The following is a 60948-nucleotide window of genomic DNA, read 5'->3' as shown; positions in this document are numbered from 1 at the left end:
TTTTTGTAAAAGTGCTTTTGAAAAAAAAAAAAAAAAACGGTATTAGAGTGTTTGGTAAACTTTTATGTAAAACAGATGTGAAAAAAAAACCGGTTTTTCAAAGCTGGGTTTTGCAGCTTCTTGTTTTTGGCTTTTTTCATCTAAAACTGTGAAAAAAAGCTGAAGCTGAGTGTTTACCAAACACAAAAACAGCTCCCAACTTTTTTTTATAGCAGTTTTTTTCAGAATCAGCTCAGTACCAAACCAGGTCTAGCTCTAACAATCAGAAAGCGTGAAAACGCAGTCGTTTTATCCTTTCAAACTCGTCCGAATCGTCTCCCTCCTCTCCTACTGATCTCGCTCCCAAAATACACAGCAAAACTGTCAGAAAAATGGACGTGAAGACGGAGGAGGAGAGCTCGAAGAGGAAGAGGCAGACGCAGAAGCCCGGAAGCTTCTGGACATGGGAGGCGGCATCAGTGCTATTCAGGCTCGTTCTCATCTACTTCCCCAAAAATCTCAACCTCTCCTCTCGCCCCGAAGTCTCCACTCCTCTCACCAGCCTCCGCCGCCGTACTCTCTCTCTCTAGCTTGCTCAAAACCCTAAATTTTCAATTTATCTTTTATTTTGCTCTAATTTGGTAATTTTTTTTTCAGTTGCTGAGGGTTACTGGTTGAAGCAATCATCAATGTCTCCCTATGCAGGTTTTTTATTTTTTATTTTATTTTTAATTTATTTATAATTTACTCACTTTCCTAAAATTTATGTTTAATTTTGGAAATTATAATCTTTTTTATCATATTTTTTTCTTCATCTGTTGGGTTTGTTTTTGCAGGATCCATGTACCATGGGTCTCCTTTGTTACTCTCACTTCTTGGGCCACTCACAGTCAAACGGTACCGTTCCAGCTAAAGCTTTTCCCTTTTTCAAATTTTGTTCCCATTGGCATTACTCTGTGATTTATATTGGGTCTTGATTGGTTGCAATGAATCCCAATTAAGTGAATGTGAAATTTGGGTGGTTGATTTTTTTTCTTTTATGTTTTTCAGTTGGTAATTTGTTGAATATTTTGATTGGTGCTGCAGAATTGAAGGGCAACCTAATCATCTTCTCTGCAGGTAAGAATTATCTTGTATCTTTTCCGTAGTTCTCTCTCTGTGCCGCCCAATCTACGAATTCATGTGCTACATGATTTGTTTTCCTTTGTTGTTGATATGGACTTAAAGAAGATCTTGAAAGCTCTAAATTGCAGCACGACCACGCTTTATAATTCATCATGATAGTACATTCTAGTCAATGTTGTGAATTTGTATTGCAGTAATATGATTTGTTGGATTTTTTTTACTTAAGTTTTGATTTGATTTTACTTGATAACTTACCAAACCGAATAAAACTGCACAGGCTCAATTGTGACAACAAATTCATCTTTATGTTGTATCACTCTGTCACGTTATACATTCCAATAATTTAGAGTTCCTTAGTTTTCTTTCGTTGTTTGACTTATTTTGAATATCTAGACTGACAGTTGATATCAACACACTTTTGGATACAGTTTGGTTTATGTGGTTGCAGATATATTGAATGCAATGCTTATTCGTGCTACTGGTCAGACTCTTCAGGTTGCATACTGGCAGAGTTTGAAGTCACTAGATCTTGATACGACATTAGAAAGCATTGGTAAGCTTACCATTTAATGTCGAGATACCTTAACTCCTAATTATGAGTAGCCATGTTTTTTCTCTATAAGTTCCTCGAATGAAATAGAAAACTGTTATACAACAAAGCAGCTAGATATCTGTGGATGCAGTGATAGTTTTGCCTACCCAGTGCCATTCACAGGCTAATGCATTGCTCATATTTGTTGTTTTCAGAGGTGCTCCCTTCTGGAGATATTGCTTCTCTTGTGTATCTATGGAATCCTTTCACGATAGTTGCATGTGTGGGTTTGTCAACATCTCCAATTGAGAATTTTGTGATCACACTGGCCTTGTATGGAGCATGTAAAAGTAAGTTAACGATAATCCTTCTGACTTGATTGTTTCTGTTGGCTATCTGTAAATATTTTTGTTTTTATCTTCTGACTTGATTGTTTCTGTTGGCTATCTGTAAATATTTTTGTTTTTATTTTTTACTCGTGGGTATTTTTCTTTCTAATTTCTGTTTGTCATTTTGTACAGGAGAATTGTTCTTTCCTTAAAATAATAATGTATATATTCTCAACTTTGGTTACAAGATTTCTTGTTTACATATTTGAGACTACATAGGCTTTCATGTTGTAAGCATTACCCACACAAGTCCCCGCCTTTATATTGTTGTGAGTTGTGACATAAAGTTAATTACAGACAAATTATGATCTTATTACAGGAGACAGCTTTATTGTGCATAAACATTTTGGTTCTTTAAAATTTCATTATAACTCTAAGTGAAGCAGTATCAATTGATGACACTGAACATCTGGACTTAAGTGGTATTGATACCATGCAGTTCCAGTCATATGATCTTAGCACATCTAATCATGATTGATTAATTTTCTGATTCCAATGTTCTAAACTTTCTCAAGGAAGATATTCTTTTACTTGTGTTTGACAAATATTTTTCCCAAATTTATGCTTTAAGGTGAGATATTAGAATTTGATTTAGGAATGGGTGAAGGCATGTAGGTCAATGGATTGTGCTGCTTTTTACATAAAGTTTCCTATCTGATATTCTTCTTCTGATGTACTGCAGGACTGGTTCCCTTGGCTGCTTTTGGGTGGGTCATAGCAACACATCTGTCTCTTTATCCTATGATTCTCATAATTCCAGTATGCCCCTTTTTTCATTGACTTATCGTGTTTGATGTAATTAAGAAATTATCTTCCAATCTGTTAATGAAGTTAGAAGTTATGTTTCTTATCAAACATAAAAAAAATCTAAAAAGGTGATTTTTTGGCATGTTTCGTATGTTTCTTGCCTACTCATGCATCGTAAAAAATATTCACTTTTGTGCCAGATGATTCTTTTATTAGGATAAGGTCCAGATACTCCAAGGAAACTGTTGCTACTGAGGAGATATGGTAATGTTGAAGATAACTCCTCAAGTGATAGTTGTCAACAACAGGAGAAAGTTATTAATCAATCAGAGCTACCCCGTGTTTTCTCTTGGAGACCTGTCGGACTTTTCTTATTGTGGGCTATTATGTGGTCAGCCTACGTGTTATTTCTCTGTGGTGTATCTGCTAAACAGTATGGTGATCTCTGGGAGATGTTTGAAAGGTATCAACGGCACATTGTACATATATGCATTTCTTTCTGCCCAATTTTCTAGGTGTTTGTGCAAAATAAGATTTGAAAAATCTGTTGAAGGGAGTGGACTGATCATATGAGCATTATGACTGATTCAAGTCCTTTATGAGGTTGATTAAGATGTCAACTGAAATTTTCAAGTCTATGTAAAAAGCTATTTTACAGTTCTTAAAAGGTCATCCAGTCCACATGTAAAACTCTGGATAGTAAACAATGAGTCAATAGAATTGCATATAAAATCAATTTACACAAAACAAACTAAAGATTGCGGAGGTTTCAAAGCTATTCTAATTTTCCAGGACAATTATGGTAAATTAGCACCAAGAGAAGCGCATTTGCATATGGACTAGAGCTCTGCACCGGGTCCTGGTGTTCACTATGGTTGCTGCTTCTATAATGATCCAGAGCACTTGAAGCCTATACTTAGGTGAATGGCTCACGGTAGTAACTACATGATTGATGCTATCTCGTAGTCTCCATTCCCCCCTTCCCTCCCAACTCACCAACAAAAGAAAGTAAACATGAAAATTGAAGACTGATGCAACTAAAAGGTTATTCCTTCTAAACAGTGATTTTATCCAGTTATGTCCCAAGGATAGCCTTATGATCTTATCTCCTATGCTGAATAGCCCACCATATGAAACAGTTGTAACAGAAGTAAATCCTTTGTTGCATGATCCTTATTGCGTGATTTATTTCAGAACATGATTAACAGGCCAATAACAAATGTGGTTAGACTTTTATGCTTGCCTTTAATGTTATGGGCGTTAGCTTTTGCCTCATAAATGCTGTGCTTCCTCTGATGTGAAGGGTTGCTCTTGGAAATTTTATTTAATTGTTAAATCAGTAGTCTAATTTTTCCTAAAATTTATGGCTCGTTCTTGCAGATTGTATGGTTTCATTCTCACTGTGCAAGATTTGTCTCCAAATATAGGTGTCTTATGGTAAGCCCCAAATTACCTTGCAACTGGATTTTGGAGCAGTTAAATTTCTCTTTGAGATGTGGCATTAATTTAATCATTCATCTAATATTTTGATGCAGGTATTTCTTTGCAGAGGTCTTTGATTTTTTCAGAAATTTCTTCCTGATAGTTTTCCAAATGAATATTCTCTTTATGATAGTTCCATTGGCCATACGACTGAAGCATCGTCCGTGCTTTCTTGCTTTTGTCTACATCACTATCTCCTCAATGCTTAAGTCTTATCCTTCTGTAAGTTCCCCTTTTGCTTTAGAAGTCTCCCACTTTACACTGGTACTGAAGCTAAAGTCTCGATGCCTGTGCTTCTTATTTTGTGATGGGCGACCTGATATTTTGTTCTTGCTTTGTCTATTATTCTTGAAATATTGCTTAGGTTGGGGATTCAGCTCTGTACTTTGGTTTGTTGGGCTGGTTTGTTAATGAACTGTCAGGCAAGGCAGTAGGTTCATTTTTTATTTCACTTTATGCATTTTACATGGTTTGACATATTAAAACTTGTATTTTATGATATGTAGAAATGCGATTCTCGTTCTGCCTCTTCAGCATTTATGTTGGCATTTCCCTCCTTAGCCCTGTGATGCACAACCTATGGATATGGAGGGTATGGCACTCTCTTAGTTCACTTGTTCTGAATGTTGGCATGAAATACAAGTGATTCTTATGAATAAGGACTTTTTTTCAAACTTGCAGGGCACTGGCAATGCAAATTTCTACTTCGCTACTGCAATTACTTATGCTTGTTTGCAGGTTTGTAAACTTTGACCGATTATTCTTTGTCCATTAATACTTTAGAGCATCAGATGATTCGTATAAGAGTTTCTATGGCAGAAAAAATGTACCTTCCGTTATTATATAGTTGATTCATAGCTAGATTTTCGTGAAATAAACCATGAGATCACCCTGCTATACATACTTCCACACTAGAATGAAAAAGTCTTGTTAGCATGATCATTTCTTATCAGCTTGAGTACTTTGCACAATGACCATTTTAGTATTAATTGCCAACATAGTTGAGAAGGGAAATCAGGTTTCTTCATGTTGGATATTACTTTATGGTTTTCCAAGGTAGTATTTAGTTCTAAAACTTGTGTTTATGTAGTATGAGTATAATACTTTTGTGTAACATACCTAAATGATAATAAAAACTTCTGTACATTGTTCTTGTATTCATTGAAAGTTGAGAATTGTCTTCGTCGCATTAACCAAAATTTCCCTTATTATTTGACTCGAGTTCACGTGTTCGAAATTGTCAATCTAAATGGAGAACTTTAAGGTTACCACTTTAAATCAGCTGATTATGGAAAACCAATTAATACATGAAGCTATGTAGGCCGTATGATATTTGATAAACCCAATTGCTGATTTACAATTTTGATTCATCTGTTAATTTTATGGAATACTTGGGCTTATCCCTCTCTACTAATTTGCCTCTGCACCCTGCAGATTGTTTTGGTGATTGAGAGTGTAAGTGCAATGCTCAATCATGACAGGAAGCTAAGAAAGCTATCGAACGCAAAGATTCATGTTGACAAATCTTAATTACTTCCTACAAATGAAGATTGTCTCTGATCATTCTTCTCAGTATCCTTGCAGCACCAAGCATAGAAGTGGTTTAACAACAGTGGTTCTTCTTTCTTGCGTGCAATAATTCAAGGCTGTGTTTATAGCGGGTGAGAAGGTCATTACTAGCTTTTGAACACATTTTCTTCACGATCTATATAGGGTTTTAATTAACGGTGGGGGGTTTGTGTTCACATAGAGGATTTGTACAGTATTTCACATGTTTTTTTATTCTTCCCGATGCCTGCGAGTACACAAACAGAGATTATTTTCAAAGATTTCCCCTCCAATGAGTTTAAGACAACTTTCGGTAAATGAGAAAGTATTGTCTTCGAATCTTTCTTTCATTTGTATTTTAGTTTCAAATTTTACAAAATTGGTTATAGTAGTAATTGAGTCATGCCGTGTTTTTTACGTGTTAACTTTCTGAACAAAATTCTATATGTATACGTGGTTAATAGTCATCTTGCGATTATTCTCTTATTTTATTCATTAGGAAGAGTGCGGAATGACTATTAGGGAGTGCCTTTTTTGTTGTTGTTGATATAGATGCCTATTTGTTGTCACGATTTAATATCATTTTAATTGCCAACGTAGCATCCGCAAAGATACTTCCTTTTTTTTTTTTCACTAATGTTATTTGTACAAACAGACGACACTGCCAACACTTTACAATGCGGAGTGGCGAACAAAATCTGAATTAAATGAAGCAGGGGATTTTCCCAACAAGCCCATGCCAAATTGCCATTGCCGTTGCCAATGCCATCATATTTCTTTAGAATTTTTCAATATTTAAAAAATACTGTGGTCTAGTGATTTCATTTTCACTGGTAAGTGAAAGGTCTTAAGTTCGATTCCTGCTAAAGATGAATTTGAACCACATTATTATTAGCTCATTGTGCGACACATTTCACCCTCGCAGCCCCTATCTAGATTTTAGTTAATAAAAAAAAAAAGAAAATACAAACAAAATACAATGCATATGTTGGATTGTTGGGTGACAAATTTCCAACATTTAGCCGCCAAATTAGGTAGGCTTCCAATTCATTACTGCTGACGTTATGAATCGCAAACCTTCCATTATTACATAGTTAGTTGAGCTAGTCTTATAATTCATAACTCTATGACATTGGTTAATGGGTCATGACATTTTAAAAGAGACGGGTTCAAGCTCATTATTTTTCAACAATGTTTGAGAATGAGGAGAAAATCATTGGCAAAATATTTTGTGGTTGATTCGCAGAAATTTGTGTTTATAATTTGAAAGGATTATGTTGTCAACAACTATGTAAAGATCATCTAGGTAAAATCAATGTCGTTTAATCAACTAGCTATAGAAAATAAATAGACCAATCGTAATACTTTTACAGATTCCGATCATCTATTTGTATATAGTTCAATGATTAAATGATACCATATTTTATTAATTTTCTGCATTTTTACTATGAACAATTTCGATTAAAACCATGAAATTTTGTGAATCGCTCACTTATTGTTTTGAAGAGTTTCTACTAATTCTTTGAGGAGCTGAAGTTAATTTTTTTTTAATACGAATATACACTACTTTTGTATAAACTATTGACATACACTTTATGTATACCACCAAACAATTCAAGAAAACATTTTATGAATAGAGGAAGATAATAAGGGCAGAAAGAACTGTTTCGTGATGATGGTGGTGTTTCTTGACAATGGTGATGGGGTGGTTGTAATTGGGAGAGACGACGGTGATGGTGGTTGTTAGTGGTGGTCGTAACTTGTAATTTGCCAGAAAGAGGGACACGAAGATGGAGTAGAGGGCTGTGGAGCAGGAGAATTGCTGATGGATGACTGATGTCGAGGACTAGACTCGAGTGACTTGAGTCATGAATGAATGGGAGAAGGGGAGACTGAATGACTCAATCTCTGTCTAAGTCTTTGAGATGATGAAAAAAAATAATCCAATCCAATGGTGGAGAGTGTAGGATTGATTAATCACTAAATCCAATCCAATTATCCCATGCTAGAAACGGGTTGGGCTGGGCTCCCGTTTCCTTAGCTTTTTGGATCGGCGACATCATGCTAATCACGTCAATCCGCCTTGTTTTGTGTTTAGAATTATTGGACCCGCCCTGTACCCATCTTAAATCGCATGGACCCATCCCGACCCCGTGGGTTGTGGACCCATTTGCCCACCCCTACTTTTATCCCACAAGAAATCTCCCAATCTTAAGGTTAATTGCCAATTTAGTCCCTGAATTATCACTTGAGTGAAAATTAGGTCCCTAAATAATTTTTTTTAAGAAAAATCAGTGCTTAAATTATAAAAATCTGCTAATTACACCCCTAATATTATATTTGAGGCTACTATATTCAATTTTCGATCAACTTAAGTCATGTTATTTGCATGTGATACACATTGGAGGGTAGATTGATAATTTTACATATAAATAGTGTACGGAGTTAACTTTGGAGGGTAAATTATACGTTAGATTCGTAACTTATATGAAATGTTAAGGGCTTATAGGCGAGAAAAGAACGGTATCACACTCTAAAGTGTATCAAGTGACTTAAGTTGATGAAAAATTGGATAAAATAGCTTTGAATATAATAGTAGGGATGAAATTAGCAATTTTTAATGAATTTAGGGACTTATTTTATAGAAACAATAATTTAAGGACTTAATTTTCACTGAAATGATAATTAATGAACTTAATTGGCACTTCACCCCAATCTTAATAATAAATTGGATCGAGCTAACATGCTCAGTGAATGGAGCCCAATGTTGTGAATAAGTTTAGAGGGCTATTGTTAATTCGCTCAATTTGGGGATCTTGACTAATTAGGCTAAGATATTTGATCTCAAGCTTGTTGTTGGATTTGAAGCTTATGTGATGGATGGTGAGCAAAATTAGAGGCATTAAGGTAAAGAAAGTTTCATCTGGACACTGCTGGGATTTATGTACATGTTTCATATGGATGTAATTTTGACGAGTTTGATGTTTGTTTCCAAATTCATATTTATTTGGACTTTAATGGAAGCTCATTTGTAAAGGATACCTACAGATCAAATTTAAGGTAAGCTTTCATGCATGCACATGTTTGATTGAAAAAAAACAAAATCTAAACTTAATTGCACGTGATGAGTACATAGGAACATAAAAGTATCAAAGCCGAAGTAAGTGAAACTTTCCGTGTCCAAAACTCTTTCACATTGATCTATGTTTGCTTGCATCATGCATGTTTATGTGCAGTGATCGAATTTGAAATCCAATATCAACACTCACTCACTCTCTCTCTCTCTCTCTCTCTCTCTCTCTCTCTCTCTCTCTCTCTCTCTCTCTATATATATATATATATATATATGTATGTATGTATGTATATTTTCTCAGTTCATTTTGTATATAGGTTGAATTCGGTCCAATTAGACCAGTCAGTCCCTTAGTATGCAAATATATGTAAAGGTCAGGGTCAAGCAAAAGCTAACTCTCTCTGATATGTCGATCCAATGTTAATCAAGGAACATGTCCCTTCATTGTAGCTAGGCTTGTAGCTGAATCAAGGAAATTGAATGGAATTGGATTGTTTTACAAGGCAAAGCTTATATTTTCAAACCCTACCAGCTTATGTTTCCTAGGGACTAATTGACCATTTAAATCCAGCTTTGCTTAGCTCGTGTGCCTTCATTTCTTTACGGAGCATATGCATTTAAAAATTAATGAAGAGCCGAAGTGAAATGTTTGGAACCTTTTGGATGCAAGAAATATAACATATATATATATATATGTTTTGTACTTGAGCATTTGCATTGCAGTTGAATAAGACCACGTAATCTATAGTGGCTCAAACAAACCAATTCTGCAGCATGGATAGCAATGTTAGACAAACTATTAGCCTCAAAACCCTAAGAAATTGGGTTTGCACTAGTCCAGTGCAAGTCTTTGGACAAATTGATACTAGGTGCACTAATTTTAAGGAAGTTCAACCCCATCTGGTAGAATTGGTTCAATCCACTCACTGGCGGATCGACATTAGGGCTACTTTTGATATTCTCTTTGGGCATGCGTTTCATAAGGGTAAAATACGTGACAAAATGCGTCAAAAAGGGCCGAGGCAAGGCATGGAGCCAAGGGTAACTAGACAAAGTAAGGGTGCGAATTCCATTGATTCCACCTAATGCTCCTAAGACAACGCCAATCAACGGGCCAACATTTATGGAGAAGAATAAAAGATTATAGCCCACATGGTTGCGGCATTAAGCTAGCATGCTTCCTACAAACCACCAGCAAGTAGTAGTGATTAGGGTTGTGACTTTGGACTGCTAGCAAAGAAGGCTCTAAACAGATTAAACAATGCCCACTAGAATTACAAATCTTCAATTGTTAGAAAATTGATCAACAAACTATATGCAGTATTTACAATCAAGAGGTTCTGTATTAGGGTGTTCTGGAGATATTAGTAGTCTTCTAATCGTCCCTTAAAACTTTTCAGGTACTTGCTTGCGTGCATTGCAAACTAAACAAGTGGTACATGTTCATATTTTGTATTATTGTAATTATTATATATGTACGTGTTCTCAAATAAAAGATATGTATGTATGTGTACGTAAAAAGAACAATGGCTCTTTGACTGGCTGAAGAGATGACCAAAAAAGCTAAAGACACTTGCACTTAAAGCTACGCTGAGACTAGAGCTTCTAAATCTTACAATAAAACATCGAAATTATCGATTTCAGTATGGTCATTAATTATTTAGATATATAGATTAGATTAATTGCTTACGCCTCACTCCCGTTGTATTGGACTACGTCATATGTTTTACAAAATATGTAAATCTTAGGGCTGGTTTGAGATTGTGACGTTTTAAAAAAATAGCTTATTAAGAAATCTAAAACATCAAATGTGTTTGGTTAAAATAAAAAAAGTGCTTTTAAAAAATATGTTGTCAAAGACAGTAGAAAAGCATCAATGTCCCTAAACCCTAATAAAAGCTCTTTGTGTTTTTTTTTTTTTTTTTTTTTAAATAAAGCATAGTAATCAGTATCCATTTAATAAATTTTCAAATAGCAAGTATACGCTCACATATTTTACAAAATTACAATTTTTACCCTTTCATTATTGACTATGACAATTATTATATCACCTTAAATACCATATCCTTTTTAGTCATTTAACATATTCATAGCAATTTATATAAAAATTTACCAAACACTCAGACATTGGTTTTTTTTTTTTTTTTTTTTTTTTTTTGTTAAAAGCAATTTTACGAAAAAATTTACTAAACACTCAACAACTTTATTTTATAACTGTTTATTTTTACAGTATAGCAGAAACAATTTTTTTTTTTTTTTTTTTAATTTTTTAATTTTTAAATCATAGTAATACCAAACTAGCCCTTAAGCCGTCATTAATTTACTAATGCCAGATTATTGGTACACGATTCAGGAATTATGTACAAACATGCATGTGCGATACGTATATTTGCTAACCATGTGTATACACATGCATGCATTTACAATATTAATCATCACTTTCCAATGACGAAGAAACAAAGAAGTTAACCAGGTACCTTAATTAATTCTTTATGTATCAACTTATTCTTAGTTCTTCTCTATCTAACTGGTATATATCATCAAATCATTAACACATGATACGTACCAGTGTACAAGGCAACTTGAGGGCACAAGTTGGTACATAATACACACACACAAACACACAATATGATCGTATATATGTGTGTCTTATTAAATCACTGAGTAATGCTATTTACAAAACTGACCCCATTCTTGATCACATTCCTGGCAATTTTTTCTAATACAAGGAGGTCATATGTCTAGGTAGGTCACAACGTGAGGCTGATCTCTATTAAAAGGGTGACGACATAATTAGTTTTATGTGTCTAGGTAATGTGTTGAATGTTTGGTTGAACACTATCTGGTTGAAGAATTAACTTTAATCTCTTGGATATGATTGAATAATTTTGGCCAGAATTACACAAAAGAGTATTGTTAGGGAGACATATATTTGTACCATATGACATTTGGCAAATGATGCATACAATCAACATTCAATGAAATAAACTTCTGCCACATTAGGTGATACATACAAAATTGCATACAAAATTATGGTATTCCTAATATCTGCCTAATGTTGTAGAACCAAAATTACATACTTAAAAACAATAATCTTTACAGTAACAAATGTACTTACAAGTGGTGAGTAGGGTTTTTCACTTCAACACACTGCTAGATTAAAACTCTTCTCTCTTTCCTTTATCGTAGTTTAGAGTAATAGTATGACTTGTAATAATAAAAAAAGAAGAATGTATTTGTGTTGGTAAACTTGGCTACAACAGTTCTACCTACATAATTGATGTCCTTGGGACTTAATATGTTCTGGAAAGGGTTTGGTAGTCGTGGCATAATTTAGGGAAGATGCCGAGGAATAAACAGTAAAAAGCGGTTTAGTCATTTTGACTACTACTACTACTATTTACTTGTTGCTTATACTTTTGATTCATAGTGCATTCCCAATGCGCACCTTATAGATAGAAACAACTTTCTCCTCAATCTTCTCCTTCTCGAGTAGCTCGAAACCCATTCACCAAGTAACAAATAATTTGCTCTTAAACTCTTTCAGCACATGGAGTCAAGTTATTTTGTTAGACTGTCAATTTGATCCGATACATTATTGAAATAAAATTTATTTTATTTATTGATGATTTAAAATAAATATTTTGACAAGTATTTTAAATTATATTATACTATGAAAATAAAACATTTCCCTTATTCGATTGTGTATACTCACATAACACGTCAAGTTGTTTGAGAAGAGAGTACTATACTTCGATTCTTTATTTCAAAGAATCAATTTTTAGGTAAAAATTTTGTTGTAAATGTTTTTTAGGGTCGATGTTTAATGACACCTCACAAAGTAGTGCCACCCTGTAATTATAAACCAACCATATGGATCTTCATACACCGTCCACTGGTAGACAAACTGAGATCATACACCTTCCAACTGGTAGACAAAATGAGGGCGGCGAAGTCAACAAAGATAATTGAAACTAAATATAGGAGATCTCTAGATGCGGACCCTTTCCCACCACCAGATCTAAGATAATTGAGACTATACATAGGAGATCTCTAGATGTGGACCCTTTGGATTGTTTTCCCTTCCTAATCTCTCTTCCCTTCTTTCTTTTTATTTGAACAATTATGGTTAAGTCACGTCAACATCTTATATTGAATTTTTTTTTATAGTGACAATAAGACAAAAAGCAATGTGTGAGACGAGAGGAGGAAAGGGAATGAAAATAGGAGGGGGGAGAATCATACTCCTTGTTTTCCCACCAGCGGACCCTTCAGATTGTTTTCCCCTCCTAATCTCTCTCCCCTTCTCTCCCCTCTTATTTAAACAGTTACGGTTAAGTCACGTCAATATCTTATATTGGTTTTTATTTTTTTTTTATTTTTTTTTATTTTATTTTTTTATAGAGACAATAAGACAAAAAGCAATATGTAAGAGGAGGGAAGGGAAGGGAATGAGAATAGGAGGGGAGATAACCTACTCCTTATTTTCCCACCATCAGATCCAAGTCCTCCAATCATGATCATTTTCATTTTCCATTTCAAACAATAACAAAGAAATTGAAGCAACAACCTTGTAGGTCAATTCCTTATAGAGATATTTACTCGTGTATTTTGAGGTTTTAAATTTGAATTTCGCTCCGCATAAGGAAAATAAATCAAACAAATTGAAAAGAAAACTAAAAAAAGTTTAAAGGTCTAAGAGATCGTCAGCTATCATTAAAGGAATTGTTATTGGCACTCTAAAAATCTTATTTTGAACTCCAAACTTTCTATAATTAGTAAGAAAACTACACTTATGAGGATTGTAGAATAAGATTTTTGGAGTGTTAATAATAGTTCCTATCATTAATAATATTAACAATCTCTACCCAGACTATACCTATGCTTAGGAAGAATTGCAGTAAAGGAGAATATACGTGAGAAAAGCTAGGGAGCAAAATAGAGAAAGCTGAGTGTAAAATTAAAATTTAACCTATTAAAACTCTTGCAACTTGAATTACTATAATATTCTTGATTTGTAACACAAATATTAAAACTCCCTTGATTGCAAAGGTTATAATGGATATTGCAATTTTTTATTAAGCTTTCCAAGCCTTAAAAAGTTAACTAATCTTCATAAAAAAAAAAAAAACAAAGTAGTTAAGTAATCTGTGTCATCCTATATTTGTATTGTATGCAAATGCAAATATAATATTTTCTGAGTATTGAGAAGGGTTTTGAGATGGTTGAATGAGTTTAAAACTAGTAAAAAAAAAATAAAAATCACCGCAGTCAAAGTTGGAGGATCTCCATCCTTATGCTTTCTAACTAAGCCCTAGGCATAGCCTAACATGTTTAATTGATGCATGTGAAAATTGCCTTCTCCTGTGGTATGGTGACTGATTGGAATACTCGTATTATATATAATGAAACTGCTTATCATTGTGGATCATGATCCACGTACAGTGACCTACACCTACATTTGTGGTTGCAGTTGTTGCTTCCCGTTCAGTCCGTGGCTCAATGGGGCGGTGCTCTATGTGTCCAAATGGGTCAATGCAGTCAAATTAGCATGCCTACTCTTAAAAGATTATGCAAGTTTCTACCCAAAATTTACACTAGTGTCCATATTTGGCTAACATAATCATTCTGTTCCCTTTGATACAAGCTTGGGAGGAGGATTATAACTTAAGACCTCGAGTGTAAGATAAATGTTTTTAATTGCTTGAGTTACAAGTTATTTGTGGTTTATTTATATAATTTATTTGTATGAATATCGACCATTCGTGATTCTACTGACCCAACTCAGGATCCACCCATCGATATCCACCGAAGGGCCTTGGGTGCATGTAGCTAAATGACGTTTGTCAATCAACAACAATTCCCTTGTGCAGACAGATCGTCCAACATCGCCGACGGGTAGGAAGATTGACAAATGCTCAATATGGAAACTGCCGAGGACCAAAGAGTACCAATTTACGTGACGAGCATTGATTGGTTATTCTCGTAACAAATGAGAGGTCTCCTTTGTTACCAGTCATGGAACCAACTAATGAGGGACCCGTGTCACTATCAAGCATCAGAAGTTCTTGGACTGGTATAACACCGGTGCTCATGGCTTTCTCCCTAGCTGAGTCAGCACACTTTACATTGGTCCAAATTTTGGCATCAACACTAATAAACTTGGACCTTAATATTCATATAGAGGATGTTTATCAAGATTAGACGGTAAATTATTAGCATTATTAAGACCAAATTAGGTCAAATATACTACAGGTTACGACCAAATTAGGTCAAATATACTACAGGATGTTTATCGAGCTACTAAACCAAATTAGGCATTATAAAGAACAAATTAGGCATTAACTAAACTACATATTAATAGAACCCTCATTGTCAACCAAAATCCTATGAAATTATCAATTTAGCCCTCTAATTAAAACTGAATATGAATAAGAAATATGGGCAGAAATGTAACTTCACACAAACAAAATTTTGCTGTTCTTTTCAAAACCTCACCTTCATATGATTCTAACATATCTCTGATAAAATAAAATTAAAAAATTAAAAAAATGAAAAATGAAAAATGAAAAAAATAAAATAAAAATTTTCACACATAATTTGTTTGTGTCCGTATGTTAGTTAGACATTATTCAGACCAAATAAGCAAATGCATACAAAATCACAAGTGGCAGTTGCAATATTTGAGATCACAACTGATACATGCATTAAGATTGAATCCATTTGAGATCACCATTGATGTATGCATTAAGATTAATGAGGGTTTGATATTTGCTAGTATTAGAGTATGATCCATCAGGCAAATATCTAGGGAGAGATCTTATTCTAACAAACAAATTAAGAAACAAAGAAAATGAAACTGCAACGTCACATAGATATTGTATCATATTTAGCATTGATATTTGATAAGATTTCAGTTATTGGTAAAACCCATTAGAGACACATGCTGTGAACCTCTATCTACTCAAAATCTAGGGAACTGTCCTGTTCCTGTAAAATCTCCTTAAAAATGGCCTGAATTCTGGCCTGTCAATAACCTCAAATCATTGAGAGAGAGAGAGAGAGAGAGAGAGAGAGAGAGAGAGAGAGAGAGAGAGAGAGAGGAAGCATCCTGTGAGGTTCATGGTCAAGCAACGCTTAATCTTTAATCAAATTTCTCTAGAGGGGGTTGACAAAGGGTAATAAGTATTCTCTAGACAGAATTAATCCATAAATATTTATTCTATCTTCAACCAATAAATAATTGAGCAACCAACTTTACAATACAAAAGAAAGCTGGAATGTAATATTACTAATATTTTTGAGTAGTTGATGACTGGTTTATATGCACTTTTTTAAAACTTGGAAAGCGTTTAATTGACAGTGACGTTATTGAGACTAAAACTTAGTTGCATGAGAAAATATCTTCTATTTAAGAAGATCTCCTAATCAGATACATGCCAGCACTTCCTTTTCTTCCTCTCTGCCCATTCTTTCATTTCAAGCAATCTCAAGCTGTCCATTTTTTCCCCTCTTCTGTCAAAAATCAAGTGTTTGTAGCAGCATAAAAAGCTGTTGTTAATTCTTCACTTCAAGATCTCTTGAAGCTGAAGTAGAAGTGAGAGTTTGAAAAGATGTGGGCTTTGTGCATTACAGCATTGGTTGTTATAAGCATTACACATTGGGTTTATAGGTGGAGAAATCCCAAATGCAATGGCAAACTTCCACCAGGCTCAATGGGATTGCCACTACTTGGGGAAACTTTACAATTCTTCACTCCCAACACCTCTTCTGATATTCCTCCCTTCATCAAGGAAAGGATGGAAAGGTGAAATTTGTGATAATTTATGCGGGAAATGATTTGTGCGCTCCCTTTTTTCTCCTTCTATACTCTTCTCCTTGTTTCTAGTCTCAGAATTGAATAAATCAAATGAGAATCAATGGAAAACAATGAGTGTAGGGCAGGAGAAACTGAGAGCATGAAAATCATTGCCTCGTGCAATCTTCGACTCTCTTTTCTCTTTCATATTTTTAACATGCATTCTGAATTTTTCTGTTTCCAGATACGGACCAATTTTCAGGAGTAATTTGGTGGGAAGGCCAATAATCGTATCAACTGACCCGGATCTCAATTACTTTGTGTTCCAACAAGAGGGAAATTTGTTCCAAAGTTGGTATCCAGATACATTCACGGAGATTTTTGGCAGACAAAATGTTGGCTCCTTGCATGGGGTCATGTACAAATACCTCAAGAACATGGTCCTACATCTCTTTGGCCCTGAAAGCCTTAAGAAAATGATCCCGGAAATTGAACAGGCAGCACTCAGCAGGTTACAACAATGGTCATCTCTGGACAGTACAGAATTAAAAGACTCAATTGCAAGCGTATTTTCCTGATAACCTTTCTTCTTTTTGACTTAGCATTCACTAAAACTTAGTATCTGGTTTGAACTTTTTAGTCTGATTATCTTTGGTGTTCGCAGATGATATTTGATCTCACTGCAAAGAAACTTATTAGTTATGAGTCAAATAAGTCCTCGGAGAACTTACGGGAAAACTTCATCGCGTTCATACAAGGATTGATCTCCTTTCCTATGGACATCCCTGGAACAGCTTATCACAAATGTTTAGTGGTAAACATATTTCTTTTGCACCATAACACTTGTTTGTTGCATTTAATTAGCCACAAAAATTTAAACGGTTCTAGTATGAAATAGTTTAATAGTGAAAGCATTCTAGATTCTAGTATCTAATTTATTATCTTGGTTTTGACATTCTCAGGGTAGGAAAAGTGCAATGAGAATGCTCAAGAACATGCTGCAGGAAAGACGAGCAGAGTCCCGGAAGCAGCCAATTGATTTTTTCGATTACGTGCTTGAAGAACTTAAGAAAGAGGGAACAATACTTACAGAGGGAATTGCTTTGGACTTAATGTTTGTGCTGCTTTTCGCTAGCTTCGAAACAACTTCCCTGGCTATAACATTAGCCATGAAGTTTCTTACAGACCATCCTCTTGTGCTAAAGCAATTAACGGTGCGACAAAATAAATTTCAAACCATGCTAGTGAATGATTTCAACATTTCAAAACATGTCAAAATTTTCTTTCTTGTGACAGGAAGAGCACGAGATGATTTTAAAGCAAAGGGAAAATTCCGATTCTGGACTCACATGGAAAGAGTACAAATCAATGAAATTCACGTTTCAGGTGAGTCTCGCACTTCAACTTTCAATTCTTAATAAAAAAAAATATAGAAAAAAGAATTTCATGTTCATAGCTCTGTCTTACAAACTGACAATTTCAACTTGCAGGTCATCAGCGAAACAGTTAGGCTGGCGAATATAGTTCCAGGCATCTTTCGAAAAGCAGTGAGAGAAATAAATTTTAAGGGTATATAAGGAGTGATTAAGGAGTGATATATCTTTTTTTTCTTCAATTATACAATAAAGTTACAATCATGAAAGTCATCCTAATTTTACTTGCTATGCAAATTTGTTATGGTTCAGGATATACAATTCCAGCAGGTTGGGCAGTTATGGTTTGTCCACCAGCCGTACACTTAAACCCAGCCAAATACGAAAACCCAGTAGCCTTCAATCCATGGAGATGGGAGGTCAGTTCAATATGAGAGAATGGACAGTTGTAGTTCATCTGCAATCTTCTTTTTGGTACCATAATTTTAGTCCTCAGTTGTACTTCAAAAATGGATTAATGCAGGGCGTAGAAGTGTGCAATGCATCCAAACATTTCATGGCTTTTGGTGGTGGCATGAGATTTTGTGTTGGAACAGAATTTACTAAAGTGCAGATGGCTGTATTTCTACACTGCTTGGTTACTAAGTGCAGGTAAGAATGTCCGAACGCCGGCTTTTACAATTTGCAAATGGCAAGGGAGGGAGGGAGACTAATTACATGTTTACATCCAAAATTTTTAGGTGGGAACCAATCAAAGGAGGAGATATAGTCCGAACGCCGGGTTTACAATTTCCAAATGGTTTTCATGTGAAGATACTGGAGAAAGAAAAACAAGCCAGAAAAAAAGACATAATTCTCAAGCTGCAAAGAGGGATGGCATTTTAAGATCACTATATTTGGTGAATATGTACAAAGAAGAAAAAGCAATTTCCATGGTCACTCTCCACAAAATTTTATGCTTCCAGTGCAATTTTTTTTCTCCATTTTTCAATTGTGTGAAGGTGGAAGGAGAAAAAAAAAGAGAGAGAAAAAAAAAAGAACAAATTAAACTATTTAAGAGATATGGATCCAACAAAGAATGCAACTTAATCAAATGGAGATAACTTGTAACATTTTGTACGAAAATGCTCCAGCATGTTCTTTTTCTTTTTTTTATTCGAGTGAAAAATGAGACCTACCTATTGCAATACCACGTAAATGCCAAAGGGTAAGGCCTCGTTTGGTATGTAAGATTGTATTGGAATGGATAACTCTCTAATTTAAAGACCCATTGAGGTGAGTAATGAAAAAAATTATGTCCGACTAGAGAGTAGAAGATGAATTACTCATGAAGAAAACTTATTTATTCCAATCCTTTCCAAAATGGTAGGATTAAAAGGAATGAGTTTTCTTCATGTCTAATCCTCTTGTAGTCCCCTCCAAATAAAAAATCATTTACTTCTGCTTTCAGTATGCCTTGAAATTAAGGAGTTATCTATTCCAATCCAATCAAACATAAAAATGAGCCCTATGTAAATGTTGTCAGTTGGATAATAATAATCAATATATAATCAATGTCTCATGAAGTGAACTGGATCGGTTTGGGGCTCATAGGGGGTAAGATGAGAAGTGTTGATAGGATTTTTACCACTTGCAAAAGTAGTGACAAAAAGACTTAAAAAAAAACTTGTAAGAGAACAAGGTACTTGTAATAAGAATGCTCAATGCAAGATCGTTCCCATAGGAATTATTTAAAATAATTCATGTCAAAACCAAATTTTAATTAATTATTTAAAACAAAGTTTTGAAAAAGGTTGATTTTGGAGTTTAAAATAATAAAAACGAATTTTAATTAAAACAATTAAAGAAATGGGCAAAGTAAAGAAAGCAAAAGAAAATAGCTTCTAAAAATAAAGTTGCAAAAGCACTAGGGTCTGCTGTCACATTAACAATCCTATGTAATTCTTTGAATCACCTATGACTTATACATACATATTTTGAAGGTTAGGTTTTCTTAAAATATGCTCTACTTGGACCCTACTATAGAACTATATCAAACATGCAAGACTCATTAAGTTTTATGAAAACCCTTTAAAAACCATGCAACCCTTAAGACGTGGTATTCCCCTCAATGAAATTACAATTATTAACCACAAGAAGCCTTCGTCAATTTCAGGGACAACCTTCCAACCAAAATTGCATCAAATTACATTTCTAAGTATTTTAGTGGTGATCAAGCATTAAGACAATTAGATAGTTTCAACACGGTGATTAATAATTCAAAATCTATATACATAATATCATAAGTAAATTGAAAAGAGACTACATATTCTTACTAAGGCTCGTGACCTCGCCCTACCAAAAGAAAGTAAGTTACACATAATCATAATTAAAATCAAAGGAAAATTTACTAAATAGAAAAAGGATAGAAAACATCTTGAAAAATAGAGTTGAATCGTGAAAAGCTCTATAAGTTGAGTTCTCCAAAGTAATGCGTAGAGAATGGCTAGATAGCCTTATTTATCATGCTGCAAAATAAAATCCTTTCTAGAAAAGGTCTTCTAAAAACTAGGAAACAAAATAAGTTAAGAAAAATTAGGAAACAATCTCCTAGTCAAACGTGGAGAAACTGTCCAGCCACAAAACAGCCACATTCTAAGCCTTAGATACCTCCAAAACAGGCTTAAGATGACTCTTTTAAAGCTTGAGATGTCTTGAACATATTTCTAGAAGGGCACAATGCCAAAAAACACCATCTTGGACGCCAAAAAACCCAAATAAGCCCAAAAAGGTCACTTTGGCAGCTTCACGCACTGGTCATTTATTTCTTCACTATAACTTAACAACTAGTCATAAAAATCTGAAACTTTTACAGGAGCAAGTTGAAAGACTTGCGAATGCCCTTCAATTGGAATCACTCCACAATATATCAATTTGATCATTTTTTTCTCAATAGGAAGTCACAAGTTCTACATTGAAAATATAAATCAAAGTATCAACATTTCGCCTAAACAATCACTAAAACATACTAAGAATAGAGTTAAAATATAATCTAAAATTGACTCATCAAAATACCTCCAAACTTAGCTTTTTGTTTGTCCTCAAGTAAAACAAAACTAACAAATTAAAACTTAGACGAAAACTTAAGACAAATTTTGACTTCAAGCTGCAAGCCATAGAAAACGTTAAAAATTAGAACATTTTTTTCAAAAGTTCTAGGTAATCTGTGAAGTCTAGACTTTTGTGTTTGGGTTTCCTTGTTAATAATGTAATATGCACCACACATGCTCAAATTAGTCTTGTGACATACTCTGCACAAAAGGCTGGTATTGGTGGAAATATTCACTCAAGGGTTTGACATCTCACATAAAAGGTTTGTTCATGCATATGCATTTCGTGCTTATATTTACAGTTCATTTTGTCTAGCAGTTATATCCTGTCAAAATTCCTCGTTGCTTTTCAGATTACTAGGCACACACTTTCAGACAGCCCACATGGGTCAATTGACACCTTTTTTTCCCGAGAGTGAATTTTTCACCCTTGATTTGAAATGATTGTTTTGGCTTTTGACACGTGTCTTTTCACCCTTGATTTGAAACGATTGCTTTGGCTTTTGACACGTGTCTTCTTGTTCTCCTTGTCTAAAACATTCATGCCTCTGTTTAAAAGTGGAGCTAGGGTTCACTTGATCTGTGGCTAAGATAGAACAATTTTTGAGAACTTTATTTTTCATCTCCATCTCAGATCCTCTAGAAGCATCAAGCATTTTTCTGGGTAACGTTCTTCTTTGAATATTTATAAATCTATCTCTGAAAATGCTTGCTTAAATCTTCTTATATGTTCATTTGTTTATGGCAGGAAGATTATATTTCTTGAGAGTGCTTTTATAGCCTTAGGGGCTGCCTTTTGTGTTCATCATCAGAAACCTTAGCCTCAAAACCATCTTCAAGTATTAAACACCCAATCATTGCAGAATAGGATTGCATTGTTCTTCATGGTTTTGCTTTAATTTTGTGGTCAAGTTTTTCAAGTTTCAAATCTTTAAACTGACCTATTTTTGGATTCCCGTTAGTTTTCTTTCAACTATTTGACTAGAGAAATTGGTCGTTGAATCCAAATTTCATTTTATCATTATCATCATATCATTTGCATTTATTGGTGTTGGTCTTGGTGCCACAAGGTGAAGAGTTCAAGAGGAGCTGTCATCTTGTGAAGACTAAAATGATTCCATTTTGGTGCCGCAAGGTGAAGAGTTCAAGAGGAGCTGTCACCTCGTGAAGATTGGAAGAATCCTCATGTCGTGCAAAGTAAAATTGCACAAAGGTAAAGCTACTATGTAAACCAGGTTTATTAGCCCAGGTGGGTTTTTCAGCCAAAAACATCATGTGTTTATTATGGTTTCTCTTGTTCACATATCTCATTCTTTACATATGATATATGGCCCCATGACTTGCAAATAGATATGTCTATGCAATTAAGTTTATCAGAGTTAGAATCTGCATTGAATTGGACCTTAGTTACTAGGAACACTTCAGTAAACCAAATATAAAATTGATTATTTTCACTGTTATTAAACTAACAAATCTGATCTTAGTTGACCGGTGTTGTTGACTAGTTAATCAAACATATATAACATTTTTAATTACATGTTATTTCGCATGGTACCAATTCAATTAATATCAGTGCCTTGCTCTAGATATACATAGAGTGATCTCTGGGAGTTACTAGTATTGGGTGGAATCTCACCATGGGTTGTGATCATGTTGCTAGATCTTGTATCTCTCTTCTGTTTTTTGATGGAATGAACTATGCCGCATGGAGTGAGAAGTTTCAAATCTTTTTGGAAGCACATAATTTAATTGTTATGGATTATCTGACCCTTGAATGGAAGGCTCCTTTAAGGATTGTCGATGGAGAATTTGTGGTAAAGGCTAAAGGTGACTGGGCTTAAGGAAAGATTACATCGACCACGACTAATAGAAAGTCACGAAATGCCATTGTCCTACCATCTCACCAACCCAGATATTCGTTATTGCACCACCACAAAACAAGCAAGGGATAAACTTAGAATTCTACATGAAGGTGACAAATAAGTAAGGGATCTTAAACTCCAAATGACTCTTTCAAAGTTTGAGGATTTGAGAATGTTGGAGTCAAAGACCTTTTCTGCCTTCTATGAGAAAATTAAAATGTTGACTAATGAGGCTTTGGGGTTGAAAACGCCTATTGATGAAAAATAATTATCTAAAAGATCTTGAGAACCTTGCCCAAGAGATTTCAAGCAAAGAAGGCACATATACAAGAGTTTCAAGACTTAAATGAGATTAAGCTTGAAAATTTGGTTGGTAAACTCATCACCTATAAGATGGAGCTTGACATGGATGAAGGTGACTCTAAGAAGAGAAAAAAGGTTGTCCTTTAAAGTGTTGAAAAAGCTAAAATGGCAAATGAATCATGTGATCAATCTCCTGCAGATGACCTTGCTTTGTTTGTTAAGCAATTTCAAAGGATTCTTAAGAACAAAGGAAAAGAGGTCAATAAGTCTAGGGGGTCATCAAATAATCACTTTAGTCAACTTCATGAAAGATTTAGTTTTGGAAGGAAACAAGGGAAGTAAGTTGGTAGGACGGACAAGTTATCTTTGAATGTACCTGGACCTTGTTTGGCATGTGGTAGAAGCAGACATCGAGCTGCAGAGTGTGCAAACAACAGAATGTTCAGTCAGAAACGTGACAAACTCATGATAGCCATATGGAGTGATAGTGAAGATAAAGATTCTGTTTATTCTGACAAGTCACTAGAAGATGAAGAAAAACTTGTTGCCTTCGTTGCATCTGTAAAATAGACTTCTACTAGTAGCAATGATGATGTGTTGAATGATATTGAAGAATATCGCATCGTGATCTGTCTATCATGTATGACTCTATGTTTGATGAGACTTTTGTTGTAAAATTGTACAATAATGAGCTGACCAAAAAGGTTTCTAAGCTTAGAAAAAAAAAAGAAAAAAAAAAAAAAAAAGGGTTCAGTCTCAGTTACTTTTCTTAAAGCTCAGCTCCATGGACTAAACGAACTCCTATCTGTGATAATGAAGATGAAAGAGATGATCTTATTGTTTCTCTTAAAGGTCAGGTCCAGGAATTAATGATATTTCAAGAAAGATTACCACAATAAGTTCATGCGTTGAGAGACAATAATTAAATGTATCATCCGGTCAACTTGAAGCAATCATCTTAGTTGAATGAGGTTATGTACAAATTGGATTATTTGACTCTTGGTGCTAAAAGATCCGACAAAATGCTAAGTGTTGGAAGTCTATGTGGTGCTAAGAATGATCTTGGTTTTGTGGAAAATGATTCATCTTCTATAGGCACAAACACACAGATTATGGAGGAATCATTGCGTATGCCTCCTAAGGTAAGTACATCAAAGACAAGATTTATTCCTACATGTCATCATTGTGTTGAACTTGGTCATATTCGACCTAGGTGCAGAAAACATCCCTCAGACTCAACCTCTCCCTAAATCCATTGGTCATTAATCTTCACACTTTAAACTTGCCCAACTCAATCTTTTCTAGTCTTCTTTTCTGCTACAACAGAAACATATAACAAATGACGTTGGTGAGTAATGGATTTCAAATATCTGAACTTGAAAGGTCGATTAGTATGTGTGGCGTCAAATCCAGAGTTCTAGATCTGGTGTTAACCTGTAAATCTGGCAGAAATTCAAAGTTGTGAATTCAAAGTTGTGGATTCAGCTATAATCATTTGGAAATTTGAAAGAGAGAGAGAGAGAGAGAGAGAGAGAGAGAGAGAGACTTAGAGTGGCACAAGCGAGGGGGTGGGATGTGGGGGAAAAGGATAGGGTTCAGAGTATATTTTTTTTTTTTTTTACTTATTTATTTATTTATCTTTTTTTGTTTGGGGTTAGGCAAAGTAAAAATTTTAAAAATTATATCAAACCATAGTTTAATTAAGTTTTGTTATTGCCAAACAAATAAATAAGTACAAGTTGAACATCTTGTCCTTTTTTGTCACTATACACATCCACAACACCTTTACATAAAATTTACCAAGTACTTTGGCACTGTTTTTCATACTCCAAGCACTTTTACAATTATAATTTACCAAATACCTCACTGCTTTATTTTACAACTATTTATTCTCATAGCACAACAAAAACAACTTAAAAAAAAATAAAAAAATACAACAATCGTAAACTAGTACTTAGTTCGGTGGTTATTTATTAAGAGATATATGTGTAAAAAGCTAAAAAGTGTTTGAAAATCATTTTCCTAAACAATAATGATTTGAAAATACTTGAGACATGCGAAATAGAGGTTCTGGCACTAAGGTAATATTGAACTTGCTTACTCAATCGGATCCATTACATAATAATTAAGTGTTAGCAATGGTTGTGGAGATTATTTAATTCCTCGTTAGCCAATAGAACTTTTAGAACCATGCACACTCAATAGAACCAAGTACGTTGAAAACTACGACAATGTTATTAACCTGTTAAGTTTACAATGTATAGGCAAACATGCCTTAATTCAAAAGGAAACTAAAAAAAGATTAGAATAAATAAAAAATTCTACCCCTACCTAAAATAGGATTCCTAGAATATTTACATAGTAAGACTCATATCAACATTGCTCCTCAAATTGGGGCATAGATATCATACATGCCAAACTTGACGAGTAAGTGACAAAAAGGTCTGCTACACACTTCATGAGTAAGAACATCAGCCAATTGTTCCTTTGAATTAATAAATGGTATAGACACAATCTTTATCTCATGATTCTTTTTGACAAAGTGTCTGTCAATCTACACATGCTTTATTTTATCATGTTGCACATGACTATCTTCGGTTTTTGTTGCAGGCTTACTGTCACAATGCAATCTCATTGTTTCTTTCGGTTTATAACCCAAACATCCAAACGTTTATGCAACCAGAGAAGCTCACATATTCCTTGTGCCATACTCTATACTCAGCTTCAACAGAGGACATTGACACTACTTTATGTTTCTTGCTACGCCATGTAACCAAATTACCGCTAACAAACATTAAGTACATAGAAGTAGAATGCTTGTTAGTGACATTACTAACCCAATCTCCATCTCTAAAACCCTCAATCTTTAGAAACCCAAGTCTTACATAAAATATTCCTTTACCAGGTGCTGACTTTAAGTAAGCCAATATACGCATTACTGCAACCATATGATCTTCACTAGGCTAGTGCATAAACTAACTCACAAGATTCACTGCATGAGTAATATCAGGATAAGAACCAAATAGATGATTCTTCCACACGTCTTTGGTACGTACTTTTATCAACTAGAACCTGATCTAGATAAATGCCCAAATAATGCTTTCCTACAATAGGAGTATCCACAGGTTTATATTCCAACATGCCAATTTCTTTTAGCAAATCCAACACGTATTCCCGATGAGATAAGAAAATACCTTTAATTGAGCGGGCAACCTCAACTACGAGAAAGTACTTCAACTCACCAAAATCTTTCATCTTAATTCAGATGCAAGATTTTTTTTGTAACTTTTGAATCTTTTCTGAACCATCTTAGGTAATAATCATATTATCCACATAAATGATTAAGGTCGTATTTTACCACCTCTTTGCTTTAGAAACAACGTGTGATCTAAGTGATTCAAACAATATCCATATTTCTTCATTGCTTCAGTAAACCTGTCAAACCTGCACCAGGTGATTACTTCAGCCCATAGGGAGAGACTTACGCATTTGAACACCCCCATTATTACCACTCGCACCATAACCTAATGGAAAAACCATATACACTTCCTCTTCCAAGTTCCCGTGAAGCAAGGCATTCTTCACGTCAAACTATTTAAGAGGCCAATCCATATTTGCAGCTACGAAATTCAAAATACATACCTATTCACTTTTTCTATCAGTAGAAAGGTTTCCTGGTAATCTACACCGTACGTTTAAGTACACTATTTGACCACAAACATTGCTTTGTATATATCAGTAGATCCATCATCCTTATATTTAATTGTAAACACCCATTGACAATGAATAAGTTTCTTCCCTTTTGTTCACGGTATCTCCAGGTGTTATTTTTCTACAACGTCAACATTTCTTCATCCGTAGCTTGTATCCACACCTTAGTTGGAATCTTAATTGACTCTATATGATTTACCATTGAGGTGAACTATGCTCATAAGGTACATAACACAATTGGATACTTCACCTTTCCTTTCAAAGAGAAATTGTCAAGTGGTACACCTCGATTTTGTCATGGTGGCAACTTATATATACTCACAACAATATTAGGATTAGTCACATTGTTGTTCAAAAATAGTTATCTTTGGAATATTAAGAGGAAATGGAATAGGCACTGAATAATAAGAGAGAGAGAGAGAGAGAGGGGCTACTATAGACGGCAAGACTGAGCTTCCCTTTACTGCTGCCTGCTTGGTGCTGCAACGATGAATAATGTTGTTCGGTGCTGTCAATATGAACAATATTGGACTCAGTGGCTAAAGTAGCAGCGACTATGTTGTGCTGTTCTGCTGGACTAGCAGCAGCTTCGTTGACTTCTTCAATACAAAGACACCATCCTCATCTCCACTTAAAGCACATTATAACCAACGTAGATAATCTAAATCTTCATCGTCATTCTCTCCTAATGACTTGAGTTAGATAGGCATACAAATTCTCAGATTCAAAAAAAATCACATCCATTTTAACATACATACGACAACTTGTTGGGCGATAACACTAAAATCCCTTTTTGCTGAGTTGAAAAAAAAAATACACACACACACTGAAGCGTACACGGGTCAAGTTTTCTACGATGGAGTTTTTGAATGTGAGCATAAAATACACAACTAAAGATACGACATGACAAAGTATTTGTAGAAACCATGAAAACAGTTTGAGTGAGCCTCTGAAGAGGTGTTTGAAAATTCAAGACTCGTGAAGACATTCGATTCATCACATAAATTGCAAACACAATGACTTCAAGCCAAAAACATTTGAGAATAGATGCATCACTAATTAAAGCACATGCTGTCTTCCAAGATATGACGATTCTTCCCTTCTATCACCCCATTTTATTGTGAGGTGTGAGGACATAAAGTTTCTAGAACAATCCCATGCTTTGAAGGAACTTGGATAACTCAAAATTTATATACCCACCCCCATTGTCAAAACATAACACTTTAAAGCAGAAGAATATTGGGTTTTAATCATCTGATAAAAAATACAAAATATTTAAACTCGCCACTTTTGTTTTTCATTACATATAGCCATATCATATGAGTGCAGTCATTCATGTGCGTAACAAACCACTTATTCCAAGAAGGAGTACTAACATGGCAAGATACCCAGACATCCAAATGTACTAGTGCAAACATAAATAACATTTTATTGATACTTGAAAGGAATGAAGCACAACGGCTTTTGGCTAATATACATACTTCACACTTCAACTCTGAGTCTTTTGTATTAGTAAATAAATGAGTCTTTTGTATTAGTAAATGCCTCAAACGACAATGCAATAATCATAAATTTTGTAAACTACTATCATGCGACGCATAGACTAAATTATCTCTTTAAGGAACCACGTCTTCCATTATAATATAGCCCCTCTCTTTTAGTGTCACGCCCATTGATCTTCTTTGTCTCAATATCTTGAAGCAAATAAAATAAAGAATAAACTAATACAACAAAATTTAATTGTTTAATGACTTGTGGTACAGACAATAAGTGATGGAACAATGAAAAAACCAATAAACTATGTGTAAGTGGAGAGAGGATGTAAAACACATTATTCCTGCTCCAACAACAAGGGCATTAGTACCATTGGCAGTTACCATACACTTTCTATGAGGATGTGTCAAAGATTAAAACAAATTCTTATCATAGGTCATATAATCCATTGCACCTAAATCTAAAATCCAACCTATATTCCAATCTGTATCGAAAGCCAAGAATGCATGCCCAGCAGTACCTATGTATGATGTAGACTCGGATAGATTAAGGTGAGTCAAAAGAGACTTGCAATTGGGTGATTCAATCCACGACCCCAACAAAAGTTGCTATAACCCACCCAAATCCCCCCTGCTATTCGGTGGGCCCAACTCCCCCAAACTCAGCAATCGGTCCATTCTCGCTCACCTCTACGCCTGAGGCGTTATGATGTCACATGATAAAAAAAATTTGCAGGCGAGGGTGATGGAATCGGATGGCTGAGAGCTACAGATAGAGAGAGGACGGACGGAGTGAGGGACGGACAAAAGGAGAGAGGGAAAAAAAAAGGGAGAGGGGGGCGGACGTGGCGAGCTCCAAAATCCATGTACTAGGAGAGCTGCAACTGTCGGATCATGGCCTCGTGTACTAGGACACGTTGTCGACGAGTGCGAAGTTGAGGGAGGAGGAGGAAGAGAGAATTCGCCGATGGGAGGGGAGGAGGAGGAGGAGAAAATCCACATGCAGCTAGTGATGCGACTTTGCCTAAGCCTAAGGTGATGAACTCGGACGCGTGTCGTGGTGGAACTGCATGCGGCTCTCTATTTGCAGTCTCTGCGTCGTGACTGAGAAAAAGGACGGAGGAATCAGGGGAGAAAAGGGGGGAGAGAGGGATGGTTCCAGAAAAAATGGAATTTTTATTATAACATAATATAAAAATTTTATTATTTTTTAAAGAATTTTTTCATGTGAATTGCCGGGGCAATTTTTTTCAGGAGTAGAGATGCCCTCGAGCAATTACTGATCACTAAGGTAATATTTGCCAATAGCCCAATAGCCAGGGCAATTATCACCATAACGGTTGAGTTGCTCTAATGCCACTAGTTGGTACCTATGGATGAGTATTTATCAAATATAGCCAAATATTAGTTCATAATTTCAAAAATGTCAATTTTTATAAAAACTTTCAAATATATTCAAAATTTCACTTAAATAGACACAAATACCCTAAACTTTAAAATCCAATAAACTAAAAATCAAAACCTATTAAATGAAATTTTTATGGCAAATCCTAAGGCATAGTGGAGGCATCACTACTAGTGGAGACTTGTGTAGCCCTAAATGACGGTAATTATAGATGGTTAAGTTTTTTCATTTTTCCTCGTCTATGTTTTGTTTTTATTTTTTAATTTATTCCATATATATATCGGTATCTTTTTTTGGTTCTTTGGTTTCACTGATTTTTGGGAGAGAAATAGATAACACTTAAATGTTGTTTCGTTGATTTGTGGTTCTTTGCTATGGGTCTGTATGTATTTGGGTACATTTTTATTTGTTCTCAAGTGTTTATGCAATGTAGTTATTATGTAAATTGCTTCTGTAGTTTTTATGCAAATTGTATGCAGCAGTTCTGGCTGGACCATTATCCACTTTAATTAAAGGTATTTGTGTCTATTTAAGTGAGATTTTGAATACAATTGAAATTTTTTATAAAAAATGACATTTTTGAAATTAAGAGTGAGTTTTTGGCTATTATTGATAAATTCCCTAGCTATGCTACAGGCAGTTACTAGTGAATATTCTATATTTTCCCACTCAAAGCCTTCTTCTTACAGTAAAAATAATTAGTCACGCTGAAGTCCAACATATCTGTCTCTTTCTTCAGCCGAAGGGAGAGAGAGAATTAATGTATTCATATATTCTGCAGAAATGAAGAATGAAATGAAGCAGAGGAAGAAGATTAGAGAAGAGAGAAAGAGAGAGAATTTCTACGGAGAGTTGTTTGTTGTGATTCACACTTTGCACAACTGAGAGTTCGTTACAGGCTGTCTAGCACATACACTCTTCACACGCAGCTGCACTAACAGCAGTACTAAATGCTTAACTGCCTAACAACATTTCTAACAATATCAGGCCTTAATCTATTGACACATGTCATCATCTAAACCATTGAAATCTTTACAATAAGAAGGTACGTACAAAATCCTAGACAAAGGAAACAAATATTATACAGCAATTATTGTTCTCTCTCTCTATGTTTTCAGGTCATGAATTAATATAAGTTCTTACAGTTAAAAAAAGTTGTGGCCTGCCTTTATATAACCTCTCCCCTCTCTCAACCTTCTCACTTTTAGAACTATCAGAGTGAGAGTTTTGCAAGATGTGGGCATTGTGCATGGCAGCATTAGTTCTTATAAGCATAACACATTGGGTTTACAGGTGGAGGAATCCCAAATGCAATGGAGAACTTCCACCAGGTTCAATGGGATTGCCGTTACTTGGGGAGAGCTTGCAGTTTTTCACTCCCACAACCTCATCTGATATTCCTCCCTTCATCAAGAAAAGGATGCAAAGGTGAGATTTATGACAATAATTCACTGCTCGAAACGCCCAGACGCTAGGCTACTGGCCACATGCCAAATTAATCTCTAGGCATTTGAAAATTAAGAAAGGGCACTTAGACCTCCTTAATTAGGTGTTCGCCTAGCCCACTTTGACCCGTCTAGGTCGCAACTTTCATTTTGCATTTTATTTTTGTTCAATAACTTGTAAGAGACTTGTTAAATACGTAGATGAACATTCATTATATGCTTATTCCTCATATTTTCAATATGTTTTAATACTTTAATCTATATGTCATTTTATTTTTCAATTATTGCTAGGCCTTATAATACTACCAAGTCAAAGCCTAATTTGGTCCAAAGTGATCTATCAATGCCATAGGAAAAAGTCTGTCGGTAGAACTTTGGCATATAGCGTAATCAAATGGTATAATTCTGTGTTAGATGCTTTGGCATATACCCTATTTAAATGGTATAATAATTCTATGGTAGAAGAAGATGACTGGTAATGTTTTTGGTTTTTAGCAAAGATTAAGGTTTGTGTGGGTGTAGATATTTCCTTTTTTGTTTTTTCACATAATTCAAAATTAAAATGGAAGAGGAAGATAGGGTTTGTGTGGGTGTACACATACCCCTCTTTAGTTCTCTTGACACATGTCATCATCTAAACCATTGAAATCTTTACAATAAGAAGGTACGTACAAAATCCTAGACAAAGGAAACAAATATTATACAGCAATTATTGTTCTCTCTCTCTTTGTTTTCAGGTCATGAATTAATTTAAGTTCTTACAGTTAAAGAAAGTTGTGGCCTGCCTTTATATAACCTCTCCCCTCTCTCAACCTTCTCACTTTTAGAACTATCAGAGTGAGAGTTTGGCAAGATGTGGGCATTGTGCATGGCAGCATTAGTTCTTATAAGCATAACACATTGGGTTTACAGGTGGAGGAATCCCAAATGCAATGGAGAACTTCCACCAGGTTCAATGGGCTTGCCATTACTTGGGGAGAGCTTGCAATTTTTCACTCCCACAACCTCATCTGATATTCCTCCCTTCATCAAGAAAAGGATGCAAAGGTGAGATTTATGACAATAATTCACTGTTCCAAACGCCCAGACGCTAGGCTACTGGCCACATGCCAAATTAATCTCTAGGCATTTGAAAATTAAGAAAGGGAACTTAGATCTCCTTAATTAGGTGTTCGCCTAGCCCGCTTTGACCCGTCTAGGTCGCAACTCTCATTTAGACAGAAAATCGGCAACTTTCATTTTGCATTTTATTTTGTTCAATAACTTGTAAGAGACTTGTTAAATACGTAGATGAACACTCATTGTATGCTTATTCCTCATATTTTCAATATGTTTTAGTACTTTAATCTATATGTCATTTTATTTTTCAATATATATATCCCAATACAATTATTTATTTTTTAAGTATAACAAGGCACATATTTATACGATATAAATAAATTTACTCAAATTCGCCTAATCCATCTAGGCGCTAGGTCCGGCCCACTGCTCGAATAACGCTTAGTGTCTTTTAGAACCTTGCAATAATTTAATGTGATTTTAACAGAAAGTGATTTTCATACACCCATCATTTTATCTTCATGCACACCCGTGTTTATTTATAATCTTTGGACTGAATAAATTAAAAGAGAAACAATAGACATAAATAAATGGGGTATGCAGAAGGGAAACGGTGTACGTATTAATTAATAATATACGATCTTCTTTACATGAAAATTTTAATTAAAGGATTGCACTTAATGCGTAGATATGGGCCAATATTCAAGACTAGTTTGGTGGGAAGACAACTCATAGTATCAACAGACCCAGATTTCAATCACTTTATCTTCCAACAAGATGATAAGTTGTTTCTAAGCTGGTATCCAGACACCTTCACAGAAGTTATGGGCAAGGAAAACATGGGTACCCTGCACGGTTACATTCACAAATATGTCAAGAACATGGTGTTTGATCTTGTTGGCCCTGAAAGCCTAAAAAGGATGCTCCCTGAAATCGAACAGGAAATGGAGAAAAAATTGCAGCAATGGTCGTGTCAGGACATTACAGAATTGAAAGACGAATGTGCTAATGTAATTTCATCATCGGGCTAACCTTTCTTCTTTTATACTTCGTACTTGTTTTAACTTTTAAGTCTGATAGGCATATTTGGTTTTTTTTTTTTTTTTAGTTGATATTTGATATGAATGCAAAGAAACTCATCAGTTATGATTCAAAAACATCATCGGATAATCTCAGGGAAAACTTCGATGAGTTCATTCGGGGATTGATTTCCTTTCCTTTAGGCATCCCCGGAACCGCTTATCACAAATGTTTACAGGTAAGTATAATTCTGCAACACTAGTATAATTCGTATATATATATATAGAATTCATTTCTTCCTTTTAATTCTTGGTTTGATCATCTTCAACAATTTCTCAGGGGAGGAAAAGGGCAATGAGGGTGCTGCAAAACTTGCTGCAGGAAAGACGAGGAAAGTCCCGACAGCAGCCAATCGACTTTTTTGATTACTTGATCGAAGAGACTGACAAAGAGGGAACATTCATGACAGACGAAATTTCTCTGGATTTGATTTTTGTGCTGCTTTTTGCAAGCTTTGAAACAACCTCAACTGCTATAACTCTTGCCGTCAAGCTTCTTTCAGACCATCCTCGGGCGCTGAAGCAATTGGCGGTCTGATCTTTCAAACTATTTCAGATAGTTTATACCAACATAAAAAACGATATTTAGGACCGTTGTTAACATTTTCTACCTTATTACAGGAAGAACATGAAATGATTTTAAAAGAAAGGGAAAATTCAGAATCAGGACTTGCATGGAAAGAATATAAATCAATGACATTCACATTACAGGTGAGTCAGGACCCTTTCACTTTTGGAGATTCAAGGACAGAAAGTACGTAACTGTGGTTTTTCTACAAACTGACAATTCCAATTTGCAGTTCATTAACGAAACGATTAGGCTGGCAAATATAGTTCCAGGCATCTTTCGAAAAGCAGCAAGAGATATAAATTACAAGGGTATGTAAGAACAATAAAAGTATTGCTTTCCTCCCCTTACAGATAACGAGTTATTCCTTCTTATCAAAATAAAGTTGACAATATATTGAACTGAAATACCAAAATAAGTCTCGGCAAAACTACCAAAATGTGAGGCTTCTTACATGTGACGAATCATATGTATTTGCATAGTAAATCATTTTTCTAAGGTAACATCGACGAGTGTTTTATTAAAATAGAGAAAAGAAGTTACATATACCTAGTTAGGGGACATAAACCACAACCGTTGTGGTAGGGTATATTGAGGGAGATTTTATAGGAAGTATTCTTATTTAACATATTTTACCTGTTGTTCTTGTTGTAGGGTATACTATTCCAGCTGGTTGGGGAGTTATGGTTTGTCCCCCAGCGGTTCACATGAACCCACAAACATATGATGATCCTTTGGCGTTCAATCCATGGAGATGGGAGGTGGGTTCAATATCTGAGAATGTTTTGTTCTAGTTAATCTTGGACAAACAAAATAATAAGAGAAAAGTAAAAGAGAAAGCCTCTTACCATTAATTCTTAGTCCTAAGTTGTACTAATTATACAGGGAATGCAAATACACACCGCATCCAGAAATTTCATGGCCTTTGGTGGGGGCATGAGATTCTGCGCAGGAGCGGACTCTGCTAAGGTGCAGATGGCTGTGTTTCTCCATTGCTTAGTTACAAAGTACAGGTAAAATTAATAAGAGTACGTATTCCTTCAATGATTGTAAGAAAAGAGATTGAGTCGCAAAATTCACATTTTATTTTGCATCCAAAATTGTCAGGTGGGAAGCAATTAGAGGAGGAAATATAGTCCGAACTCCCGGTCTACAATTTCCGGAAGGTTTTCACATTCGAATGCAAGAGAAAGATTCAAGCAACTGGAAACAACCTATAAGTCTTGAGACTTGAACCAGAAATATAATGTCAATGTGGGTGATGGAGCCAGCCACAATCTGCTTTTCATATTGTCGAGATTTGAACTAAATAAAACCTCTTACTTAAAGAGGAATCACTTGATCATAATATTTAATTGGCTCATATTGTGGAGTATTAACTATTCATAAGTTGTACGTTCCCTCACCGTTTGAATTTTTCCTATTTTGCTTAGGATTGCATGCGAAAGTTCCGTGCTTCGAACTATAGATCTTACTCAATATTTAGTTGAGTAAAGGTGGGAAGTGGAAAACGGAACAGACATAAAATGTATCTATGCGATATGTAAATTAAAGAAATTTGCCAATAAAAACGGCCTTGTAACATTCTGTGGGAACAGCCTCAGCGTTTTACTTTATATACAGCTTTGTATTCCAATAACATCACAGAAATGTCTAGATCTAAGTTTTTCTCTCAGATTTTTGTATATATAATACTGTGATGTTTAATTCCATATACAGATGTACGTAACACAGAACGTTAATTGTCCCAATATTCTCTCTACATTGTATCCAATAGTTCACGTCTTTCTTTTATTTTCGGCTGTGCCCCTGTGCCTTGTGATATATATCCAGTACCGCACTGGTAGTTTAATCCTTTTGCAGTTATTTCTATATTGTGCTCGATCTACAATGTTTATAGAACTGACATCACCGTTCTGTGGAACGTAGAGGCCCATCTGAGAGTTCACACGCCACTCCGCCACCGTCGAATCCTCTGGACTGCCTCTAAATTAATAAACTGAAAGAGGCCCATCTGAGAGTTCACACGCCACTCCGCCACCGTCGAATCCTCTGGACTGCCTCTAAATTAATAAACTGAATAGGGAGTGTATGTAACAGACTAGCTAGATGTTGTTGGCATGAGTCAACCATTTAGTTTAGGAATATAATTATATGATTGATTCCTTGTATAATTGGGATTCTTATTTCCTGTTATAGGACCTCTTGTACAAATATATATTTACCTCCTACGGAGAAGAATAATACACAACAATTAAACCCTAAAACATCTAGGCTTTTATCTTAGTACCAGAGTAGGTTTCGACCTGCTGTGTCTTCCCGACAAACCCTAAAAAAAATATAAACCCTAGCCGTCAAAACTCTGGTGTTCGTCAAACCTTGAACCCAGAAATCCAAACTCTGTAGCCTTTGGAATCAACAGAGCTACAACAAAACCAAAACAACCTGCAAATCTGTCCGTGCAATGGCAGAGGTAAAAACTGGTGAGATAATTCCCATGCAAACCATGTCCACTCAAGGGGAGTCTACCAACATCAGCAGCCTCCCGTTTGGGTTGAGATTAAGCGACTCGAATTTCAAGGTTTGGTCGAAGATGATGGAAGTCCATGCCTCTGGTCTCGGCAAATTGGGGTATTCAATAGGAAAAACTCCCATTGTTGCTGAAAACTTACCTGGATATACAAAGTTGGTCACTGAAGATGTTATAGTACACGAGGATGGCTATTGAAGACTATGGAGCCACACCTATTGAGTCTCTTTATTGATTTGCCAACAGCCAAAGACATCTGGGAAAGCGTAACCCAGATGTTTTATGACCGTTCAGATGAGTCTCAATATTATGAACTTAGGTGCAAGGCTACGCGTACCAAACAAGACGGTTGTTGGTGAATCCGTACTTCACTGAACTCAAACGAGTATGGCAAGACCTCGATAAGAGGTGTCCTATCAAGATGATATGCATAGCAGACCTACAAAGCCGTAAGGAAGAACTCTCGAAGGATAGGGTTTACGACTTTCTTGCGGGTCTTGATTAAGTTAGGAGTGAAATTCTGGGGATGAAACCTATCCCTGGGATTAAGGAGTGTTTTAACCTGGTGAGACGTGAAGGTCAGAGGCAAACTACCATGCTTGGGACGAAATCCACAACAACAAACTCGTCTATGGCAATGGCCTCCAAGTCCCCCTTATCACTCTTTCATCCAACAACTACGGGATCAACTCGTCCTCGCACCCAAGAAGATATTGACAAGGATAAGCTCCACTACAACCACTGCAATGGAACAAGGCACACTGAAGAAATATGTTTTGAAATACATGGATACCCAGAATGTTACTGGGAAAGGAATTAACAACTAAAAGCTAAGGGGAGGAAGCTAGGTCAGCCCAAGCTTGCTGAAGCAAGCCTTGGAATGGTTGTTATGGCAGTAGGCCAAAGCACGACCACTTATCGTCAAGAGCCCATAACTGCTGGAGACGCTGCAGGTCGTGCTGTTATTGCAATGAGCAGGCCCGAGCCCAGGACATCTGTCCCAGACCACTGCCCAGAAGGGAACAAGGCTGCAGCACCGGTTGAAGATGTGGGCCCAATGCTCTCTCTAGTCAAACAGATTTCAATGAACGATGGTGATGATGATCCAGGTAAAATTGGTACTGTATTTTTAGCATCTACTGATGAATCTCTGTTTCACCACATAACCATGCCGCCCAAAGAGAACGTTATTACGGCAAACAGTGAACTTGCTCAGGTTACAGGAACGGGTTCTATTGCACTTCCTCTTTATCTCTGCATAATACTCTCCTCGTTTCTTCATTATCAAATCATTTATTCTCTGTTGGACAAGTTACAGAACAATTAGATTGTGTTGTACTGATGTTTCCCTCTTTTTTGCCGACTTTAGGATATCCAGACACGATCGATCATTGGGTATGGTACTAAGAGGAGAGGGTTATATTATGTGGATGATGCGATACCAAGCCGAGTCAACCAAGTCCGCAGTGGTCATAGCAATAGGGTCAAGCAAATTTGGTTATGGCATCGTCGATTAGGACATGAATCTGTTGGTTATTTGAAACAATTACTTCTGTCTTTATTTAGTGGCGTTTCAAACTCTGATTTTTAGTGTAATGATTTCATTCTTGCAAAAAGTCATCGTAGTTCTTACCAGTTGAGTTTCAATAAAAGAACAGTGTCTTTTGAATTAATTCACTCTGATGTATGGGGTTCTTCACCAATCGCAACACACCATGGCATTCGTTGGTTTGTTACATTTGTCAATGATTGCACTAGAATGACGGGCTCTATATTATGAAACAAAAAAGTGATGTTGGGCAAATTTTTCAACAGTTTTATCGCATGATTGGAAATCAATTTGCTCTTCCTATTATGGTCCTTCGATCCGATAATGATGGAGAATATCTAAATATTGAGATGTCACAAATTTTCACTGAACACGGCATACTTCATAAAACTACATGTCATCAAACCCCTCAACAAAACAGGGTAGCAGGATGCAAGAATAGGCATATTTTGGAGACCATACGTACCCTTCTTATTGGGGCTCGTGCACCCCACGTCTATTGGCCATACGTACCCTTCTTAATAGAATGCCCTCCCAAGTTCATGAATTTCGAACTCCTATGGAAGTCCTAATGGATCATGTGACTCTACCGTCCTCTCTCCAATTGTCACCTCACGTATTGGATGCATGGCTTATGTGCATCTTCACAAAAATCAATGAAGCAAGTTAGAACCGTGTGCCCTTTGGTGTGTTTTTTTGGGTTTTAATGCCTAATGAAAGGGATATTGATGCTATCATCCTTCTCCTAAGCGTATTTACGTCACTATGGATGTCACATTTTCTGAAAAATAAATGTTTTTCATCCCTAATCAAACCCACTTCACTCTTCAAATGGAGTTGCATAGTACAAATGAAGACAATAGTAGATTTGATATTCCACGTTGGCATGGGCCTAGCAGCATTAATGATGGACGTGAGGCAGAGATGGAGGAAGTGGGCATAAATAGCCCAATAGTGACCACCACCAGCCCAATACTAGGCCATGGTAATAACCCATGTTGCAGCCCAGTGATGGGCCACCGCAAGAATTTGTGTAGCAGCCCAGAAAGTAATGGACATCAGCTGTCTAGTGGTGAGTCAGCACCGAGATTTGGGCCAGTAGAGGTTGTGGAATCTAAAGAAATTAATAGGTCCACAAGTGATACTAAGATTGTGCAAGTAGAAGATAAAGATGTAAGCCAGTGGTGAGTCAGCACTGAGATCATACTTTATTTATCAAGTGCATAAGAGGTAAGGTTACTTTATTGATAATCTATATGGATGATATGGTAGTCACTGGAAATGATATAGACGAGATAAAGAGGTTGTAGAATATCTTTCTTCAGAATTTGAGATGAAAGATCTAGGGGGTTTGAAATAGTTTCTAGGTATTGAAGTTGCTCGTTCTACTGATGGTATTTACTTGTCTCAACAAAAGTATATGCTTGACCTTCTTTGGGAAACCGGAATGCTGGCTTGTAAACTAGCAAAAACTCTCATTGTGCATAATCATCACCTGGCAATATATCCAAATCAAATTCTTACCAATAAATAGAGATATCAAAGATTGGTAGGGTGGTTAATGTACTTGTCCCATACATGTCCAGACATTGTGTATGTAGTTAGTGTTGTAAGCCAGTTTATGCATACATCTAGTGAAGATCATATGACAGCTGTGATGCGTATATTAAGTTATCTAAAATGAGCACCATGCAGGGGACTAATCTTCAGGAAGCATGGACATATGGTGGTAAAGGGGTATACTGATGCTAATTGGGCTGGAAACATTACTGGTCGTTGCTCCATGTTAGGTTACTTTACCTTCGTAGCTGGAAATTTGGTAACATGGGGAAGCAAGAAACAAAATGTAGTGGCAAAGTCCATGGTGGAGGCAAAGTACAGGGGGATGGCACATGGAATTTGTGAGTTATTGTGGCTCAAAATTCTTTTTACTGAGATTATGTAAACACGAAAATTCTGTAACAAATGAAATGAGAACATGTGTACAAAGTAGATTTGTATTGATGAATTTGTAGGGTTACAATCTCTGTTTACAATTTTACTCTAATTCAGTCTTCAAATTTGATGTAGATGCGTAGGTTGTTGATCCAAGGGTCGTGATGACTTGATCTCGAATGAACAATTGAACGATTGCTTTAAGTTTTGAGCTTGAAACAATGCATGGATGGTTTTCACCTCAAACTTATGTCAAAGGTAGTGTTGATGTAGGATTTTGTTGATTCAAGAGTCTTGGCGACTTGATCTTGAATCGAACGTCGTTATAAGTTTTGAGCTTGTAACAAAGTCTTGAAGGAATCGGCACAAGTGCTTGTTGATTCTTCAAAGGAATGCTTCGGCTTTGGTCGAAAGAAAGCTTCGGCTTTTGTTGTACGTTCTTCGAAGAGAGCATTGGCAGCTTATTAGTCTTCAAAGATTTGACAGAGGTTCTCCTTTTGTGAGAATTTTGGCCCTTCAATGTAGAAATTGTCGACCTTTTGTTTGTCCTGGGTCCTTGTATTTATAAACTTCCAAAGCCATGCCTTTGGGTGGATTTGGCTTTGATTTAGGTCTTGATTCGTCCATGGGAGAATTTAGGCATGTTTTGTGTCTTAATTTCAGCCACTTTCCCTTGCTTGGCCGAATTATAGGGCTTTCTTGCCTATTTTGTGAGCAATCTTCAATTCTTACTAGTTTTGTGAAGATGTTTTAGCTTTTTTTTCGGTTTTGGGAGCAATTTGGGCTCCTTGCCGATTTTAAAGGATTTCTTCCCCCTTTTGCCGAGTTTTGGGGAAGTTTTATTCTTCCTTTGCTTGATGTGTGTCACATGTCATTGATGACTTGTCCATTTGTGATAAGTCATATGCCATGTGGAGCTTTATGATGCATCATTTGTATGCAACGAAATTTAGATGTCTACAAGCGCCCCCACTTCAATGTGTGTTGTAGGCATGTGCTTGTCAGATGTAGGAAACATGTTTTGAAGTCTACAATGTGAATGTTCTAACTCAAGGGTCGTCAAGACTTGATCTTGAATTATGTTGCTTCTTCAAGGGTCATAGAGGCGTATTTCTTGAATTGAGATGATGAATTTTGTCAAGGGCCGTTGAGGCGTATTTCTTGAATAAATGAAAATTTTCTTCAAGGGCCGTAGATGCTTGATCTTGTATGAAATGGAAATTTTCTTCAAGGGCGGTAAAGGCTTGATCTTGAAAGAAATGAAATTTTTTCTTCAAGGGCCGTAGAAGCTTGATCTTGAAAGACATGAAATTTTTCTTCAATGGCCGTAGAGGCTTGATCTTGAAAGAAATTTTGGAAATGGATAAATCGGTACATACTTATTGTGCGTATTAATTTTCCATAATTTTTTGTTTTGGAAATGGATAAATCGGCACGTACTTATTGTGCGTATTGATTTTCCATAATTTTTTGACAAAATACATTTGGTGTATTTTGAGACTTGGATTTTTCCTTGTGGTTGTGGGAGAAAAAAAAATGCTTTTCCTTCCTTAGGTAGGAATCTCCTTCAATTTTGGTAATGAGAGTGACTTCCTTCTAAGTGTTCGAAAGTTTTGGTGATTTCCTTCAAGGTTTTAGAAAGATTTAATAATTGTCCTTGGATAAGTAGGATTTGCATTTATTTTTTCTTTCCCCTTTCTCTTTTCGACGACAAGGAGGGTATTTTTCTCCTTGTTTTGGGACACTTGAAGACTTGTCCTTGCCTTGAAGGGATTTTCTTTTGTATTTTGGCAAGGAGATGTCCTTTCCTTTGTTGTTTTGGAAATTTTGAAGCCCTTTCCTCTTTTTTTTTTTTTTTTTTTTTTTTTTTTTGTTTCCTTTTTTTTTTTTTTTGCTGATTTTTTTGTTGCAAAAAACAACATTTTTTTTTCCTTTATGGCTGAAATCAGCTTCCTTTTTTCTTTTTCTTTTTTTGGGAATTGCCTTCTTCTTGCAGCTGGAATGTACTTCCTTGTTTTGTTTTTCCTTTTGTTATTTGGTATGTATTCTCCCTATAGCATTAGGAAGCAATTGACCCTTATTTATAGGGCAATTGGGTGTGTGTTTTTGTCACAAACTACCCTTGCCATGCATTGCCATTGTGCTTGCTGCTGTGTCGTGTGCAATTGCTACTTACTGCTGTGAGTTTTGTTGTTTGGTGCTTGTTGCAGTGCGTCACTTTTTACTGCGTGGTGCTGTGCAAAAGGCTGCAGCGAGGTTAATCTGTGTAGTGCAAGAAACTTCTTGCGTAATTGCTACAGGGTTGCGTAGTGCGATTGCGTAGCACTTTGGTTTTCTTTGCTACTGTAACATGCTTTGAAGGACCGTCTTGTAGCTGCCTTCTTTGCCATGCTACTCAAGCTTTGTAGCTAATTTCTTTTTGTTGTTGTGACTTTGTCATCATCATCCTCCAATGCTTACGAGGTTTTTCTCGCATGTCTCTTGCTTTAGTGAAGCAATCTCTTTTTTTTTTCTTTGCCGTCCTACCTTATTCTTATGTTGTCTTTTTTTTTTTTTTTTTTTTTTGTTGCAGCCATGGTATTTTCAAGTGTTTTAAAAGCAATACCATCATTATTCTTCCAAAGGAAGGCGATTCGCAAGATAAGGGAATGATGTTGAAACTTTGTGTGCCATTGACTGGCCCTAAGGCGCTTGTTCTTCCTGCCAAAGACAACTCGATGCATATTAAGTCGTGGTCTTCTGAAGTATCCCTAACACACTTCACACGTCACAAGGGTAGATGTCGATATCACTTTGGGATCTCCACAAGATAGGAGGCTTGTCGATTCAGGGTAAGTTTTACGACGAGGTTATTCCTGGTGTGGAGGAATTTTCTCATCGTAATAGTCGAGGATTGCCTGCGAGTTGCCGTTATTTGTTTTGGGCGTATCACAAGCTTTCCTAGGAGGCTCAGGGTAAGTTAGGCATGAAGATTTCTTCATGGATCCAATTTTGGTATTGGGATGCCATGAAGTACAAGAAGCCTTTGAAGAAAATGGTCGCAACAAGACCATTAAGCCAAAGGGAAACTCAGATTCGTCAAGTACCATTGGTTCAGCTAGACGCCATGCTCCTGCTGAGTTGAAAGTGTTTGAGGATCTTGGTGTAGTGTTAGAGCACGTTGAAGAATCTTACCTAGCCGTTTTCTTAGCTTGTTGGCTTTGTAAGTTTGTTTTCTCCAAAGACGACATCAACTTTATCTACCTCGAAGTCTTCAAAGTGGCTAGCAAGAGGCTGCAGATGAATGCTTCAACCTTGCTATTCCAGTTTTAGCCAATATTTATGATGGCTTGAATGTTGTTTCGAACTCGGCGAGCACCGAAGATCGTGCTGCAGTACTTCCCTACCACTACGGTTGGTTAGGTGAGTACTTTGGCATTCATTTTTCTTCATCAACTTTAGACAAGTTGGGGCCTTCTTCATCAACTTTGCCTAAGCTGGGGCCTTTGATGACAAAGTACTCTAGCATGCTTTCTGGAAAGAGCCTTGATGATTTGTAGGTGTAGGCATTGTTTAGAAGCTGTGAAGGTTTGAGAATTGACCATCTAGCAAGGGTTGGCTCGGCACGGCGAGGCCTCATAAAAGATTCGTACCTTTGTTTCTCAGACTTGTCTTATCTTACAAGTCTTCGCTCTGGGTATGTTTCTTTGTCGTAAAGAGACCGATGTATTGTTCAGCCGTATAATCCTCACCATTTCAGCAAGCAGTTTGGTTTTGTCCAACATGTGCCAGGCAAGCTGAAAGAAAACACACGGCTGGAATCTTTGTAAGCTGTGTATATGCATTAGGAGTCTTGTACCCGTTCATGCACAAATGCTTTTATCACCCTACCGACCAAGGACGAGTTCAAGAGCAATCCGGTGACCCGTGCCTACGTAGGTTGCTTGTCACGTCTCGATCCCGACATACGTCTAGGATCAACACGTGACGTCACCAAATACTCGTATATCTAACATACCTCGTCTCCGGGATATGAATAAAGCACCACTCAAGTCCAAATTGCGTAGTAATTTCTGAATATTTTATGGGTGCATCTAACCTCCTCGTTAGACTGCCTATATACCCTCAACAGGGATCAAGCCCTTCGTAGTTCACCAATTCACTATACTCAAACATTCATCATATAAATCGCTATGTCTCAACAATATATCACAATGCATATCATACAATATTACAAAGAACAAAGGACGGAGCACAATCATATTCACTAGTCACAATGGTCAATGAATCTAATCATAATTACAATAACCATAACCCACATCCTTTCATAATCACATCAAACAATAATGCCAAGCATCACATCATCAATAACACATACCATTCATCGAATGCAGGGCTAGAGCGACACAGTTCAGCCGAAGCCTACATCTCGGAAGAATGGGATTTCAGACTACTCAATGGAGCTAAGACAACAAAGGGGATTCCGGACCATCACTCAACGGAATCTAAACCAGTATACAATTTCAGACCATCACTCAACGGAATCCAACCAGGATACGATTTCGAACCATTACTCAATGGAATCGCAGAGTAGAAAGGATTACAGACCATCACTCAACGGAATCGCAAAGTACAATGCATAACACCAATCAATGAAACGAGAATGAAATAATGACACGAGGGGTGACACATGTTTCAAAGCAACAAACCCCATGACAATGGGTTAATGGTCCACTACTAGCCCTCACATTGCATCACATCAATCCAATCATACAATATAAACCATATTTCCAATGCACAAGTCAAATCATACTTAATGAAAATAGATCAATGGCCAGAAATAAAAATAACACTTCAATAGAATTCACATTTAATAAACATAGGTCTATGGCACACACACACACACACAATTCACATTTCAATATAAATTTCATTTATAACCCAAATCATATTCACAAATGATATCAATATAAGAAATTAAGGTAATAATTATATCATATATATTTCAGTCACTCTCTAACCAATGTGGCCCTATTAGACTTCACCTAGTATCCCGTGGTACTAGATTTAGTATTTAAACATGTCGAGACATGTTGACCAAAAGTCAACTCTCGGTCAACGGTAGGGTCAACAACCCTACATAATTTGATCCGAAAGATCCGTAAATCGGATTTCCAATCCATAACTCCCCAAAGTCCACATTATGTTCATAGAACCACATACTAAATTCTCATCGCGATCCATCGGTTAGATCATCGATTCATATAATAATCAAGTATTGTACCTTAATCAAACTAGGTTCACAATAATAAAAACACATCATATGGATATCAATTCTGAGATCAAGATATCAATTTAGCGTAAAATAGCATTGGCGGCCCACTCGCTACGCGCCGCCGCAGGTGGCGGTCAGCCACCTCGACTCTCCGGAACATTCAACTATTTTTAAAAATTACTAAATTTTACAGGCAGGTAGATCTCAGTGAGTAGAGCAAACTTTATACCTGTGGCCAAGCCCAATTTGGCTGGAAAAAGCCCCAATTTAGCTCGAACCCACCGGAAACCCTAAGGTAAGTGTTATTCGATTCTCCTTCCTCGGTGTTCCAACGCCCCTACCACTAGTTGGATCTTGTTCATGGGTCTAAGGGGAGTTGATTGAGGGTGGTGATGGGTGGTGAAACTCGTTGGAACGACCGAATCATTGTCGAACACCTCCAGGTTCCTTGCACTGTTTTTCATGATTTTTGACCTAAAAACCCACAATCTTGGGTGAAAATGGTAGAAGGGATGTTGTAGAAGAAGTTGCAGGTGTTGTATGGTGGTGGTTCGACGGAAAAGATGGCGAAAATCGTTGAAATTTGCTCGGGTGGGGGCGCGAGTGTACGGACGGGTGGGAGGTCTTTTCTTCCTTTTTCTTTTCTTTTCCCTTTCTTTTCCTCTTCCTCCTCATTAGTTGCTTCCCCTTCTTTCTTTTATTTTTTTCAATTATGATCTGGGCCTCCTTAACCCTATATCGATCTGGGCCTCTTACCCACAAAGTGGGAGATAATTAATTCCTAAAATCTATAGTATCACAACTTCAAACGTCCGTAACTATACCGTTATAATCCAAACTCGCAAACGGCTTTCGCCTATGCGTTAATGGGATCGAGCTCTATTCAGAAATATAAATTGTGACCTCAAAGATCTACGGATTTTAAATAATTAATTTCCAAACTTCAAACTTCACAACTGATTTAATTAAAATCTAAATTCAAATAAATTAATATAAATTCCCGAAAATAACATAAAATTTCAATAATAACAATGCGTAGATTATAACAGTGAAATCCGGGAACGGGATTTCACATTGCTGGTTAAAGGTACATCATGAAGACCTAGGGACAGCAAGTGACACCAATTCTTTTCATTCACGCTATGATGCGCCAGGAATGGGTTGTTTTGCGGTTCCTATGCAGCTAGCACCTTTTGATTATACGAGTGCAGCTCCTTTGCAAGATTGACCTGCGACTTTAGCTTCTCAATGCCCATGTTTGTCTTCTCATCATTCAGATGCTTCTGAAGAGGCAGGTGATGAAGTTGACTCGCACAAAGATGAATTTGTTTTGCTGCAGCGTCAATAAGTTTTGAACAAGCAACCGCTTGAATGTGCTCAGGATGATAGCGATGTCAATTTTTGTCATAAGAAGAAGAAAGTGTTTAGGCCTCCTCAATTCGATGGTTGTGTGTCACTTGAGAAAGATGTATGTATTTTCTTCTTTCTTGTGATTTTTTTTGCTTTCATTGGTTTAGCTTTTGTTTCTAACATCTTTCTTTGTCTTGTTTAGGTTGGGCCCTCTTGTTCTTTTGATTTGGCGAACATGGGCGTTCATTCCTTTACAGAGATGCTATTTGGAGGCAATCTACCTACAGACGAGGAGATTGGGGATCCGTCCGATGCAGAGCTTGTTCCAAATCCACCAAGTTGCCCAAGTTTGATGTGTGCAAGTGAAGGTATGCAAGAGCCCATCATGCTTCTAACATCTTTGCCAGCTGGCTTTAAGATCTCTCTGAGAGGGTCGAACCTTAACGGCATTGAGTAGTTTATCCATCGCATCAACCTTGACGTGGCCATGAATATCAAGAACTATATTGAGAAGAGGATTTCAAAGTGCTCATTGAAAGACCTTGCGTTGCTCAAGGAGGACTTGTCGAAGCTTGTTTCTACGATTGACAACCTTAATGTTGATTCTTCACTCTTGAGAGTCAAGATTGCCGAACTTATGGCCACCTCAACTGAGTATTCTTCCTTGCATGCTATTTCCTCGAAGAAGTTGAGTCCAGAGGTTAGAGCTTAACAACTTGCGGCAATAGACTTATCAATTGCCCAAGTTCGGTCTTCACAGCAAACCGTTTTGGAAGGTTATCAAGCCACAGGGACTTCTTTGGCTTCTGTCCAGACGCATCTAGAAGCGTTGTCGCGAGAACGAGAACAGTTGGAAGTCAAAGCATCACAACTTTAGGGTGTTCTCTCGGAGCAAGAAGCTACACTTTCTCAGCATCAAGAGGAGATTTCACGCCTAGAGCAAGAGAAAGGCATGGCTATAGAGTTGCCCATTTTGTCTCCCACCGATGTGTTGACTTTGAAGACTTTGGAAGGATTGATTGAAGATCGTCGTCGTAGTTTTGGGGACATAGCTTTCAAGTAGTGTTTTCCGTTCTTTGTACTTTAAGCCTTTTTTTTTTTTTTTTTTTTTTTGTAATAAGGCTTTGGAGCTGACTTTTTCCTTTAAAGAAATAAAGTTTTCACATTTTGAATTTGCTCTTTATTCTTCAAAGTGTTTGCATTTTTTTTTTCGGTGATGTGGCTATACTTGAAGTTTTGAAGTTTCAAGTTGCCTACGTACCCTTGGTTGAGGAGGGATTAAGTCATAATGTAGTTCAAAGGAATGATAGATTGTGTTTTTTATGGTTTTGACGGTTTTGATGGTGATTTTGATAATGATTTTGATTTTTTTTTTTTTTGGTTTTGTTTATCTGTACACAGTTTATGCTCTTATGGGCCAGGAGCATTGAGTGTCACCTTTTAAGCTAGTGCAAACAAGGAGCATTGTGCCCTGTGCAGTTTAGGCTCGTGTAGGCGAAGAGCATTGAGTGTTGCCTTTGAAGCTCGTGCGAACATGGAGCATTGTGCCATGTGCAGTTTAGGCTCATACAGGCAAGGAGCATTGCTTGTTTGGTTTAAGGGTAGTAGCACTTTAAGAATCTGCCGTTGATGAGGTCGATCTTTAAGCCATATTTCACCATGATTAAGTAAGCGCCGTTGGTGTAGACATCTTGTATTATGTAAGGTCCATCCCATTTTGATGTGAACTTGCTTTTCGTTTTGTGAGTTATGATGATGGGCCTTCATAATGCCAAGACAAGATCTTCAGTTTGGAAAGACCTTGGGTGAACCTTCTTGTTGAATGCCTTAGATAGCCGTGCTTGGTAGCATTCCAAGTTTTGTTGAGCTTTGAGCCTTCTTTCATCAAGTGCTTCCAACTTTTGAAGTCGTAGCTTTGCATTTTCCTCTTCAGTCAAGCCTTCTTGTATAACCATCCTTAGTGAAGGGATTTGACTTTCGAGTGGCAGAACAGCTTCCATGCCATATACGAGAGAATAAGGCGTAGCTTGGGTAGGAGTCATATGTGTCATCCTATATACCTAAAGTGTTTCGCTTATTCTTTCATGCCAGTCTCTCTTTGTTCGGCCAATCACCTTCTTCAAGAAGTTGCACAGCGTTTTGTTGAATGCTTTCGCAAGATCGTTGGCTGAAGCATGATACATGGAAGACTTGTGCTGCTTGAATTTGTATTTCTCACAGAGCTCGTCTATGAATGATAGTGCCTCGTGGCCAGTGGTTGCATCCATCATGATTTCGATGATTAGCAAGGGAAAGTCATCATTTGGGCAAACATCGTTGAGGTCGCAGAAATCTACGTAAACGCGTATTGTCTAGATTTCTTAAGGACAATGACGATGTTGGAGATTTAATTAGGGTATTGCACTGATAGGAGCATATTCATGCGACTTAAATGGCTTGTTCTCGTGCATTTACGTTATGTTTCTTTAGTTATTTTAGTACTTTAAGCTATTTTCGTGTGTTTGTAGGTCCAAAGGGCTAAAGGAGCAAAAAGATGCATTTTGGAGACTTTTGGAGCACTTTTGGGCTAAGGATGGATAGCTTATGCTTGGAGCCAAAGTGTTGGACGAAATTGAAGACCTAATTGAAGACCAAAGTGTTGGAACCTTGTTCCCTTTAGTTCTAGGGCATTTAAACCTTTCCTATATCCATTGCACATGCATTCCTTTAATCCACATGCATCTCCATAAATCATCCAACACACTTTCTCTCCCAAAAACCGTACACACCATTCACCCTAGATTCTAATCAGCCATTCACCAAAACCATTTCCCTTTGTGCCGTGCACATGCATACACACTTCATTTCAGCCACATGCAACCATTAAACATTCAATCATTTCACTCCACTTAATGCCGTGAGTTCCCATCAGATTTCCAACCTAATTCACATGCATTCCATCCTTTAATTCACCCACATGCACTCATAATCATTCACACCTTGCATTTACATGCATTTCCAACCTAATCACTCACCCACACAATCTGCCATCATTCACACAAACACCATCATTGTCGTGCATCCCATTCCATCTCCCATTTCAGATTGCATTCCATTCATTCCAGCCAAGCCACATGCACTCCCTTTAATTAATTCATCCTAGCTGTCAAAGCACATGCACATTCACCTTAATCATTCACATAGCTTTAATTCACATGCAAACACATTGCATTACCATTCACCACCAGAAAATCACCATCATTGCCGTGAGTTTCATACACTTTCCAGCCATTCCACATGCCATTGTCATTCCACTTCATTTCACCTTGCATTTTCAGATTATTCCTTCATCATTGCACCACACATGCAGCCACATATTCATTGCACATGCTTTCACATTCAATTTCAGCACAATTCCTCTCAAAGCCGTGCATTATCCCTTTCATTTCTGTCAAAGCACATGCACTCCCACCCTTTAATCACATGCATAAATCAGCCACATGCATCTCCCATCACCATTTCAGATTTCCACCCACCTCCTAGCTGTCATGTTCCCTCTTATTTACCTATAAATAAGCATGCATTTCAGCCACAATTCATTCATTCTCATTCATACATATTTCAGTCACAACACTCTTCCATTTCAGAAATTCATCCATTGTACATACCACAAACACTTCCCCCTTTGTGCCATGAGTCTCCCTTACAATCCAAACACCATCCTTCCATTTTCACCACTCCCCAAACCATTCACACCATCAAACTATCCTTAGACCTTGTGCTACAACGAAGAGGAAGATAAGAGGGCCTAAACGTTCATACAATTCAAGTTTGAGTTGTTGGAATGTTTAGGTGTTTCTTTGATTTCAATGTTTAATTTCAATACTCTTTGTTTTGTACGAATGAGGAATGGAAGAGAAGAGGGCCTAAACGTTCATACAATTCAAGTTTGAGTTGTTGGAATGTTTAGGTGTTTCTTTGATTCTCTTTGTTTTGTACCATGAGGAACTAAACCCCCCTTGGCTAGGGGGGAATTTGAAATATATGTTTATGCTTGCATTTTGATTTGATTACTTCTAATTGCGTTTCATAAGTTGTGGATTCAATTCGTTTAACTGTTTGATTGATAACTTATTTATGTATGTTTATTGAGAGTGCACACTTAATTTTCATGCATGAATATGACGCTAGAATATAAGTGAGTTTCACCTAATAGTTACGAACTTATATTCACAAGTAGTGGAGGTTGCTTATAAACAATCGCGTTAAATGAATTCTTGGCATAAGTTTCATGCGTATTCCATAGTAACGAATGCCTCGTCAACACTTATAATTTTCATAGAGCGTAATGATTCTTGCTTGTATCTCTATTATGCAATCATGTAGGGGACTTGTGGGGAATGTTTTGGGTTGTCGTATGCAATCATCCAATTCAATAACGTTAGGAAGATTTGAAGGTTAATTTAAGCGGACCTAATTAACTTGGAGCGTTGAGAATTAATGATTTGTTGAAATGCAATTGGAAATCGTTTTATTATGCAAGTATAACATATGTGGAGATGAACCCCGTAGCTAACTTTCCATCCATTCAATTCCATCAATTTGTTCTTTCTTTTCTTGTTTCTGTTTTCATGTTTAATTTAAATTGTTATTCAATTATGTTAAACATGTGGAACTAATTTCTTTTTAGTTAGAGGCGAATTTGAAGCCATGAACATATGTTGGTTATGATTTGATTTACTCCAGTTATGAATTCATGAACTTTAGATGTGGGTTACTTTTCTGTTTTGATTAAGAACTTGTTTATGTATGTGGGTTGAGGGTCGACACTTAATTTGCATGCCTAAACTTGATGCTAGGATATAAGGGAATTTCACCTAATCGTTATGAACTTATATTCATGAGTAGTAAAGATCGCTAGTCACGATTGTGTTTAGTAAACCCTAGGCTGGATTAACATGCGTATTCCATAGTTATGAATGCCTAGTCGATGTTTATGATTTCCGTTGAACTTAATGATCTTTGTTGAATGTCTCTATCATGCGTATTCCATGGTTAGGGACTTTGATTAGGAATAATTTGGTTGTAATGCGTATTCCATTCAATCCATTGAATCTAGGGAAATCTGAAAGTTAGTTTAAGCGAACCTAATTAACTTGGAGCATTTTCATTCATCGTTCGTTGAAGTCATAACTGGGAATCAAATTATATGCATATGTTCATGTGTGGATAAGGAACCCTCTAACTAGTTTTTCATTATTCTATTTTATCAATTTCGTTTTTATAATCTGTTTTAATTAGAATCTGTGCATTTAGTTTAAATTCATCCAAAACCAATCCCCCATTTATTTTAAAGTGTTAGATTAGTTAGAAATACATTTAGCTTGTGCTTATAAGTGTTTTGATTCATTTTGTTTCCCAAATTCGTCCAAAGTACTCAAGGTGCTCAAAACTGCACAGAAAGTGTTTTTTTAGGCAGTTTCGAGTGCTTTGGGTACTGTTTGAGTCTTTTGGTTTGTTTTAGTGTTTTAAAGTTTAGTTTTGCAATATTTGAGTCTAGTATAGTATTTTATTTTGTGTTTTTACGTTTTTGAGTCAAATCCAAGTGATTAACAATCCCTCCTAATCCCCGGTCCAGAACGATCCCTACTTATACATATACTACAATTTGACGAAAAGAGGGTTTAATTTGTGTGCGTATAAATCTCGCATCATGCACCTCTTAAATGAAGCCTACTTCGATTAGCTTGTCAATCTCGACCTCAATTTGTGGGAGCTCGGATTGATAGCATCTTTGAGTTTACTTTATCAGTCGAGTTCTAGGCTTGACTACAAGACAATGCACAACAATGGTATGGTCAAGGCCGGGCATTTATTTGTAAGTCCAAGCAAAGACGTTTTTGTACTCCATTAGCAGTTAGTAGTACTCCTCGATTTCGTATGCACTTAGTAGTGCACTTACAAAGATAGGCTTGGGTTCCTTGCTTGTGCCTAAGTTGAACTCTTTGAGATCATCAGTGCCATCTTCTTGGGCTTGTTGGCATAAAGATTGGCCAGTGGAAACGATGATGCACTTCTTTACCTTTAGTTGTCCTTTTGTGTCAACTTCCAAGGTTGCTTGGCGTTTCATCCTTGAAGGAATCGAGCTTCAAACTTCATCTTTTTCTGCTGGACGTCAAGCTTTTCTTCCTTGGGCGTTGTCTTCCTCTTTCTAGAAAGCTTCTTGGTTTCTTTGAGTCTTTCCAAGGCCGACCGTTACGAATGAGAGCTAGCCATGTTGCTTTGTTTCTTGGGTTTCGGGGTGTTGACGTGTTAGGCCTTTTGAAGACGAAGGTTTGGTCTTGACCACCAATGCGATTAAGTGCCAAAATTTTGAGTTTTGAACGGTTCAGCCTATTAAAAACTGATGTTCAAGGGGCAGGTTTAGGCCCCTCTTGACTTTGTTCAACGCTCATGCTAATGTGTTGAGTGCTAGCGTTTTTCACTTTTCTTGAAATCTTCACGGATGTATTTGGTGTGAAGCCAAGTCCAGCTTTGTTGTTGTCAACTCCGTAACTATGCTCCTTTAACTTCTTTTGAGTCTCAGTGAGGTCATGTTCTTTGTTGTTGACAGTGTTTGAAACCTTCTTTCCAAGATTTGAAGGGGAGGCGAAATCATACCCAGCCTTTGACATGAGTTTGTAGGCATTTGGGTCGAAACCTTCTTCGGTCCTCTTGGTTGGAAAAGAGCTTGGTTTCACCCCCTTAGGTAGGGGTTTTATGAAACCTTGCGGTGGTTTTGAAATTTTAGCGTCGCCTAGCTGTGTCAGAGGTAAAAATGCATTTGTCTTGAGCAACTTTACATCGTCCTTATGCAACTGTGTGTTGGCTTTGCTTGTTCTAGTTTCAAACAGGGATTGGCTATTTTTTATTCTAGACATTGGGATGTATTGAAAGATGGGTGTGTTCGGTCCTTTTGAGGGCGTCAGACTCCCTTTTATTGTTGTGGGCTTAGCAGGCTCATCGTCGTGTTTGCTTGAAGATGACACAGCTTCCCCTTCTTGTTTTTTGGGCATGGCTTACCACTCTTATTTCTTAGGTACGACTTTGCCTGTGGATTTGATTTTTTTGGAAGAGCTTTGGGCACCATGTCTTCATCCATGTAGAACTTGGCGTCCGCGTAGTGTGATTCAGCTTTATGAATAGCTTGGTGTCGCCTTGTATCACCTTTACTCCTTCTCGGTAGAACTTTAAGCATTGATGAAGGGTGAACAACACTACTCCATTCTCGTAGATCCAATGTCTTCCTAAGAACAAGTTGTAAGAAGTTCCTGCATCAATCACGTGGAATAGCGTGCTTGATTTGAGTTTGCCAATAGTCATTTCCACTCTGATCATGCCCATCACTCTTTGTTCTCCTTGGTTAAAACCTTGGATTAGGAGGCAGCTTCGGGATAATTCATCCACCTTGATGCCGATTGTGGTCATTGTTGACTTTCGTATAATGTTTATGGTCGACCCACTATCCACAAACATAGGGTTAATTTTTTTCTCTATCACGTACCCAGAGACGAAGAGATGACGGTTGTGAGGCTTTGATCCCAGCAGCAAGTCTTTGTCAGTGAAGTTAATTGCCTCATGGGTAACACAACACGCGACATATTCGTGTGGTCGAAACTTTGAGCTTCGTTATTGCTTTCTTGCACTTTGTGGTCGTTGGGGCTCGCCAAGACCGCTACTAGTGCTTTTCACATCTCCTTGGGCAATCGTAGTGCTTTCTCGATGCTAAAGTATGTTGGCAAGCCTTATTTCCTCGATGGCGATAACTTTGCCTTTTTGGGGCTCTTCTATCTCCACTTCAACCATATGACAGACAGCTGTAGTGCACTGTTGGAAGAAGTCCTTTGGGAAATACTCATGCAAGGAGACGGGAATGCACGACTTTCGCTCCATAAGTTCCCCTACGTATGTTGGCTTAGCAGCTCTTACGCTCCTTTTGGGCTTTCTATTGTTGCGGCAGCGGTGCTTTCTCCCTTGTTCCACCTTTGGCCATATGGCTTGTGGTCTTGGCTTCCTTATCTTTTTGTAGGTCACCAGTGTCCACCCTTCTTCATCGTCGATAGATGCATTTTGGTTGCTTACCCTTAGCGATGGTTGTGCAGAATGTGCCATGTAGCTTGAGCATGGACAGGAGTAGTCAGCCATTACTTTGAGAGACACTGGATCGAAGGAACCAAATGCAATCATAGTAGTATGTGTTGAGGCCGTGTCTTCCAGGTCGAGTTCAATTTTCCCTTGTTATGCTAGCTTTATGATGAGCTCCTTGAAGACAAAGCACTTACCGATAAGATGACTTATGATAAGATGGTATTTGCAGTACCTAGGGTCGTTAAGCATTTCATCTCTTCGGGGCGCTTGCATTCGGGTAACTCAATCACCTTCTTTTCCAGCAAGTCGTTTAGCATTGCAGCCATGTCAAAGTCAGGAAAAAGGTACGTCTTCTACTCTAGTTCCCTCATGGCGTTTTTGTACTTGTCTTGGGTGCGAGAAGGTTTATCTCTCTTCATCTCCTTCGTTTTGTTTTTGGAGGAGATCTTGATGGGCGCAAAGAAGGTCTTGATAGGGGTAGTATGGACGGTAAAAGCTTCTTTGGCAGGTTTTTTCCCAGTCTTGTCTACCTTTGGGGCGAACACCTTATCCTTTTTAAGTTGGTGATCAGCTTCTTCTTCCCATGATTAGCTGGTGATCAGCTTCTTCTTCCCATGATTAGCAATACTCAGCTCCATATCATGGGATCGAGTTGCCAATTTGTCTAATGTTCTCGGTTTTATGCCTTGGAAGATGTAATGTAAACCCCAGTGCATGCCTTGAACACACATCTCAAGGTGAAGGTTTTAGAAATCCGATCTTTGCAATCCAGACTTAATGAATTCCATCTATTAATGTAGTTAACGACAGGTTCGTCCTTCCACTGCTTTGTACTCGTCAACTCCAGCATGCTTACAGTGCGGCGAGTGCTGTAAAAGCGGTTGAGGAATTCCCTTTCAAGCTGGTCCAAGCTGTTAATGGACTCGGGCTCGAGGTCAATGTACTAGTCAAAGGGGTTACCTTTCAGGGAGCGCACGAATTGCTTGACGATGTAGTCTCCCTCCGTCCCAGCGTTGTTGCAAGTTTCGATAAAATGGGCAATATGTTGTTTAGGATTGCCCTTTCCATCGAATTGCATGAATTTTGGCGGTTGATAACCGCTTGGCATCCTTAAGGCATCAATCTTCTTAGAGTAGAGCTTTGAATACAGCACGAAGTCATGTGAGCTTCCTTCGTACTGCACCTTGATCGTGCTCATGATCATCTCTTGCAGCTGCTGGATAAAGAAAAATCCCATAAGCGTAATAACTCAGTCCACCTCTAGCTTCTCCTCAACTTTGTCCATCAGAGGCTTTTCATTTTCATCAATTTCCTTCTTTGGTGGATCAACCTTTGGGTCAGCTTTCTCACCGTGCTGCGTCTTCAGACAATTGACAAGTGTAGCAATCTGCAAGTCTTTTTCCTCCACAGTCTTTGTCAGCCTTGCTATTGCTTCGCTCATTTATGCCAGCTACTCTTCAATTAAAGTCGCACCAGTAGTCATGACTTGTATGGCTACGGGATACGAGTTGCTGCTTGAGTCGGCATCGGTAGTCAACGACTCGGAGTACCTCCTCGAGCTTTCTTCCCTTGGTGCCCTTAGCGAGGCCAGGGTGATCACTGGCTCATGCCTTGGGTGCTCTTGCTCCTTCGGCAGAGTTGATGTAGGGGTGGAAACCACAGCAGATGGAGTTTTTGCCTTGCTTCGGGTTGTGACGCCCAAAGTGCCATCACTTGCGGGAAGGATGTTCTTGTTCTTCGAGTTGGTTACGGGAATAGGTTGATCCTTTCTTGATGCCATGTGTGTTTCTTGTGGATTTGAAGATAGAGATGAGAGGCAGAGAGGTCTCACCGGGCGTGCCAAATTTGTAAACACGAAAATTCTATAATGAATGAAACAAGAGCACGTGTACAAAGTAGATTTGTATTGATGAATTTGAAGGGTTACAATCTTTGTTTACAATTTCCTCTAATTCAGTCTTCAAATTTGATGTAGATATGTAAGTTGTTGATCCAAAAGTCGTGATGACTTGATCTTGGACAAATGATTGAATGATTGCTTCAAGTTTTGAGTTTCAAACAATGCGTGGATGGTCTTCACCTCAAAGTTGTGGCAAAGGTAGTGTTGATGTAGGATTTCGTTGATTCAAGGGTCTTGGCGACTTGATCTTGAATCAAACGTCGTTACAAGTTTTGAGCTTGCAACAAAGTCTTGAAGGAATCAGCACAAGTGCTTATTGATTCTTCAAGAGAATGCTTCAGCTTTGGTCAAAAGAAAGCTTTGGCTTTTGTTGTACGTTCTTCGAAGAGAACTTTAGTAGCGTATTAGTCTTCAAACATTTGGCAGAGGTTCTCCTTTTGTGAGAGTTTCAGTCCTTCAATGTAGAAATTGTCAACCCTTTATTTGTCCTGGGACCTTGTATTTATAAACTTCCAAAGTCATGCCTTTGGGTGGATTTGGCTTTGATTTGTGTCTTGATTCGTTCATGGGAGAATTTAGGCATGTTTTGTGTCTTAATTTCAACCACCTTCCCTTGCTTGGTCGAATTATAGGGCTTTCTTGCCTATTTTGTGAGCAATCTTCAATTCTTGCTTGTTTTGTAAAGATGCTTTAGCTTTCTTTCCGGTTTTGGGAGCAACTTGGGCTCCTTGCCGATTTTAAAGGATCTCTTCCCCCTTTTGCCGAGTTTTGGGGAAGTTTTATTCTTTCTTTGCTTGATTTGTGCCACATGTCATTGATAACTTGTCCATTTGTGATGAGTCATGCCACATGGAGCTTTGTAATGCATCATTTGTATGCAACGAAATTTACATGTCTACAGATTAGTTTTAAACCTAAGGAGACTATGTCGTTATATTGTGACAATCAAGTGGCAAGAGAAATAGCCAATAATCCATTTCAGCACGACCGTACTAAGCACGTGGGGGTGGATAGACACTTCATTAAAGAGAAGTTGGATGTCAAATTAATTGATATTCCATATGTGAGGTCCAAGGAACAGTTAGCTGATGTGTTAACTCATGCGGTGTCAACGAGGAGGTTTCAAGACTCACTTAGCAAGTTGGGTCTAGGAGATATTTACCCACCAACTTGAGGAGAAGTGTTGGCGTGAGTCAACCATTTAGTTTAGGAATATAATTATGTGATTGATTCCTTGTATAATTGGGATCCTTATTTCTTGTTATAGAACCTTTTGTACAAATATATATTTACCTCCTATGAAAAAGAATAATGCACAACAATTAAACCCTAAAACATCTAGGCTTTTTATCTGATGTTATTTTAGTTGTCTAAGTCTTTTACTCTTAACACTTTAACGGGGTGATTTGCGGTTTGATCCGAACTCAATCGGTATCTTAACGGGTGACTTACGAGTCCAACTGTTATCAACCTGACCCAATATATAAGCCCTAATCCAAAACTTTTATTTTTATTTTATTCAAGTCCATATATATTAAATGATCAGCATGCATGCATGTGTAAAAATATCAAACGCAACGGAATCGAAAGTAAGGGATGTGAGTGTAAGTTCTGAGACTTCGATCATATGGGAAGCGTAGCATCACCTTATATCAGTTCAGAACTACTTATTTGATTACATATCACAATTTTCAAAAACTTCACTCAATCTTATCTAAGAACATTTCAATAATTCCTCAGAAAAGAAATAGTTGTCAATGCATAAGCCGAAAGCGGGTGTTAGTGTTTACGTACGTTTACTGATCTTCAATGGAGGTTTGTATATTTTGGATTTCTGGGAAAATTGCAGAGAGAATGTAGAAGATGATGATGTGTGTTGAGTGAATATTCTATCATACATAGTGTGTGATATTACCGTTGGAAATAGGAGGAAGAGAGATCCTTCCCTTAAAAATCAATCCTAGGCCGTCATATGTATCACCCTATGAGTTGAGGGCTAAAGAATTGGACCCCCTTTCACTGGAAGAAGCATTCGAGCTTTTCTGCCAAGGCGTCGCGGATTATGGACCCTTCTGGGACCATGTACTAGGGTTTTGGAAAGCAAGAATTGGAGTTTCCTGCGAAAGTATTATTCTTGAAGTATGAGACTATGAAGCAGGAGCCGGTTCTTTATGTGAAGAGATTGGCTGAGTTCGTCGGTCAGCCTTTTTCAGCGGAGGAAGAGAGCGAAGGGGTGGTGGATCAAATCATAAAGCTTTGCAGTTTTGAGCATTTGAGCAGTTTGGAGATTAAAAAAACCGCCCAGCTCCAAGAGCCAAATGCTAGTAGCCTCAAGTTCGTTGTTAATAACCGTGACTTCTTCAGGAAAGGCCAGATTGGGGATTGGAAGCATCATTTCACAGATGAGATGGCAAAGCGTGTGGATCATATCACAGGGGAGAAAATAAAAGGTTCTGGGTTGACATTTGGTCGAATTCAATGCATATGAAGTCAATTTAGTTGTGAATTATTGACATTTGGTTGAGAATGTTGGTATTCACAAGAGTTTACTAACTCAATACCAAAATATGTGGGTGATAAGTTTACAAACTCTATCACACCTCTCACTTTCACTCTCAATAAAATTGGACTAACAAATGGAGAAGGGATAGGAAATAACAAGCTTCCACGAACCACACTTTCTTGATATATGAAATAAAAGGCAGTTTACAAACTGATGAAAAAACAGAAGCTTACAAGCTTATGAACCTGAGAGAATACAATCAGAAAATGGGATTCGGATGATGCCTAAAGCCTAGCATGAAAGGCCTATTTATACAAAACAGAAATTAATAAACAATAAGACAACACATGCAATAAGAGATGGTGTTCCAGCCGTTCAAACACATGCAGCAACAGATGGTGATTACCATCTTTACACCCTTTCACATATGCACCAGCTGCTAGACACTTTTACACACATGCTCTGCATCATTCCTTGCTGTCTTTCAACACCTTTCGGCTAGCACATGGAGAAGACTTTGTTCTTTGTAGCTGGAAAGAAACAAACAGCTAGCAGCAACATTTTACAACCTGTTTTGATTTGAATTTCCAACACACCTCCTCAAATCAAAACGCCTTCATTCCTAACATTTCACGCAGTAGCCGGAATGATTCAATTGGCAATGGCTTTGTGAAGATGTCTGCCACTTGTTCCTTGGTGTGACAGTAGACAAGTTCAATTGTCTTTTGCTTCACATGGTCCCTCAGAAAATGGAACCTGGTATCGATGTGCTTGCTCCTCCCATGTTGGACTGGATTCTTAGCAAGCTTGATGGCTGAAATGTTATCCACATGAATCAAGGTCGATTCTTCTTGTGAATGACACACTGATTTCAACAGATTCCTTAACCAAATTGCCTCACACACGGTTGAGGCTACAGCTACATACTCGGCTTCACATGATGACAAGGCAACGATTGACTGCTTCTTTGAAGTCCACGAGAAAGCTGTTGAACCTAGAAAAAAGGCATAGCCAGTTGTGCTTTTCCTTTCATCTTGGTCACCTCCCCAATCACTATCTGAATAACCAAATAATTTTGCATCTTCACCAAAATTATAAAATAGACCATAGTTTAGAGTACCTCTTATGTACCTCAAAATTCTCTTGGTGGCCAGCCAATGAGACTCCCTTGGTGTTTCCATGTATCGACTCACGAGTCCAACACCATAAACTATATCAGGTCTTGTGATTGTAAGGTACCTTAGGCTTCCAACCAAGCTTTTGTACACGGTTGAGTTTACAAACTCACCTTCTCCTTCCTTAGACAGCTTCAATCCAGTTGCAACTGGAGTGTTGACAATATTGCACTTGTCCATATTGAATTTCTCCAATATATCTCTCATGTACTTTTGTTGAGAAATGTAGATACCATCACTTCCTTGCTTCACTTCTATGCCAAGAAAGTATGACATTAATCCATTGTCAGTCATCTTGAATTCACTGAACATGGATTGCTTGAACTCACAGAACATTGCTTCATTGTTTCCTGTAAACAACAAGTCATCTACATAGAGACAAATAATTAAGAACTCCCATTTTGCACCATTCTTCATGTAAACTGAATGCTCGTATGGACATTTCTGAAATCCATTTTGGTGAAGGTAGTTGTCAATCCTTGAGTTCCAAGCTCGTGGTGCTTGCTTGAGGCCATACAAAGCCTTCTTCAAACGATACACCTTATCTTATTTTCCCTGTACTTGGAAGCCTTCTGGTTGTTCCACG

The 60948-nt window shown here is 37.2% G+C and overlaps 3 protein-coding genes and 1 pseudogene across 6 annotated transcripts; all 4 read left to right on the top strand.

Moving 5' to 3' along the window:
* Positions 1-279: 279 nt before the first annotated feature.
* Positions 280-6143, top strand: LOC137723281 (uncharacterized; annotated as a pseudogene). The gene is made up of 14 exons (XR_015961522.1): positions 280-552; positions 637-684; positions 816-876; positions 1066-1098; positions 1533-1657; positions 1852-1986; positions 2708-2784; positions 2973-3235; positions 4153-4209; positions 4308-4476; positions 4619-4676; positions 4761-4846; positions 4936-4992; positions 5689-6143. The product of XR_015961522.1 is annotated as an uncharacterized LOC137723281 (transcript).
* A 10238-nt stretch (positions 6144-16381) lies between these two features.
* CYP87A2 (cytochrome P450, family 87, subfamily A, polypeptide 2) lies at positions 16382-19005 on the top strand. Its single transcript, XM_068460759.2, has 9 exons — positions 16382-16682; positions 16918-17239; positions 17338-17487; positions 17636-17887; positions 17970-18059; positions 18164-18242; positions 18359-18465; positions 18570-18697; positions 18787-19005. The coding sequence occupies exons 1-9, from the start codon at positions 16489-16491 to the stop codon at positions 18929-18931; spliced, it is 1467 nt and encodes a 488-aa protein (XP_068316860.2). The 5' UTR covers positions 16382-16488; the 3' UTR covers positions 18932-19005.
* Positions 19006-31059: 12054 nt separating this feature from the next.
* Positions 31060-35644, top strand: LOC148697365 (cytochrome P450 87A3-like). Of its 3 annotated transcripts, XM_088692414.1 has the most exons (10): positions 31062-31337; positions 32267-32401; positions 33102-33423; positions 33522-33671; positions 33773-34024; positions 34114-34203; positions 34293-34371; positions 34715-34821; positions 34946-35073; positions 35168-35644. In XM_088692414.1, the coding sequence occupies exons 1-10, from the start codon at positions 31144-31146 to the stop codon at positions 35292-35294; spliced, it is 1584 nt and encodes a 527-aa protein (XP_088548540.1). In that variant the 5' UTR covers positions 31062-31143; the 3' UTR covers positions 35295-35644. The 3 variants fall into 3 exon arrangements, with proteins under 3 accessions (XP_088548542.1, XP_088548540.1, XP_088548541.1); XM_088692416.1 differs by lacking the exon at positions 33102-33423 and having other exon boundaries at positions 31060-31337; positions 33590-33671; XM_088692415.1 differs by lacking the exon at positions 31062-31337 and having other exon boundaries at positions 31859-32401.
* Positions 35645-58833: 23189 nt separating this feature from the next.
* LOC137721927 (flavonol sulfotransferase-like) lies at positions 58834-59172 on the top strand. The gene has a single exon (XM_068460947.2). It carries the CDS (start codon positions 58834-58836, stop codon positions 59170-59172), a length of 339 nt encoding a protein of 112 aa, XP_068317048.2.
* Positions 59173-60948: the final 1776 nt, after the last annotated feature.

Source organism: Pyrus communis, chromosome 4, assembly GCF_041283825.1.
Source record: "Pyrus communis isolate YQ-2024b chromosome 4, ASM4128382v1, whole genome shotgun sequence".
Taxonomy (NCBI): Eukaryota; Viridiplantae; Streptophyta; class Magnoliopsida; order Rosales; family Rosaceae; genus Pyrus; species Pyrus communis.
Note: the sequence above shows the minus strand (reverse complement) of the source record. Positions and strands in the feature narration are given on the sequence as shown.

Bases quoted from the DNA above. Each gene is read 5' to 3' on its own strand.
- LOC137721927 (XM_068460947.2), top strand. From the start codon at position 58,834: ATGAAGCAGGAGCCGGTTCTTTATGTGAAGAGATTGGCTGAGTTCGTC.
- CYP87A2 (XM_068460759.2), top strand. From the start codon at position 16,489: ATGTGGGCTTTGTGCATTACAGCATTGGTTGTTATAAGCATTACACAT. The intron at 16,683-16,917 runs GTGAAATTTGTG...TTCTGTTTCCAG, and splicing joins ATCAAGGAAAGGATGGAAAG to ATACGGACCAATTTTCAGGA. The intron at 18,698-18,786 runs GTAAGAATGTCC...CAAAATTTTTAG, and splicing joins TGCTTGGTTACTAAGTGCAG to GTGGGAACCAATCAAAGGAG.
- LOC148697365 (XM_088692414.1), top strand. From the start codon at position 31,144: ATGTGGGCATTGTGCATGGCAGCATTAGTTCTTATAAGCATAACACAT. The intron at 31,338-32,266 runs GTGAGATTTATG...TTGGGTTTACAG, and splicing joins ATCAAGAAAAGGATGCAAAG to GTGGAGGAATCCCAAATGCA. The intron at 34,025-34,113 runs GTCTGATCTTTC...ACCTTATTACAG, and splicing joins GGGCGCTGAAGCAATTGGCG to GAAGAACATGAAATGATTTT.